The sequence below is a fragment of the Rhipicephalus microplus genome, chromosome 6 (genome assembly GCF_043290135.1).
Source record: "Rhipicephalus microplus isolate Deutch F79 chromosome 6, USDA_Rmic, whole genome shotgun sequence".
Lineage (NCBI taxonomy): Eukaryota > Metazoa > Arthropoda > Arachnida > Ixodida > Ixodidae > Rhipicephalus > Rhipicephalus microplus.
The window spans coordinates 151,398,646-151,459,593 of record NC_134705.1 but is presented as its reverse complement, the minus strand read 5'-3'; the positions used below and the strand labels follow the sequence as shown (position 1 = coordinate 151,459,593).

Here is a 60,948-nt window from a genome sequence, read left to right as displayed (position 1 = left end):
AAGTTGGCGGGGAGATAGATAGACTGATAGATAGATAGATAGATAAATAGATAGATAAATATAAATACGTGTAGTTTGCAACAAAAACGATACGCAGGCAATTAAACTATTAGGTAAAAAGTAAATTACCTCAAAAACGAAGTTTCAGGCACCTAATCATGTTTTGTGGCTGCGGGATATTTCTGAGTATTAGGATATTTTTCAAGTGTTGGCAAATATAGAACTGTGTGGGTTTCCTTGCTTTCAAATATTGTTTGGTACCAAAATTTATTTTGCGCACCACACTATCATGATCGTTGCGGTGACAGCACCTACGTCACATCCTCATCTTATGCGCGTAGGACTTCTTGGATCGCATCATGTGAAAATACTGAGAGTAGATTTGGACATGTCCGATTCAATGAAATCAAGGACACAGTTGGTTCAGTAAGGTGTTTATTTTTATCGTCCGAAGCATTTATTCCGGACGGTGTACGAGTTTCAAAAGACGTCATGATTCGTTTTCTGTAAACAAAAAAAAATGCCAGTGGTTATTCAATGCTCAAGGTTGGACACAATGGGGAGGCTTTATGCCCCGTAATTAACAACAAAAGAGAAAAGAAAAATATCAGAAATGTATGGAGGTTAACAAGACTAAGTCCAGTTTGCTACTCAACGCGGGGAGAGGGTAATGAAAGAGAAAAGGAGAAAGAGAGGAGAAAATACACATTGCGTATAACACGCACACCGCACACAAAGTTCAGGTTTTATAGGCGGTCACCCAGTGGCGTAGTCCTCAAAAATTGTAGAAGGGCTCGTGTGGCTTTCTGAGCTGAAGTACGTGAAAACTACGCTTCCAAGCTGTTCTCCAGAGTAAAGGGTCGATCATGCAGCTTCCTTAGGGCACACTGTAGAGTCTGGCAATCTTCTTCAAAGTCTCCACAATGACGGAGGACATAGTCGAGAGTTTCTACACAATGGCAGTTATCACAGTTGGGGGAGTCAGCCATACGAATGCGGTGACCTAATAAATTGGTGAAGGCAAAGCCGACTCACAACAATACAGGATTGTAGCGTCCCAAGGCAAAGTATTTGATGACAGCTGTAATTAAAGGAATGAAGCCAGGTTCTGTGTTGCGTCGAGTAGAATTTAGTAGAAGATTCCAATGCATAAGTGTAGTACTATGCGCGATGCGGCGAAGTTCTTTTGCAGCATCAACCTTTGACAGGGGTATGAGCAGTGTGGTTGCTCCATATTGGGTACAACGAGCAGCGTTGTCGACGAGGTGGTTACTACCAATCCTACAGGGACCAGGCGCCATTGAAAGATTATGTCATCTCATTTGTTAGTGGCGCGATGACAGATTTTATTGATTTGAGATACCATCTGATAGTAGTTCTGGCGTCGTAGACTTTTCATACATTTAAGGGCCGCCTTGGAGTAGCAGAAAATAGCCCATTTAGCAGGGGATTCTCGCATAACAAATATGATAGCGGTTTGAGGGGCGGCAAGCTCGGAGTCCATATGTGTTGTGACGGGTGGAGTTTCAAACTTGACAATGCTTGACTGAAATGAAATCACAACAGTGCCCGTCCAACTTCCCGACATTGCACCGTCCGTATAGATATGAGTTCGGTTTTCAAATTTTATATGCAGAAGGTCTAATGAGATCTAATTGAGGGCTGCAGATGACAGGCTAGCCTTTTCGGTTATCCTCAGGACTTCAAGGTGTACAGGGGGTCTTTGCAGGCACCTCTCCGGGCAAAGTGATGTGATTGCGGGTGAGAACTTCCTGGGGATAAAATGCCGCTTAGCCGCCACCACTCTAAAGAACACTGCCTTCGGTCTTTTCGGTAGCAGGCTAGCAAGGTGGTGGTTAGGCAGTCTGAATATATGGCGAATGTGCGCCCGGAGTATGTCGACTGTTATATAGGTCGTAATCGGGTGGTCTTTGGCAATGGCGATAGTTGTGACCGTGTTTGCACACCTAGACAATCCCAAGCATGTGCGAAGAACTTGGCCTTCAATGTTTTGCAGGAGCCGGATGTTGGTTTTTCCGGCATTTGAAAGCATGGGTGTGCTATACTAAAAATACCCCCCTCTCTACAGTTCGAGCATGGCTGACATGGACGTTTCCCAAGTTTTACCGGCTAGAAATTTTATTATATGGGTGGTAGAGCTGAGCCTATTCAAGTGCGCGATGTGAGCATTCCACGAAAGATCTCTTTCAATAATGATGCCCACAAATTGATGACGTCTCGTATACGAAATTCTGATATTCTCGATGGAAACAGGATACCAGAACATCACCTTGCGAGTGAATGCAACTAAGGCGAGTTTCTCGGAGGAAATTCTTAGCCCTTGAGCACGGAGATACTTCGACGTTGTTATCGCTGCTTTTTGAAGCCTTGCCCGCACTTGGGGTCACGTCACTGCTGAAGCCTAGATGCAGATATCGGCGTACACAGAAAGGTTGACTGATCGAGGCAGAACTAGGGCATTCCCAATAATTGTGAGGTTAAACAAATTAGGGCTGTGGGACGGCACGACAGTTGTAATGGTTGATGGTGCTGCCTTTTGCAGTCCGCATAAAAAATGTTTCTTCAATAAGTAGCTCTGAATTCATTTAAACATTCTTCCATCGATTCCACTAATTTCAAAGGCATCGAGAATGGTCTCGTGCATTATGTTGTCGTGGACTCCTTTCCTGTCGGGGAACATAGTAACGAATATGCGCGTGAGGGATTTCTGTTATTGGACTGAGGTCAGAAAGTCGATGACATTGTATATAGAAAAACGGCCTTGTCAAAAACCAGTCACAGCTTCTGGATATATATTGTAGCGCTCAATGTACCATTTGAGGCGTGTGAGGACCATTCTTCCTATTACTTTTCTCACACATCTGGACAGCGCAATAGGTCAGAATATCTCGAGGTCAAACGGCAATTTTCCAGGCTTGAGGATTGGTACTAAACGGCTGGATTTACACCTATCAGGAATAACGCCATCAGTCCATAACTGGTTGTAGCATTCCATAAGTGGGTCCCGGCCCCGTTCTCCAAGATGGCAGAACGCAGAATACGTGATGCCATCCGGCGCACGTTACCATGAACCCCTGCAAGTGGCTAGGTACGCGACCAGTTCCCGAGTGAGAAACGCACATTTAGTTCAGGGACGCGCGCTAGAAGAGCATCGCCAAGAACCTCATCACTAATGGTGACCACATCACCCGCTATTCTCACGCAGAAATCTTCGGTAATGTCACCTTTAAGGTGGCCTTGCTGGGCACCCAGTGTGCTGAAGGGATGTCGTTGTTATGGATACGACCCAAGGTCTGTACCGCTCGGCGTATAAGGAACATCGGTTTGCGAGGATCGAGTGATTCTCAAAATTTCCTCCACCGTTGGCCCTCCAGCTTCTCCATTCGCCGTTGGATTTTCTTTTGTAAAGGTCGAGCATATCTGAGTTCATGTATTGAATTAGTGCACATGTACCTCCCCTCGAGCCACCTCCGAATTGTATGTAATGGCTCAAGTACCACATGAAAGTCTGTGCACTTTGATGTGGGCGTAGTGGTGCTCTTAACCACTTCCATAGCATTTTCAATTACCTCCTCCAGGCCGAAAGTGACACCTTGACATGCCTCATCCACCTTCGTCATACACATTGACCAATTGACTTTTCTGTAAACTGAATAAGAGGAATTTCCAAAACTTGTGAACTTCAATTACGTTGAAATATGGTTACTACCATGACTCTCAGTATTTCTGACCCATCGTCAGCTTTAGAGAGTTGCTGTGACACCAGCGACAAATCCAAACAACTGCTGTAACTAAAATTACTTATTTATGTTGAACTGCCGTCATTCATAATGTGAATATCGTGGCGTGAGGCGAAGTGAGCAAGTTTGCGGCCGCTAAAATCAACTTTGGTGCTACCCCAAAAAACATGATGAGCATTGAAATCCTCAGTGAAAATTCAGGCACCAGGCGTAGTTGTCAAGATGTCATGCAGTCTTTCATCGTAGAACTAAACAAACGGAGAGGTGTAAGCTCCAATAAACCTGAAGGCTACCTCCTGTTTTGTCACGCGGAGGTACACGTATTGATTTCCGTTGTGGGGCTGCACCAACTGCGGAATGTAGGTTAGATCTGAGTGAATATATTGCCACGAACGAAATTACAGACAGCGACGAATTGCCGTCTTGCTCGCCCCCCGACCAGGAAGCAAAAGCCCTGTTTTTGCTCTACTTCCAAGCGATGTCATGCTACCGTTATGGCTCATACCCATTACCTATGACATTATTCCTTCTCCATGAAAAGCATCGTCTCGATGCTGGTGATGAGCGTTGAAAAAAATGAGAAAGAAAAGGCGCTACCATGGAATCTAACAACTACGTCGTAAGGCAAAATAAATGGGGTGGTGTCAAAGAAGTACTCAATAAAGAAAGAAGTTAGGACACAACACAATCAAAAAGAAACAAAAGTGACAAAAATAGTCATTGCACGGTAAGTCAGTCCACGTTAGATTGGTGAGGCGAGAAATGTGGCTTCAGCCTTGACACATGCACCACATCACTTTGTGGAAACCGACGGAAACGTCTTGAGGTGCCCTCAGGGAGAACTTCGTATGTAACGTCACTGAGTCGCCGTAGAATTTGTACGGGCCGAAGTAGCGCCGCAGCAACTTTTCAGAGTGACCACGCTGTCGGATAGGTGTCCACACCCAAACATCATCGCTTGGTTGGAAGAAAACCTCTCGGTGTGTATGATTGTATCGGCGTGCGTCGGCAGTTTGGCGAGCATAAATATGGTGTCGGGCGAGTTTACGGGCCTCCTCGGCGCGTTGAGCGAACAAGGCAGCGTCCGCGTTGAACATGCAAAGGTTGTTAGGAAGGAGCATTGCGTCGAGCATTTTAGTGACCTCTCGACCATGAACTAAGCGAAATGGGGTGAAACCTGTACTCTCTTGGACTGCTGTATTGTAAGCGAAAGTTACGTAAGGGAGTATATCATCCCAGTTCTTGTGATCAACGGCCACATTCTTTGACAGCATATCTGCAATGGTCTTGTTCAACCGTTCAGTGAGTCCGTTTGTTTGGGGTGATAACCCGTGGTTTTCCGATGTTCTGTACCACTTAGTCTTAGCACTTCTTGAACCATCTCTGCGGTGAAAGCTGTACCACGATCAGTAATTATCACAGCTGGTGCTCTGTGACGAAGTACGATGCTGGTGGCGAAAAAGTGGGCGATTTGGGCTGCGGTAGCTCTGGGCAGCGCCTTTGTTTCGCTTTAACGCGTTAAATTATCGGTGGCAACCACAATCCACAGGTTTCCAGACGAAGACGTGGGAAACAATCGGAGCAAGTCAATGCCAATTTGATGAAACGGTGTTTTCGGCGTGGCTATAGGCTTTAGTAGTCCTGCTGGTCGGACACGTGGAGTCTTATGGCTTTGGTAGTGGCGGCATATGCTGACGTACTGCTTGAATGTCTTCGCGAGGCGTGGCCAGTAGTATGACCGGCAACTTCTTTACAATTTGCGCGTGTAGCCAAGGTGTCCGCATGATAGTTCGTCGTGACAAGCATGTAAAATATCGCCCCGAAGCGAGGTCGGCGCAACCAGTAGGTAAGTAACCTGGGTATGGTCGAAATTTTTTTTATAGAGGACTCCATTCCTGATGCAGAACGAGGCAAGGGAATGTGCAAAATTTCGAGGAAGGCTGCGTTTTCGGCCTTTGAGGTAGTCAATCAGTGGGCTTAGCTCACTGCCATCGCGTTGTTGTTGAGCCAAGTCGGTTGCTGATGTAGAGGAAAGGAATGTATCATCCTCTTGAACGTCTGCGTTAGTACTTCCAGTTGGCGCACGTGATAGACAGTCAGTATGTGTGTTTGCGTCCTGACTTGTGAATGACCGCAACGTCAAATTCTTGTAGTCGAAGGATCCACCGTGCTAGACGACCGGAAGGATCTTTGAGGTTGATGAGCAAGCATAAAGAATGGTGGTCGCTAACTACCCTGAATGGTCGACCGTACAAATAAGGGCGAAACTTTGTTATAACCCAAACAACGGCTAAGCAATCTTTTTCTGTTGCAGAGTAGTTTTTCTCTGCGGGTGATAGTGTTCGACTTGCATAGGCAATAACACATTCTACGCGATTTTGCCATTGAACCAATACAGCTCCAAGTCCGACATTGCTGGCATCCATGTGTAGCTCTGTGGCAGCGTTGTCGTCAAAGAGACCGAGTACAGGTGGGGCTTGAAGATGGTTTCGTAGCGTGTCAAAGGCGTGATGCTGATTATGACCCCAAACAAACGGTACGCCGTCTTTTGCAAGTTCATTTAGTGGTTCAGCGATTTTAGAAAAGTCTTTGATGAAGCGTTTGCAATATGCGCACAGTCCCAGAAATCGGCGGATATCGCGCTTGTTTGTTGGAATAGGAACTGCGGCAACAGCTTTCGTTTTCTCAGGTTCTTGGTGTATAAACCGGCGTGGCTGACAACGTGACCAAGAAATTTCAGTTCCTCGAAAGCAAAGTGGCATTTCTCAGGTTTGAGAGAAAGTCCAGCTGTTCGAATTGCCTGAAGAACTGCCTGTAAGCGCTGGATGTGCTGCTCAAACGTGTCCGAGAAGACGACCGCATCGTCAAGGTAGACAAAACACGATTGCCATTTTAGCCCAGAAAGAACCATGTCCATCATTCCTTGAAAAGTAGCTGGCGCCAAGCCTAAGCAGAAGGGAAGGACGTTGAACTTGTAGAGTGTGTCAGGAGTAATGAAGGCGGTCTTTTCGCGGTCACACTCATCAACAGAAATTTGCCAATACCAGCTGCGTAGATCCATCGAAGAAAAGTAAAGAGCGTTGCGAATGTGGTCCAGCGAGTCATCTATTCGTGGTAAAGGATAAACGTCTTTCTTAGTGATCTTATTCAACTTTTGGTTGTCGACGCAAAATCGCAGGGTACCATCTTTTTCTTTACTAACACAACAGGGGACGCCCAAGGACTGGTCAATGGCTGGATGATATTGTCCTTGAGCGTATGCTGGACCTGTTGGCGTATAACGTCTTATTATTTTTGAGAGACTTTGTAGGCGTGCTGTCGAAAGGGTCTCTTGGTAGGCTCGGTGATGATACGATGCTTGGCAAGCGGTGTTTGGTTCACTTTTGAAGTCGTAGCGCAGCAGTCCCAAAATAAGTCTAGTAGCTTCAAGAGACGTTCCCGTTGTACGAATGGTAGACCCTGGTTTACGTCGAGAGTGCTTGCGAATGTCATGGCGGAATCGTCGCACGACAAAAGAGCAGGTAATGTTGAGGCCCCGGTACGTCGGCAATATCTTCAAAGTATGCAGTCGCGGTGTGTTTGGTAAGGTGGCGATACTCCTCGCTGAAATTCGTCACTATTAGGCAAGCCTGCTTCCTCTTGTGCTGAACAATGCCTCGGGCAACGAAGATTTGTTGTGCAAAAACTAGAAACAAATTTCCTTCTGCGATTACAGCGTTGGAGACGTCTTAGTCACCTTCAACGTTGATAAAGAGGCTTCTGCGGGGAGGCATAGTATGAAATTCGGAGAATACACGTAGGGCAGCCTTCGATAACTGGGTGTTTCTAGGTTCAGGATGAAGCGGGTCCTCGAACGATGCCTGCAAGTCTCGTAGGTCAATAATTGAACCGTGTTCGCGAAGAAAGTCCAGTCCCAGAATGAGTGGATGGGAGCACACAGGCAATACGAGGAAAGATTCTGTGAACGTCGAAGCATGCACTAGAACACGGGCTGTGCACATTCCAGTCGGCGTGACGAGGTGACCCCCTGCCGTGCGCAACGGGGGTCCTTGCCAAAGAGAAGTTACATTCCTCATTTGGGATGCCAGGGCGCTGCTCATAACCGAATAATCGGTGCCGGTGTCGACAAGGGTGTGACGACGTGATTATCGACGTGTACGTTGATGTCGGCGGAAACAGTCTTATGACTTTCGGAAACGACTGGAAAGTCAGAACGGTCTTCGTCGGGTCTTCGCGTCGAAGGAGGCTCTTTGACAGTTCAATGGGACGCGGCTTCACCCCCAGGAGCCGCGGTCTCTAGTTTCCCCTATGGGGACTCGGTGACCGGCCTCTGCATTGAGCATAAAATGACGAGGAAATGCTAGGTGACGTGGGGCAGCGAGGTAATGGTGCTCGTGATTGGGGGCGTTACCCAATGCGAGGAGCTTGCTGACCCGTAAGGTACGCTTCGGTGTCGCGGGGACGCTCACCGTAACGCGGGCACCGCACATCAGGGTGAAAGCCACGGAGACCAAGTTGGCGGTACTGGCAATCGCGGTAGATGTGACCCGCTTCGCCAGAGTGATAGCAGAGTGGACTGTTATCTGACGTACGCGACACGTTGGCCTTTGTGGCGTTCTGCAGCGATCCAGACGGCTGATAAGTTTGTGCCCTCGGAAACCTTGAGGCAAGTAGCGGAGTCGAAGAGGTGCCCTGGAATCGATAGCTAGCCTGATCCATTTCCGCATGATGGAATCAGGAGCATGTGGTGCAGGAGATCGCAGAGCCACCGCATAAGTCAGCACAGGGGCCTCAGGTCTTGTTGGCGCGAGTGGGGTGACCACCTGTCAGATCTCGTTTCGGATTAGGTCTGCTAGAGCATTTACGGGTGGTTGCGGGGTCCCGCTGCTTGAAGTTGGCGAAGCTCGTCCCGCACGACGCTTCTTATGAACCCTGCGAGGGCATGCCTCTCGCTGTCAGCCCCGATAGAGCATGCAGCAGTGGTCACGTCGTGGCGTTCATACTGTGAAGACCGATGTTGGAAAGCACGCTCCATTGTGGTTGCCTCATTTATGAACTCAGCCACAGTCGTAGGTAGATTGCGCACGAGTACGGCGAAGAGCTGCTCTTTTACCCCACGCATTAAATGCCGCACCTTCTTTTCCTCGGACATTGCAGGGTCGGCACACTTGAAGAGCCGAAGCATGTCCTCGACAAACATCGAAACTCTCTCATTAGGTCGTTGGTTCCGAGACGAGATGGCCTGCTCCGCTCTCTCTTTCCTTTCAGTGCTGCGGTACGCATCACGAAACTGTCGGCTGAACTCTTGCTACGTCGCAAAGAAACCATCGTGATTCTCATACCACGTTTTGGCAGAGTCTTCTATCGCAAAGTAAACTCTCCACAGCTTGCGAGCTTCATCCGATTCATTGATGTTGGCAACTCGATCGAAGTGGTCAAGCCAGTCATCAACATCCTCATAATTGTCTCAATAAAATGAGCGTGGTGATTGCGGCGCATGAAAAACATGCGGGAGAAAAGAATAGGCGTCGTTGGTTTGACTCACCTGGTTGGTAGTCGAAGTTGCCATTTCATCTTGAGGGAGAGGACCGTATACGGGAGATAGTCCTCGCAGGCGGCGACTGCTTCTTGCCGTGGGAGCTGTAGCTGTCTCCGAGTAGCTCGGTGTGTCGGCTGAAAATCTGAGCCGAGGCGCATTTACCCAGCACCTCCACCAGTGCCACGAACGAAGTAACAGACAGCGACGAATCAACGTCTTGGTCGCCCCCAGACCAGGAAGCAAAATCCTCTTCTTTCTCTATTTCCAAGCGATGTCACGCTACCGTTATGGCTCATACCCATTACCTGTAACAATATAAAATTACTTCGCTGGGTTCACAACAAGTAGATGAGGTGATGGATTCGTACCCAGAGAGCTTGATTGCTTGTGATAGGCTTGGTTCGTATAGTACTATTGTAGGCAATTTATTGCAAAAAACATACCAGCAAAAACAGGAAATCCATGATTTTAGTCCTCTGGCATTCTACTAGAAAACCGTCGCACTACGCACCTCATCGCGGAATGAAGGCGGCGGACGAGCCATTGTGTCTACGCAAGGTTGGCAAGCACTGGACTCAAAGCATCCAGTACTTGCACTGCGCATCGTGCTGTTGGGGCGTTTATGTCACCTACAAGGATTTTTATTGCATCGATGAGAGACTTGATCATCGTCAAAAATTTATGTTCACGCCCTAGAGGCTCATCTGGGCGAGATGCAGAGCGTGGTGCTACCGGTGCACTTTGCACCTTATCCACAGTAGTTATTCGTGGAAGGGAGGGTCATGCTTTTTCCACAATCTACTTTTCGCGTGTAGTATTCGCAGTGCACGTGTTGTTTTTTGCGGCGTTGCTAACGATGTAGATTCCACCGAAAAGGGCTTTGCTACAAGCATGCTGCGGTACGTAGACTTTCTTGGTGAGCGTCTACAACGTAAACAATGTCGCCTGACTTCAGCAGCTGCTTTCCAGTGAGTCAAATGGTCCCAGACCATTTTCTGCAAAACCGAAATTTCTTGCCTTATTTTCGAACACTTCTTTGAAGAGATGTCATGGGGTCCTTGGCAATTCGGGCAGTGTTAAGATGCAGCCTTACAATGTTCGGCCAAATGTGTTGACCCGCAACGGGAACATGTTGCAGAATTTCCACAGATGGCGCTCACATCACCAAATTTCGGACATTTTCGGCACTGAGGCGGCTTACGAACAAAGGTTCGCAGAGCACGTCTAAAATTACCCACCTTACATGTGATGGCAGACTATCACTCTTAAAATCAATATTCATGCATCGGGACTTTCCGAAAGTCCAAACACTGTTTCTGCCGACATTACCGTACACATCGATAATCACGTCGTCACTGCACTCGTTGACACCGGTGCCGATTATCCTGTTTTGAGCAGTGCCCTGGCATCCACACTGAGACAAGTAACTTACCCTTGGCAATAACTCCCGTGGCACACTGCAGGTAGCCACCTCGTCACGCCAACTGGGATGTGCATGGTCCACGTTCCAGACTGTGCTTCGATGTTCACAGGGGTTTTGCTCGTATTACCTGCGTGCTCCCGTCCGCTCATCCTGGAACTGGATTTCCTTCGCGAATACAAAGTAATCATTGACTTATGAGACTTGCAGGTGTCGTTCGAGGGCCTGTTACATCCTCAACTTGAGCACACCAACTTATCGAAGGCTACCCTAGGTGTATCCTCCGAATATGTTACTCTGCCTCCCCGCAGCGGCTTCTTTGCTAGCGTTAATTGCGACCAAGACATCTTCGATGCTGTAATTGTGGAAGAAAATTTGTCTATATTTTTCGCACAACAAATCTGAGTTGCCTGAGGTATTGTTAAGCACAGGAAGAGGCAGGCTTGCCATCTAACAAAATATCGCCATCTTACAGATACACTCCGATCGCATACCTTGAGGATATTGCCGACATCCTTGGCTCCTCAACATTAGCTTGCCTTTTGTCGTGTGACATTTCCGCCATGACATTCACGAGCACTCTCGACTATAACCAAGGTCCATCGTCAGCACAACGGGAACGTCTTTTGGAAATACTCGCCTCATTTCGGGACTGCTTCGCTACAACATCAAAAGGGAACCAAACACCACTGGCCAAGCATCGTATCATCACCGAGCCTATCGAGTGACCCGTTCGACAAAACGCCCACAGAGTCTCGCAAAGAGAACAAGACGTTAACATAAACAAGTTCAGTACATGCTCAAAGACGATGTCATACAACCATCGACCAGTCCCTTGGTGTATCGTGTTGTATTATAAAGAAAAAAAATTGGCGTCTCCCACGTATAGTGGGAATCGTTGATATGCGAAGCACGAACGAGAAAGTTTATATGTCACTTTAAAATCAGCACAGTGTTACAAGGTGTGAGTAAATGATGCCGTACATGTCTTCCATGTCATGAGTATCATGTTTGTATGTGTTGTTTAGCTTCGTCATCTACTCACGTCACGTGATACCAAATTTATTATATGTGGAGCTAGCAAACCTACCGCGAGCACGCTATGAACGTGGTATGTTGTCATGTTTTCACATGACACACAGGTCAGGGTTAGGATATTTTCACCAGTCATATACTTTTGTCATTCCATGATGTCACGTAGCACCAAATTTGTATATGTGGAGCTAGCAAAACGGCCGCGATCGCATCATGAAGGGCCCGATATACTTCAATGTAGGGTTGACGCGCGTGCACGCTGGGCCCAGCGGCGCTACGTTAGCCAAACACGAGCTTTCTATAGTCTGACAATAGGCGCGACCGGTGCGACCAGCGTCCATCGGCGCTGCTGCTGCTGAAAAACATTTATTTACAGATGTTATTTACAGGGAGGGTGGGAACGGTCCTTAAGGGGCCGCCCCGTACAAACACTAGGTGGGCTCCCTCTTACGGGAGCCCATTGGTGTTGGCCGCGGCCCGGGCACGCTCGACCAGGGCCCGTTGGGCCGTCAGGTCAGAGCAGCCGAGCAGGGCTGCCTCCCAGTTCTCCCGCGAAGGGTTGGGTAGTGGGGTAACGTTTGGGGTTTTTTGGCATTCCCAGACCATGTGGAAAATGTCAGAGGAATTTTCCTCACAATGCGGGCACTTCCCCGTGCATGCGGGGTCAAAGTGTTTTATGATTGCCGGGCACAATAGAGTTTTAGTGTAAAGGCGAAGGAGGATTCGCTCCTCCGCCTTCGTGAGGGCCTTACAGGGTTTTGGATAGACGTTATGGCCGGATTGATAAAATTGTGTGATCTCCTTAAAGGTGTAGGCAGGATTGGGTTCGAGTTCCGGATCGGTAGGGGACGAGGATGGTGCCCGGAGAGTGAGCGCTCGGGCAGCGGCATCGGCCGTCTCATTACCATCGAGGCCCGTGTGAGCCGGAGCCCATATGATCGTTCGGTGCGCGGGGGCACCTAGGTAGCTGCTATTCTGCAATATTTTATAAGCACGGTACGGAATGTATCCCTGTTCATTATTGCGACAGGCACCCCTTGAGTCGGTGATGATGACCCTCGAGTCCTGATCTGCGGCGGCTTGTGCGATGGCGATCTCCTCCGCGTGCGTAATGTTATGTGCACGGAATGTGAGTCCGTTTACAACGGTGTTTTGGTGGACGACCGCAGCCGTATACCAACCACCGTGGTGCGGGCCGGAGGCGTCCACATAGAATACCCCGAATTTGTGGCCGTAGTGTCGAGCCAAGGGTTCCGTTTGCGCGAGGCGTCGGCCAGTGTAGTCGTCTCGGGTCATGTTAGCCGGAAGAGGGCGCACGTGCAAGGAGTATCGCCAAACTTCTGGAATACGTACGCGCTCTTTCGTGTGTATTGAGTGATTGATGTGTAGCCAGGCAAGGAGGCGGCGACCCGACGGTGTTTTAGAGAGTCTAGTATATTGGTTTGTCAAGTGCGCCTCTCTCAGCTCCTCGAAGGTGTTCACCATTCCCAAGCCCAAAAGGCGCTGGTTAGAGGTGCTGACAGGAAGGTCGTGGGCGCGCTTGTAGATTTTGCGGAGAATGACTTCGAGTGCATTCTCGTCGGATTTGCGTAGGTGGAGGTATGGAGCCGAGTACAGGACTTGGCTGGTTACGAATGCATGTGCCAGCCGCAAGGCATCTTTGCATCGTAACCCCCCGCGCTTGTTGGAAACCCGGCGGACCATCCGGCCCACCTGGTCCCCCACCTTACGCAATTTGGCCAATGTTGTGTCTGCTCTTGGATTTTTGTGTGTAAAAAGCCCCAGTACTCTAATCTCATCGCGTTCGGGTATTGGTCCACTGTGAAGGGAGAGGTCGATCTTTGTGGTGCACTTTGGTGAGGGGCGTATGTGCACGAATTCCGATTTGGACGGGGAGCACTGAAGGCCGCAGCGACGGGCATAGTCATCCACGATGTCCGCCGCTTGCTGCAGGCTTGCCTCCATGTCTCCTGCCGAGCCGTGTGACGCCCATATGGTGATGTCGTCGGCGTACAGCGCATGCTGTATGCCTTCGACTTTCGCCAGCTGAGCGGGGAGTCTCATCATTGCCATATTGAATAGGAGGAGCGAGAGGACCGCTCCCTGCGGAGTCCCTCTCGTGCCTAATCGGTAAGGGCCGTGTTCAATGTCCTGAATCTGAATGTATGATTGTCGGTCAGTGAGGAATTGTTTAATATAGTTGAAAGTGTTTTGGCCGCAATTTACCTGTGAGAGATGTGTTAGAATAATTTCGTGGAACACGTTATCAAAGGCCCCCTTCAGATCCAAAGCGAGCACAACTTTGTCATTCAGGGGATACTCGACTGGATCGAGGATCTCATGGTCGAGCTGAAGCAAGACATCTTGCGTGGACCGGTGTGGGCGGAACCCGAACATGGTGTCTGCAAATGCTTTTTTGCTCTCCAGGAACGCGGACAACCTGTCGCGCACCATCGTCTCCATTAATTTTCCCACACAAGAAGTAAGGAAGATGGGGCGGAGGTAGTCCGCGTTAATGGCTTTGCCCGCTTTGGGTATGAAGGTGACCAGGGCGGTCTTCCACTCAATTGGTAGGCTTGTTTTCCCGATCCAAATGGAATTGATGTAGGCAAGGAGCATGGTGTAGGCCAAGTCAGGAAGATTGGCAAGTAATTTCACGGTAAGTTTATCCCTTCCCGGTGCCGTTCCTCGCCTCATTTTTGCTAGGGCTGCCTTCAGGTCGTGTAACTGGAACAGTTGATCCAGCTCCGCGTTCTCGGTACCTGCATACGAGTACGCCGGCTCTTGGGAGTCCTGCTGAGTGCATAGATAGTGGTCTCGGAGTTTACATGCCAATTTGGCTGTGTCTCCGTCGAAGCTGTGAAATGCTCGTTGCAGATGCTTTTGTGTCTCTGTTCGAGTTTGGGTCGGATCAATCAAGGCGCCGAAGAGGCGCCAGGTACTCCGGCTGGACATTTGTCGAGCGGCCGTGTTGCAACGGTCCTCCCAGTTAGAGTCAGCGAGCTGGGCCGCGTACTCTGCTGCTCGCTGGGTGAGCTCAGCGATGCGAATTTTGAGCTTTCGGTTGTGTTTTTGCCGGCGCCATCGGCAGACGAGGCTGCGCCGGGCCTCCCAGAGGTGAAGGAGATGGTTATCCACCGCCGGAGTCGCCTCGGAGAGTTTAATTTGCGTTTCTGTGGAGCGTAATGAGGAAACCAGTTGCTGGGACCAAGCATGGTATCCTTGCTCCTCAATGGGTGTCGAATTGGCGTATATTTGCCGAAACTTCGTGTAATCGGGTAATTTTGCCTCTCCGTAGGGTCTTGCCAAAGGGTATGTGCGAATGGTGGTGTTGAGTATGCAGTGGTCGCTGCCGAGGGTCTCTTCAGTGTTGACCCAATCCGCATACTGAATGTTTTTTGTGAGGGTAAGGTCCGGACATGTGTCCCGGGTCACGGAGTTACCCACGCGACTTGGATATGCAGGGTCGGAGTGAAGAGTTAGGCCCAGCTTGGACATAAGTTCCGCCAATTTACGTCCATGTTTGCTCTTCACGTGCATACCCCCAGAGTGTGCTGGGGGCATTAAAATCACCCACAATCACCAGAGGGTCCCTGCCCGCAGCCTTTAAAGCGCGGCTAAAAAGGTCTGCGAATGTAATGTTGCTTAGTTTCGGTAAACAATAAATGTTTAGCACGTGCAGTGGCGGGTCCTGTTTACGCAGCGGAAGGAGTGTCAACATCACGTACGAGAAAGCTGGCTTAAGGTCGAGATCAACTAGGTTGGCCGTATAATTTTTGTGCACGCAGATGCAAGAGAAAGGGTCCTGCTGAAACGTAGTATAGTTTGTGAGTGTGGCAGCACTCCCTGGCTCTTGGAGGGCTACCACAGCAGGAAGGTTTTGAAATGCTGCGAGGAAAAGCCGGAGGTTTGCGCGCTTAGTGTGAGCCTTAAAGCCCCGACAATTCCACTGGGTGATTTGGATGGGAGTGGCTGTATTGGATCGTTGGGACTTCCGAATTCTAAGGGTGCCCACCATGGTCAGTGGAGTTAACGAGCGATTGCAGTGGCGGTGCTCCCGAGCCAGCACTCGCGGGGAGGGGGGTGTCCTCAATTCCGGAGGCGGAGCAGCTGTCATCATCCTCAAATTTGATCTGTCGTCGAAGCGTTTTAAGGTACCGGCCGGACACGTCCTTAATTGGGCCGGCTCGTTTGGTGAAACGCGCAACTTGTTGGGCTATCAGGGTAGGGATAGTTTCTGTCATTTTAGCAATGGCGGCGTTTACAGCCGCTGAGATTTGGGTTTCGAGGACAGTTATACGGCTGTCCATACGGACCTCAAGGGTGTTCACACGTGCCTCGAGTGCGGCAACCGCGTCTGCCGCCCCGCCCCGGTCTCACCCTCCATTACCTCTACTGCGGGGGGGAGGAGGAGGGGAGACTAGTTGGGTCTGTTTGGCCTCGGCTTCCGCTAGTCTTTTCTGTAACGCTTCGATTTGTGCCTGAAGTTTGGCAATAATATTTTGGTCGGCGTTACGCGATGAAGAGGGGATGATAGGGGGGGATGAGGAGGCAGCTCTACCCGTACCACCCACCTGCTTTCCGTATTTTACGGCGTTGGCCCATGGTCCGGCTTCGCCGCATGGTTGCGCCGTCGGCTGCTTTTCGGTTCCTCCAGTAGGGGAAGCGGGCTTGTCTGTCTTGGCGACTTCCCGGCGTGGTGGCTCACTGGGAGTCTGATCTTTGCGTCGTTTCTTGGACGCCCTTTTTGACTTTCTGCCCTGTTGTGCGGCCACCTTGGAATTACGGTACTTGGCCGTACATGCTCGAGAGTTTGTGGCGTGTGCTCCACCGCACACAGAACATACGGGTACACATTCATGAGGGGCCCGCACCCCCTCCTGCACAAGCGGAACCTGCTGTCCACACAGGCCACACGTATCCGGTCGTGGGTTGGGACAAGTGTCCATCCGATGGCCGACGACACCGCACTTGCCGCAGGCCGAGATCGTCCGGTAGTAGGGTTTGACGGGGATCAGCATTGCGTCGTAGTGAACAAAGCGTGGCTTCTCCTTGCCGGCGAAGGTTACACGCGCCTTGTTCGATGTGCCAAATTTACGCACCTCGACGATAGTGCCTGACCTCCAGCGTACGCTCTCTCGGAACGTCTCCGTCGTATCTGTGTTGCGGACTGCGATAACTCCGTGGCAGACATTGCTACCATCTTGTCGCAGGTACCCGTTGAGCAGAACCTGCCTGTGCTCGATGTTTACCGCGAAGTCCCCGATCATTTTGTCCGCCGTGTCAGGGTCCGGGGTGTAAATCCCGATCAAATTTTGTTCTCTCGATGGAATAACTGTCAGCGTCTCAGCTCGCTTGGGCCCGAGGTATGCCTTAAACGCAGTCCCGTACCAGTTCTCTGAGAAAGCATCATGCAATGAGATGCACTCTCGTGGCTTTGCGACTATTACATAGTCGTCCGGACTCGGTTTCGGAAACGGGCGAGGCTTCCATTTGGTGAGAAACTTGCCCTTACGTCCCACAGCGCGCGAAGCGGGAGGCTGCGTCTTGTCAGCTGGCGTGCCGGATGCCGAAGCAGCGGCGGACGACGCCTTCTTGGCGTTGGCTTGCGAGCGGCGTTCCACCGCGTCGTTGAGAGCTTGGCTTCGAAGCGCGCGATGATGTAGGACGTGCTGCGCTTCGGCTCCGCTGATTTTCGGCTGGAACCACGGGCAACTTCACAGTACCCCGTCAAGACCAACATCAATCGTTTCGGCAACTCACAGGCAACACGTGGATACCAGTGTCATCCAGGTGGGCCCGTTTTTGACAACTTTACGGCCGATCATCACGCGACCACGTTGGCGACGCCGTTAGGCCAAACGGCGACGCCAACGCCCGGCGGCGTGGGACCGGCTTTCCGAGACAACATGGACGCTACTCTCATGCAGCGTGGATACGACCCGTGTGCCATGACGTGGGAAACGATTACGATTTCCATCGGCGCGGCCCGACGGTTACCGGCGCGAAATGCAATTTCGAGCCGATGCATCACTCAGATAACACTGCGTCTCCCTCTTTTCGTGACAGAAAGACGCCGGGCACGCTGAAACGCGCATGCGTCAAAGCAACGCAGCGCGGTGTGCGCCTGCGATTATAAGGCAGGACCGGTGCCTGGCGTGGCAACGCCGGTGCGACCAGACAAAATGAACGCCGGTGAGCGCGCGCACTGTGTCACGTCGAATTGTATTGGCGCCTTTACTGTGGCATGTAGTCATGTTCTCACATGAAACACATCTCATGATTATCATGTTTGCACCAGTCACACACTTTTGTCATTTATTGACGTCACGTAATACCAAACTTGGCATATGTAAAACTAGCGAAACTGCCGCTAGTGCATTATGAAAGTGGCATGTAGCCATGTTACATGATACGCATGTCGTGAATATAATGTTTGTATGTGTTGTATAACTATGTCGTCCAATTGCGTTAAGTAATACCAAGTTTGGTGAATGTGAATATATTGAATTATCCGCGAGCCCATCATGAGCGTAGAATGTAGTCATGTTGTTACATGACACGCATCACATGTTTATTATGTTTGCACCAGTCACATGCTTTCGTCATCCCTTCACGTACTGTAATGCCAGACTTGGTATATGTTACGCTAGCGAATCGACTGCGACCGCATCATGAGCTTCGCATGTAGTCATGTTGTCACGTGACACGCGTCTCATGATTTTCATGTTAGGGTCTGTCCCTTGTAATTGCAATGCAATCATGTTATACCATATCAGGTTTGAAACATTCCATGTGAACGAATTCCCCACAAGAGCTGCAAGACAATGAAATATAAATCATGACGTTCATGACATTCGTCATGCTTTCCATGTTATAACTAGGTAAATATGTTCTTCATACAATCATGTTATGCCATACCTAGTTTGAATATCGATACCGTTATCCAAACGGTCAGGAGGGCTAAAAGTCGTAAGCAGCTAGATAGATAGATAGATAGGATAGAATAGATAGATAGATAGATAGATAGATAGATAGATAGATAGATAGATAGATAGATAGATAGATAGATAGATAGATAGATAGATAGATAGATAGATAGATAGATAGATAGATAGATAGATAGATAGATAGATAGATAGATACGCGCGAAATCACCGAAGTTCACTAAGAAATGATTTTGCGTCGACTACGAAAAGTTGAATAAAATCACGAAGAAAGATGAGTACCTTTTACAACGAATAGATGACTCACTGGACCGTATTCAGAATGCTTGTTACTTTTCTTCCATGAATCTACGCAGCGGGTATTCGGAAATTCCGTCGATGAGTGTGACCAGGCAAAGACCAACTTCATTACTCCTGACAGACTCTATGAGTCTAAAGTCTTTCCTTTCGGCTTATGCTTGGCGCCAGCTATTTTTAAATATTGATGGACACGATTCTTTCAGGGCTAAAATGGCAATCATGTCTCGTCTAGCTCGACGATGTGGTCGTCTTCTCGAACACGTTTGAGCAACATGTCCAGCACTTACAGGCAGTTTTTCAGGTGATTCGAACAACTGGACTTTCTCTCGAACCTGAAAAATTTCATATTTCCTTCGAGGAATTCAAGTTTCTTAGTCGCATTGTGAGCCATGCCGGTATACACCCAGACGCTGAGAAAACGAACGCTATTGCCGCATTTTCTGTCCCAATGAACAAGCGCGATCTCCGCTGATTTCGGGACTGTGCGCATATTACAGACGCTTTGTCAAAGGTTTTTAAAGCCACTCAATCTCTTAAAGAAGTTACAAAAAACGGGGTACCATTTGTTTGGGGTAAGGATCAGCGTCACATGCCTTTGACACTCTACGCAATCATCTCCAAGCCCCTCCAAACTACACACGGATGCCAGCAACGTCGGACTTGGAGCTGTACCGACTCAATGGCAAATTGATGTAGAGCGCGTGATTGCCTATGCAAGTCGAACATCATCATCCACAGAGAAAAACTACACTGCAACAGAAAAAGAGCGTTTTGCCGTTGTTTGGGCTATAACGAAGTTTCGGCTTTACTTGTACGGTCACCCATTCTGAGTAGTTAGCGGCCATCATTCATTAGGCTGGCTCGCTAACCTCAAAGATTTTTCGGGTCATCAAGCACGTTGGAGCCTTCGGTCGCAAGAATTTTACACTAGAATCATTCACGAGTCAGGACACAAACACACCGCTGCTCATTGTTTCTCACGTGCACCAATCGGAATTACGAACGCTGATGTTGAAGAGGACGTTACATTCCTTTCCTTTGTATCAGCAACCTAATTGCTTCAACAACAACGAGACGACATGGAGCTATTCCTGCTTATTGACTACCTCGAAGGCCACAAAACAGTCTTCCTAAAAATTTCGCACGCTCACTCATCTCGTTCTGCATCAGGGATGGAGTCCTCTATAAGAACTTTGACCATACGCAAGCTACTTACCTACTGGTAGCGCCGACCTCAATTCGTGATGATATTTTACATGCTGGTCATGAAGAATTATCCGGAAAGCTTGGCTACATGCGCACCTTGGAAAGAATGTGCTGCTCCAACTACTGGCCATGCCTCGCGTAGACAGACAAACAGTACGTCCGCACATGCCGCGGCTGCCAACGCCGTACGACTCCATCTGTCCGACCAGCAGAACTATTACCGCCTATCACCACACCGAAAACACCATTCTATCAAATCGGCATAGGCTTGTTCTGATCGTTTTTTACGTCTTCGTCTGGAAATTGGTGGATTGTGCTCACCACCGATTACTTAACGCGTTACAGCGAAACAAGGCCCGGCCCAAAGCTACCGGAGCTGAAATCGCCCAGTTTTTTGCCACCAGCATCGTCCGCCGTCACGGAACATCACTCGTTCGTATAACCCCCTTTTTATCGTAGAACCGCTTTCACCGCAGAGATGCTTCAAAAAGTGCTGAGACTTAGTGGTACCGAACATCGGAAAACCACTGGTTATCACCCCTAAACAAATGGACTCACTGAACGGCTGAACAAGACTACTGCAGATATGCTGTCAAAGAATGTGGCCGTTGATCACAAGAACTGGGATGATATACTCCCTTACGTAACTTTCGCTTACAATACAGCAGTCCAAGAGAGTACAGGTTTCACCCCATTTCGCTTAGTTCATTGTCGAGAGGTCACTACAATGCTCGATGCAATGCTCCTTCCTAACAACCTGTGCATGGTCAACGCGGACGCTTCCTTGTTCGCTCAACGCGCTGAGAGGGCCCGTCAACTCGCCCGACGCCATATTCAGGCTCGCCAAACTGCCGACGCACGCTGCTGCAACCTTCGACACTGGGAGGTTACCTTCCAACCAGGCGATGAAGTTTGAGTGTGGACCTCCGTCCGACAGTGTGACCACTCTGAAAATTTGCTGCGGTGCTACTTCGGCCCGTACAAGGTTCTACACTGACTCAGTAAAGAAACGTACGAAGTTCTCCCAGAGGGCACCTCAAGGCATTGCCGTCGGCTTTCACAAAGTAATGTGTTGCATGTTTCAAAGCTCAAGCCATATTTCTCGCATCGTCAATCGAACGTAGACTGACTTTTAATGTCATGACTACTTGTTTTCTTTTTTTTCATGACTTTTTATGTGTTTTGTGTCCTAGCTTTTTTTTATTGAGTACTTCTGTGACAGCAGCTCATTCTTCTTGCCTTACGACGCAGTTGTTGATTCTACGGTAGCGTCTTTTCTTTTTTTTTAAGTTTTTTCAACGCTCATAATCAGCATCGAGACGATGCTTCTTGAAGAGAGGGAATATTTCATATGAAAATGGGTATTAGCCATTCACTGTGGCGTGAACTGTTTGAAAGTGGAGGAAGAAGAGATCGTTGCGTCTTGGACTGGTTCTTGGCAAGCGTCAACTCCTGGCCGTCTCTGCTATTTCGCTCATGGCGATATTTAGAACTACGAGATAAAAAATTGGGGAACCCTTAAGCTTCGCCTTTAATAGTTCAACACGATAGTGGAATCTGACCCCTAGTGCGCCCTTAAACCACTAAGTGCATACTTATTATTAAGTTTTGTTACACACTCCGCACACACACACACGTACACGTGCACACACAAACGTGCGCACGTGCAAGCGCGGCGTATCTGTAAAGGTACAGGTTTCCGATCAATTCCCCAGAACATTTATTACAACTTCAAGAAAATACTGTACAGTGATATAGTCATGTGGTTCTATATTATGAACTGCGTATCGGAGTGACTCTTGCATACATAAATGGTCACGTTCTGTCGTCCGTTTTGCGTTAGCTATATGGCAATCTTTCGACTTGTTCTTCTGGAGTCGTCCTCCGGCAAAACGCAACAAGCATCGCCTTATGGTTGGTGAAATGGCAACTGCAGCACTTCAATTCTTCAATGGTGTCTTGAGAACGAAAAGCTAAATTTATTTAAGTGTTGCGGTTTGTTGAAATGGCATTTATTTGAAGGGGCATGAAGAGTCCTACAGTGCCTCACAGATAACAGTACAATATCTAGCGCTTGCTGTTTGTTTGATGAACACCTCTAAAGAGGCATGATATGTTTTCCGCTAGATGAACATAGTTGTCCATTTTTGGAGCTATTTAAAAATTCCTGTGTGTTTTCGCGGCGATGGCTGCACTATCCGGCTTATGTAGTTTTATGGCCTCTCCGATGCGCCTACAAATCGACGAATGGGTTCGTTTCCGTTGTGACACCTGTCGAACAAAATGCGTTAAGGAGACTCCTTACACTACATGTTATTTACGTAGTGTTCTTTCCCGAAGCAGCCGCAAGTAACATCGTGGCTTCTTGGTGAGACACCTGCTTTCCACGCGAACGGCCTGGGTTTTATCCTCAATTTGAACGAAGATTTTATTCTTTATTCTATTTGCAGCTTGCTCGATTTTTCGCTTACGGACGCTTTTTCGTTCACAAACAACGGGTGCCGACGCCGACGGTGGAATTTCTGCGTCACGAGCCCTCTAACGCTATCGCGTTAAAGTTTTTTTGTTAACCAGCACGAAGTACTCTTTGTTTATTCTGTCATATCACTCCAATTGTTTTTATTATGAGGTTTACCATATAACATAAAAATGCGTGGAAAGACGGGACAAAAAGAATAACTGATCAGAAAAAGGATTGCATGCGTAACGTATGCGTCATGTGCATCGTGTCAAGAAGTGAATGACTGATTGATTTATACGTTAGGTTTAACGTCCCAAAACAACCTTGGGCCGGATTCACAAAACTCACTTACGAATACATTTTTGCGCAAGATAACTTTTGTTGCGTAAGTCGATTCACGAAACGAAAAAACGTCGTAAGAGGCCATCGTTGTCACATCGGCCGCTGCAAATAAAGCGCGCTGTGACGGCCCGGGAACATGTCAGCGATGGTGATGCAGTTGCTATATTTGCTTACGTCACCGAAAAGTGCTCGTAAGTGGATTCACGAAGCGAAATTTTGCGTAAAAACAGCATGGCTGAGAGAAAATCCTAAGAGTGGTCCAGACCACTCTTAGGAACAATGTGGCTACTTAGAACCTGCTGCCGCGGCGGTATACTTTGGTGCCCTGGCTGGTTTTTAGTTAATTCACGCCCATTAAGGGCTGCCAGATGGCTGCTGGTGCGTTTTTATTTCTTTCAGCGCTTTGAGCTTCGCGTGTTGTTTCCCTTGTACGCAGTGGATGATGTTGACAATCACCATCGTCCAATAAGTTCGAAGTCGCAGTAATTGGATAATTCTATTGGGCGTCAATGGCATAAAACTACGCATGTAAAGATTTGTGGTTGGATGAAAACCAATGTGATACGTGAATGGTCGGTGCATTCGAACGCGGCATGGCATAGGATCAACCTTATTTGTTATGTTGTTGTGTTGCACCCCATCTCATTCAATTAAAAGTGCGACTCCAGATCCTTGCCTCATTGGTGGAAAATACCACCAAAGAGGTTAATGGGAGCTCATTCTTTTCACGCTATTGGAAATAAAAATGAGAGGAATTTTTCAGTGAGTGGTTCATAAAGTTTGTGCTCTAGTGTACTTTCATTGGCTCTAACTGTCCAATGGTTGCGATCTCTGAAATACAGCTGTCGATACACCTTGCGACGATCTGGAACAAAGCGTACTTTGTAAACCAAAGCGTATTAGGGGTGCGCGTGATTACGCATGGAACTACAAACAAATCATGCATCTTCACCTTCACTGTTCAGACACCGATATGGTCGTGATAATATGGCAAGCAATCGGAATGAAATGACCCTAGTAACTTTGTATGACACCGAAAATATGCAAATCCTCACGATTATGGAGCAAACCTTGGCTGAATTCAACCCTGCGTCAATTACCAGCCATTTAACTTGGCGCACGAACATCATTCAAAGGTAAAGCGAGCCACCGACATGTATTTTGTGCGACGCAGCGACCACTTGACCTGAGAATAATAGCGTTGCGAAGGCGAATCCCCTGTCGCATGCTCTGATCGAAGCAGACGACAAACGCGAGCAGACGACGGCTTGGCCGACAGGCACAGCTTGTGATCGGTTGTGAAGCAATATCCTCTACATCAGCTCACTCCGTGACGTTGCCAAAACACTTCTTTCATCTGGCACGCCTGCCCTGTTCGTCATATCACCCCCTTCGCACATAAGAGAAATTTTTTTCACGCCGTGAAAATAGTGCAAGTACTTTCTAAGAGCTTTCTTATGTGCTGCGCAGTTAATGAAAACAACATGGCGTCGTAAACAGAATATCGGTCGGTGCGACTTTCAGCAAACGCTTCTCGCACGAGTTACTTCAGCGTTTGACCGGATGTGTTGTGATTACAGCAGCTCTTTCGATGCGTGTAAGCAGCGCGGAAAGCTGTGGCAATGCAATGGTGTACGGTGAAGCGCAGCGAAGCCTGTGCGTCGGTGTGGTTATCAAGCGGGGATCGGCGTCGATGTATCGACGGCAACTAGCTCTCGAGAAGCCTGCAATGTGTGTTTGTGTGCTGGTAACAGTTCGTTCGCTTGACTTTCCAGTCTGTCAGTTGGGTGCTGTGCGACATTTTGGATTGACAGCGTTTTGACACGTTACTTGAGTGACCCCAAGTACGTACGGAAACGTATGAACTACGCGCTCGGTTCTTGCTTCGCCACTAGTTAGCCCGTACGCTTCTATTTACTTGAGAGCAATGTACTGTTCGGGAGTGAAACGATGTTCGTTGTGAACAGTGGTGCTGTGTTGACGTTCCAAGACTTGTGAACAAGTTGTGCTCGTGTGACCGAAAATTGAAAGACAGCGTTGATAACTGTTTTGCCCTGCGAAGTTGTGATGGGGCAGCTTGGCGCTTTTGTTTGTTAAGTCGTCACTTCTCCTTTTTGTGATAACCATAGTCCTAGCGCTGTGATGTGATGAACCAAAACTGCGAGATGCTACATTCTGTTGTGCATCGTGTTACTTTGGAAGCGCGCCTAGACTGTTCTTCGGTAACAACTTGAGAGTTCTATGTGGCAGCGAGAGCCCGTGAACGTCAAGCTTCCCTCCAGCCTCCAAAAAAAGCAAAGATTTCACCGGTGCCTTGCTTTGGATGAAGTTGTAGGCCAATATCGCCTAACTACAGTTTTCGAGTTCGTCTGGCTATCGTTTTGCACGGCACTAGAGCCTTGACAACAGCCGGTCATGGCCAGTTCTTACACTTTATCAATGAACGTGCACGCCTGGCCAGCCCTTCATTGCTGTCATTGGCAGCTTGCAGTCTGCAGATGCTCTTTGCCTGTTGGCCGTACTTGGTTCCTCATGACACCGACGGCTACTAAATGCTGCCATCGGTGAGTTCACCTTGCAGAACTAAATTTCACCGGTACTATAATTCACGCAGTTCAATAACGTGTGCAAGTTTTTAAGCCCATCAGATGTAATGTTTCTCTATGGTAAGTTGAAGCATAAAAAATTTACTACTACTGTTATATACATACATATATTATGGAGCAAATACATAAAAAGTTTTTTGTGATTTGATACAAGTGAGCTCTTGTTTGATTATGAGGTTGGGCCTGTCGATTGACCACGTTTGATAGTTGGAAAGTTAATGTGAATTCATTTTTCAGGAGCCAGGTTGCACTTGAAAAATTTATGTTATTTTGGAAAATTAGTTCTATAGACGATTACCACTGTGGTAGTACTATACTTCAGTAGGACATATATATATTGCGGTACATAAATTTTACATGAGGCTTCAGTTTATTTCAAAGTGATTATAGCAGATTTTGGTCACTTTAACGAAGTGATAGCTTCCTCAAATAACAATTAGAAGTGAGTGCTTTTAATGATTGTTTTTATATATCTCGTTTTTCGCTCTTCACAGATCGCAGAGATTGGTTTGTTAAGGTCCTGTGATGCATCGGTTGCACATTCTGTCACATCAATCCTCATCATTACTTGGAGCACCTGTACAAAAATAGGAAGGACACGTTCTCCCTAACTATGCAAGCCTATGTCACTGCTGGGACTGTTATCATTCAGCGGATGTGGCGTGGAAGCATGCATGGCAGCCTCATCTGGAAGGACCGCGGTCTGCTTGGGAGCTTCGAGGGCACAAAGCTGCCTAACGGCTGGCTGCAAGGTTAGTTTTTCTTTAATACATACGATTACGTGAACGCCACTTACTGTGCACAAATTGAAAACCCAAGCATGGTTGCTTTCAGTGGATACCTGTAATATTCTTACACATAATTCTTTTTCAACATTTATAGAACTAAATTGCAAGATAATGGAGAATGTTGAAAGCTGAAAGCCTGCAGCTTATGAATGAAACTCCAATAATCTGAGACTCAAAAGCTTGTGCTTTGAAATGAGCACAAATACTTTGATTTTTTATTGAGCTCTCGAGCTTGTGACTCCCTCTGTGGATCAAGTGCTCTGGAAGGAAATAGCAAGTGGGTGAAAATTGCCTGGCTGTTCACAACTTGCAAGGAGAAAGACCTATTGAAGAAGCCTCAGATGACATAGGGCCAATAACTGCATCTTTTACCTAATGTAGCTTTTTCTCTCTCAGTGCTGTTGCTTGTGTTTCAGCCGAACATGTTTACCACGACTGCATAGTGATATATATTTTTCTACAAATTGTACCTGACCTAAGTATGCATTGTTGATCTCTAAAGGTTACGTTCAGTGTGTTTGAAAGCCATGGCTTCTCATTTCTCTGTCTTTGGCTAGCCTGTTTCAGCAGCAGAGCGATGCAGCTAGCACACATGCAATCCAAGTCATGGAGCGCTCCTTTGGTGTTCTGTGCAGGACGCAGCATATCCATCCGGCAAGGCACTTGTATAACATTCATGGTGAGTGTTATTGACACCTGTAGGAGCCCGTTGTGTTTGTTGCGTATGATTATTTCCCCTGATTAAGTGCAATTTTGAAAGGTTTTCATCATTTAGAATAATAGATGTCAGCAACAAGCACACTTATAATCCACAAGTTCTTTGTGTCTTCTAGACTGCCCATTTGCTCCTATACGCAGTACGGTGAGCTGGCTATGTTAGACAGCCTTAAAGTTATGAACATTGGCTGTTGTGTTGTAATGCAGTGTAACTTGTGTTTCTTAGTGAACTTATTTGTGGTCTGCTTCTCGCACCTAGTGTAAAGTCAAAATAGAAGAAACTTTATTGGCTTTTTACGTCTGGCAGAAGTTTCATGCCTTCATCTATAACATTGTAGTTTTGCTCTTGTATCATATTAAATATATTTTCAGTCTTCACTGTTTGTGTGTGTGTGTGTTGAGGCTTGTCATTGGCTTCTGAAAATACAATATCTGTAAATATGAGCACATAATTGACAACAATACACTCTTGCATGTAGCATGGTTGTAACAATAATCTGTATTTTTCTAAATTCCAGCAATAACAAGAAGTTCGGTGCTCCACGGTAATGTACAGTGTATCAAGAACAGAGCACAGAAGACCAACAAGTATAAAGGGACTGCCAGTGACTGTTCTCCTGCTCAAAGTTTACAACAGCAGAAAGAGCACATTGTGATGTCAGGAGCAGCTGCTGCCTAACTTCTTAGCAGTGCATTATTCAGCAGTTCATTTGCTTGCATTCGAAATTATTTAAATTTTGCATGAAATATACCAAACTATGACACTAATATAAAGGCTGCTGTAGTGTTAGTGGGCAAATATTTTTGAGCTGAAGTTTTTAACATGTGTGTTAAGTGCCTGCGTGCCTCTACATTTACATGCCAGAAATCACAGCACCCATGGTCGCCAATGGTAACTGTGTTTGCATTCTTTGTAGTACAATAAGTAAAGCCATGGATGCAGTAATCATGTACTTAGTCGATGTAATCCTTCGGTGTACACTCATTTGTATAGCACAAATAATGCCATGAGTGTATAAGCTCTGGGAAGTGAATCTATGTGGATTATTTTAGTTGGAAGGAAGAGGATCATCACTTCTCCTAGTATATCTTAACAGTAGATTTTAGTGCTTAGGTATTATGCACTGCCTGTCCGTCCTTCAACAGTCTACTTATGTACTGTGTAACTTTTTAAATGTATACTTTGCCCGGATAGGTATGTTCATAATGTAATGCAAGTGACTTATCATCTATGCAGCTCTACTCAGACTAGAAATAAAAGTATTTATTTTTATATGTAGCTATATAATGCATTCACTTGTGTTTTTCTAGGTGCCTGTACAATTTTTTAGCCCTACAAAAGTGCTGGTATACTCTAATATTGAATCTGGCATCTTAAAATAGTTTGTTAGTGGAAGTAAGAATGTGTTTACAACCAATATTACTATCCTCAGATGAACTGTGAAAACTCTGTGGAAATTTATTTACATTTTTTTAACTTTGTGAAGGCAAATGTTATGTTCTTTTATTGTGGTTCCTGTTTCATGCAAATGATACATAATTACTTTGCAGTGGCATAGTATTAGTTGTTATTTTACACATATGTGCTGAGCAACATCGCAGTTGAGACCAGCAGCAAGACATACATGCAGTGCACTGGAGCGTCACCTCACATAGTGTACAGTCTTTGCCCACCAGTAAACTCAATATTTTTCAAGCAGACTAATAGACAGCTGTATGGGAACTGTGTTGATGTGCAAACTTTGAAGTCTTCTTGAGGAGTGTTTTTCATCATTTTTGTCCAAAAGAAGTAGCTACCCAAGGCCACAACTAGTGGGAATGTGGTGGTTTCCTCTCTCCAAAAGCACTCTTACCAGCTGCCTCAATGTTAGCATGGGGTGAATTCACGAACTGGAAAAATAATTGGTCTTTGTTTTCTTGGCCAAAAGAGTCACTTCCACCGTTGAGCCACCACGACGCACCAGAATAGAAACTTTTAGCTAAATAAAGTTGATTCTACTTTTGAGAAGTGTTTTGGGGAAACGAAATGGCACCTATAGCTGTCAATATAAACACTGTTTGCACCAAGGAGCTTAGAAGCTTATAATTGTATTATTCATGTATTGTATAGAATTTAATCGCGCTGTGCCAACTTTCAGCCCAAGTGTCCTAACATGCTTTGTTAGTGGGTTGTGAATGAGCCAAGCTATGTAAATAAACAGAGTGATATTGCAGACATGTACAAAATATTGATGCACAGCCCTTTTCTTTAGCATGACATTGTCAAGGGCTTTATTCTTGTGTTTTTTACAAAAACTGTTTGTCACTGGGCAGCAGCAGAAAACTATGCATCAAGCTTTTGCGAGATGGTTCGAGAAACACCGTGTGCAGACATAACAGTGCCGGTAGATTTCTCTCGTAAGATACTTTCTGTAGTATATTCAAAATGAGTGTATTAGAATTGTTGTTTTATAGCCATTCATTTTAATATTTACACCTGAGTGTATGTATGTATGTATGTGTGTGCTTATATGTATGTATGTATGTATGTATGTATGTTTATGTATGTATGTATGTATGTATGTATGTATGTATGTATGTATGTATGTATGTATGCATCTTTTAAATGAGAATCTGTTTAACATTGGTGAGTAAGTTTGGTAATGCTTTGGCTGAATTTGTTTCTAGTTATTTCTCTTTTGAGCCATTACACATTCGATTTGTTTTGTACTGCATAAAAATAAATGTAACCTTACACAGAATATGTGTGTTCGAACAAGTTGTTTCATTTACCAACCTACAGTCATGGGCAAGAAATTGGGTAAAATGGAACGAACCTGCAAAGATTAGTTTAGAGCATAGCTACTCTACACGGCATATCTCATACACATTGCGTTGGTTGAATATGTCGATTTCAACCTTTCAATTTTAATCAGAATAAGCAGGCTATCACCCGTGGATTTATATATGTGTGATATTTATGCATACTGTGAGACTGGTTCGCAATTACAATTAAGGTCACAAACCTAGTCAAGCTGAATACACGAATTTTGTCCATGCACCTTTCATCTGCACTGGAACTGTTGTTATTAAAAAATAAACTTCAGTTTAGAAATCTATTCTAGTAACCAAAAGCAGGGTATCTCTTTATCACACAAATCAAATTGCCATTGTTCTGTTCCATTCTGGACAATAGGGGACCCTCTCAGCAGAACTCGATTAACTGCTATAGTTCATTTTAACCATTGACAGCGACATTACACTGAAGCGTGCAGCATGACAAATAGCGGGAGAGAAGACACAAACTAATCACTCTGTTTGCGTCAGCTCTAACTGTCCGTGCTCTTTGGTCTTGCTGCATGTGATGATGCCCACCAAATTAGCATGAAAGCGTGTCCCTACAAAGGCAGTCAACTTGCCTGCAAGCAGTTAGCTCACTGCATGTGTAGATTTTCTTCAAAACACCGTGAAGACTGATTGCTGGTCGAGTATCCAAACACGTGAAAAGTAATATACCAGGCATGATATTGGTATTTCAGCACTGGACACTTTTGCGATAAGAGAGGATGGAGGAGAAAATTATGAACACTGAATTGTTTAATTTTTGAAGGAGCACAGTACAGCGCTTTTGGGTCAAAAGGGGAGTGAAAGAAGCAAGTGCGAAAGCCTACTTCTCAAAAAATTAGTACCCGCCACCACGCATAATGTCAGGCCGGGCAACCTCTTGAAAAAAAAAAAGTGATTAGTGACTCTGCGAATCGAACCAAGTACCTCCTAGATTGTAGTTGAGCGCTGTAACCGCTCGTCCACTACATCAGTGCTCGCATTCGCCCTATTGCTGATATATCGTCATTCCTTCGAATGAAGCCAAATGCAAAAACGTCCGGTGAAACTTTGTCAAAAATAGAAAAAATAATTAGAATGCGTTTGCCCAAGGTTACTAGAAGGTAGAAACCGCCACGTGTGACTGTATAACCGTGCGCTATTTATTCTTGTACATTACTGTCATGACGTTGGGATAGCCGGCTTTAACGTAGGCTACCTTCTCATAGTTTGCCAAATACAAATAAGAAAATAAAAATATATATCGGCTTGTGACAATGCTAATCAACTATTATGAGTTCACTGTCACTAGTGTCACTTTCACTAGATGAATGCTCAGTTTGCTTCCATTATCGTTATTTAGGAAAGTTTTGGCTCATTAACCCAACTCTCCTAATTAGCATTGATTCTCACATCTAAGGACAGTCACACTTCATCTCGCTTTCTGAGTGGCTGTCACTCCCATATAACGCGTACTCCACTTTTTTATGCTCTCCGAGCATCTGACGCTGCTTTGCGCAGACTTTCCCTGACGTCTGCTGGACCAGAAAATTGTCTTTGTTATCTATCAATTTCAAGCTTTCGCGAAGCCAAAACGAGAGTCTCTCTCTCTCTCTCTCTCTTCAGTCTTTTCGCACGTGTGAGAATGTCTCTCGACCTCAAGACTCGTATACACGTCCCTTGCTTTGTTTGCGCACTCAAACAACGCTGGACGAAATATTTGCACCGTGTTTTGTGAAAAGCATTAGCACTGACACACCTCCCGACGAGTCTCCCTCATTTTACGTAGACATATACCTAAGCATAAGCGTATGCACGTTCTCGCATTCCGGCTTTATAAAAATGCTGCGGTGCATGGAACCAGCGAAATTGCGCTCACAATTTCATTCGATTACTGCTGTTATCTATTTCCGCACAATTCGTCTGCAGGCACCAAAGTCGCTCATGTGTCTTGTAATAAGAATATTGTAAGAAAGGCTACCTTTGACTATTGGTACAAAACACCTTTACGTTCACCCCTATACCGTGCTAGATTGCACCGAATTAGTTAAGTAGCAGCGCAGCTTCAATGAAATGTAAGGTAACTGGTCGCGTTGAATAGGGAAAGACATTCGAGGCACATTTTCAAACATTGCATGCATCGATTTATGTGTGGTTTCATTTATGTGGTGCACTTGGAGTGTTGTTTACTTGTACTTGGTGAGATAGTGCATGGATTGCTCGGTGACTCAAGGCCATTGAGCAATTTTTTTTTAGCTACAGTCGTTGATTAAAGGCGAGTGCTTGGCTTTGCACAGCCCACCAAAACGTCTATTACAACGTACGCGGCATCCCGTAAGCGCCGTAGCAGACGCTCGCGGAACTGAAACTTAGATGCAGCAAATCATTGGCTATCATTGTATACTCTCGATGCTAGACGCTTTGCGTGCTACCTTGATATTATCGGCACACACTTCTTTCTTTCCTTGTCGTTTCATCGGCTATCGTGTGTCCTCCTTGCCCTCTTAAGTGCCGAATAAGTTAAATTCATACCCGCGCTATAGTAGTCCCTCCAGATAAGAGAATTTTTGGCTAAGAAAGTGCGTAGCCAAAGAGAAAGCTTTGTGAATTCTGCCCCTTATGTTTATGAGAGATGTCGTATTAAAGGGCACCGGAAATTCGGACCACCTGGGGTTCTTTAACGTACACAAATATAAGCACACGGGCCTATAGCATTTTCACCTTGACTAAAAATGCAGCCGCCGCTATTGGGATTCAATCCAGAGACCTGAGGGTAACGATAAGCAGCTGAGTACTTCAGCCACTAGAACACCGCGGCGGGGACCGCATCAAGAAGTGTGCTGTGTGCAAGGCAATGTCGAAAGCTCAGTGATTTCATTAGAGCCGACGTAGTTGCGTCCACATTACCTAAATATTGCCCAACTTACATAAGGCTTTCCTAATCTACTTGAATAGGCCCTGTTAAACCAAGAAGAAAATTTGTAGGACGCTCAAGCTTCCCCTTAAAGCAAGAAATGTTATAGCGCAATCGGGCCCCGTTCGCATCTCCGTGCGAAGTGAGTACTAAACTTCGGTTCTCGGTAGACATCCCAATTTCGCCATAATTGATTTTTATAAACACGAAATACTCACTCAACGGTTGTAAGCACTTACCCAAAACCAGGAAGCTGCATACATTGTTGTCGCTATGTCTCACAATGATCTTGAATTATGCCCGAGCGCCTCATAACGGTTGAACGTTCACACCACCCATTTATTGCGCATTTACGTTAGTGCAGCCTCGTGCGCTACTACACACTTACTACAAGACCTAACATGTCATGCAGGCCTCCGCGAGACCTCGTTTTGTGTGACCACTGTACAAGGGTTAGCTTTCTTTTTTCGATGCAGTTTCGAGTACTGGCGTAGCAGTGTTGTAGCAACGAATGAACAGGCAGAACACTTAAGCTCCCTTCCACTGTGTACTTGTTGAATAAGTTCTTTTCATATAGAACAATGTTCGTACTATCTAGCCACCTAGGTCTTTTAACTCTCCTGACTGTTTAGTTAATGGTATCGATGCGAAAATTGGTGCGAACATGAGTGTATGGCGAGCATAAGTGGCAAGTTATAACATCAAAATAACGACATGTATGTCATGGATATCATGATTCACACTTCATCAAGTTGCCGCTCTTGCGGTGGTTTCGTTCACATGACGTAATGCAAAGCTCGTATGGTATGACATGACTGCATGGCGAACATGCGTGACAGACCCTAACGTGGAAATCGTGACATTCATGGATGTAAGTAATGACTACAAGCCTTGCTCATGGTGCGCTTTCGGTCGTTTCAATAGCTTCGCATATACCAAATTTTATATCGTGATGTCACTAAATTACGAATGTATACGACTGGTGCAAACATAATAATTATGATATGCGTGTCATGTAAGTGGTATGTAATGTTTTACGACACGAAACCACCATATGATTATGATAGACACCGTAGTGGAGGGCTCGGGAAATGTCGACCACCTGGTGATCTTTAACGTGCACACACATTTGAGCACACAGGCTTACAGCATTACAGCTTCCATCGAAAATGCAGCCGCCACCACCGGAATTCGATTTCGTGACCTGCAGGTCAGTAGCCGAGTACCGTAGTCACTATATGCACGTCATGTAAAAAGATGACTACATGCCACGCTCCTGATGCAGTCACGGCCATTTCACTAGCTTCACATATACCAAGTTTGGCATTTCGTGATGCGAACGGACGATGAAGGTAAATGACACGTGCAAACATGATCAATATGACATACGTGTCATGTAAAGCATGACTACATGCTACGCTTACGGTATATTTCACGGTCGTCTTGCTATCTTCACACTTATCAAATTTAGTATTACGTGACGTGAATGAATGGCAAAGGTAAATGACATGTCCGAACATGATAATCATGATATGCGTGTCGTGTAAAAAATGACTTGATGCTACACTTTTAGAGCGCTCGGAATCGTTTCGCTAGCTCCACATATACCAAATTTCAGATTACGTGACGTGATTAAACTACGCAGGTTAATTACACGTCCAAACAACATAATTATGACATGCGTGTGAGGTGAGACATGACTACATGCTACGCTCATTGCGCGCTCGCAGCCGTTTCGCTAGCACATATAATCACGCGACGTGATAGACGACGAACGTAAATCAGACGTCGAAACATGATTATCATGATGCTCGTTTCCAGTAAAACATGACTACATATCACACTCATGCTGCACTCGCAGCCGTTTCACTCACTTCAATATACCAAATTTAGTATCATGGGACGTGAACAGACGACGAGAGTAAATGACACGTCCTAACATGATAATCATCACATAGAAGTCATGTATGACATAATTTACGTTCGCCTTGTAACGTTGTGCTGATTTTAAAGTGCCATATCAACCTTCCTCATTCGTGCTTCGCATAAGATCGATTCGCACTCTACGTGGGATCTGCAATTTTTTAATCCTCGACGTGGCTGTGTCAAGATTTCCTTCCTTTCCCAAGACATAGCAAAGGACTCACAACAGTAGCAATGGCAATCTTTGCTAGTAGGGTAGCATTTGGGATACGGACCACCAAACCGGCATCTTGTAAGTTTCCATGGATTACATGGGCTGTTCGTATCAGCTGCAAAATATTGGATAGTACTTCAGACAGATCATCAAAATCGCTTTTTTCAACTGATTTCGTCACTAATATCAGAACCTGTTGACGTACTCTATAAGTCACCACGAGAAATTTCCAACATTGTATATATTGGTAAATACTTTGAAATAATCCCGACATCAAATAATTTCTACCAAAAAGAACTATCTGTTTGCTGTCTGTCAGAGTGGCAATAGCTTTTTAAACACCTATGTTCATGCGGAACAGCTTTTTCATGTCTAACATTCACGTTAATACATACGTAATGCCTACTACAATGTGCTAACGTCTGGACCCACAGCTTATCTCTATGCTCTCATCATTCATCGAAATAGTTCCAAAATTAAATTGTCTTAGAAATGCTCTTAAGCATCTGCGTCTGTATGTTATGTGGCAACTAATATAAAAAAACATTATATATAGCCATATATATATGATAGCCATATATATGATTATTCTGCGTCTCTCATAATCAAATGGTGGTTTTGGGACGTTAAACCCCACATATCAATCAATCAATGATTATTCTAATGAAGAGCGAAGTTAGGTCTATTGAAATACAACGAGCTCAAATTGAATATCATTATTTTGAAAAAGTGAAAAATCTATTCATTATTCAAGAAGTGATTTCATGCTAGAAGAGGCCACAATAAATTAGGGTTACAATTATATTCGAAATCAGAAACGAGTGGCCATCAAGTGCGTTACTATTTCCATTTATGAAGCCCTAACATTGACGACCTACATCGTTTGTTTGATTTACAACACATGCTGAGACTCACTGCTGCATGTACATATACCCTTTTGATAGTTTCCGCGTAACGTGGTATGATTATCTCAACTCTTGTAACGTAAACAACAATCACTGGGTTTTTTCTATATTTACATATACTTGTATTCAAATCTCATGCGGAATATTTCCTCAAAATGATGAAAAGGACTTAAATTTTATAAAAAACGGACCAAAAACAGATAGAAAAATTTGAAAGAGGTTTTTTAGCATGATCCTCTATCACACTTTTATTATTGTCAGCATTGTATAGAATAATACAGTTTCTAGTATTCAAAAGCATTGAAAGACGCAACACTGCGTATGGACAGTTTCATAGTTGTGCCCATATAAAAAATTTCTGAAGGACGAGTAAGGTGGTCTTCATAAGAAGCAATTCTAGCATCGAAAAGGGGGTTTCCTCGCATTATTAGATATCTGTAGAAAGCAGTCAATAAAGCAGTGTCCTTCTGACTTCTGACTGCTTTGAACAAGATAAATGTTCTTTGAAATGAGGAGTCGTACTCTAGAATCTACAGAAGTGTGCGATGACTCCTCAGGTTTGAAAAGCCTATAAAGGAGGTGTTCGGCAAAGCATTTATTATCTTGAAGAAATATGGGTAGTCATGTCGGTATAATGGCTCCACCAGGCGTAGTATGTGGTTATTTGAATGAAGAAGCGAGCAAGAAAAATAAAAAAGAGACGAAGGAAGCGATAATTATTACAGAAATAAGAGAGATGATACATAGAGATATAAAAGAGGACGAAAGTGGGAACACGTGAGAAATCGGCAAAGATAATGAAAAAGCAAAAAAAAACATCATACATCAGCAGAGAAAGAGTATGGATCGGAGAAAGAAAGAGAAACTATGAAAGACAAAAAGAAAAGCTTCCATATTACAATGTGACAATGTGAAGGCTGCTTGCTTCACAATGTGAGTGCACGTGTGCTTTCTCAAACCAGGATGAGCTGAGAGTCGACCACCTCTTCTGTGCCGCAGCTTGGCGTGGTCAAAGGCAAGCCGCTTATTTTTTTATAATTTTCAATAACTACTGCTGGAAGCGTCAAAACATCGTATGTTTCCGGAGAAGTTGCTGAAAGAGGAATTTCGCTGGGGCCAACGTTTTGGCATTAAGATAGTCATGCACTTTACTAGCGGCGTAGAAAAAGCTAAACGATTCCCTCCTGCCGGAGACAGCTCCTCTCACCCGAAAATTGACTCAAGGGTTCTTTCCTGCTCTGTCTTATTTAGCCATTTTAGGGGGTTATGCACAGGAAAAGTATTCTGCGGCAACAGTGTTTCTTGATTAAAGCTTTGTAAAAATACTCCAGGGGGTGCATGTGCCTTCGTGAATTCAATGGGTTAAATTTATGTTTCGCGCATGGCCCATGGGGATATGACAGGCTGCATAGAAGAAAACGTGAGGTTGAAATCTGATCTCAGCAATCCCATTTGCTACCAAGGGAACGAACTCGTAGTTCACTGAACTCATTGAAAGTATTTTTTTTATTTTTTAAAGGCAATGAAGTGTTTTCCTAGATAAAGGTATGGTCTGATAATACATGTGCTCGATTTTTCTGTAGTCATTAATCGTTTCTTAGATATTAGGTACTTTTATTAGTGCTTTCTTTATTACTCGGAATGTTGGAAGCAAGGAGTCAACTGAAGATAACTCAAAGAGAAACAAGGTGCTCACTGATCGTCTGGCATGCCGCACACATTATCGATTGAAAGGCTGTGTGCAAGTTACGAAAATTGGCGGACCGTTAAGCTTTGCCTTTAAGAGTTTAACGCGAAAGCGAAATGCGGCCGCTAGTGCACCCTTTAACCGCTAAGTGCATACCTAATAATGTGTTTTTTACATACACACACGCACGCACGCACACACACGCACACAGTAGACCATACCAGCACGCGCACGTGAATGGTACATACAGGTTTTTGATCTAAAACAAGAGTCTCAAGGCCTCCAAGATACACGCCACGCGATCGCCATCTCGGAGACCATGAAGAGTCTCACAATGCCTCACGAATAGCAGCACATTATCTAGCGTTTGCTGTTTGTTCGATCAACGCCCCTGGAATTCATGATATGTTTTCTGCTAGATGGACATAGTTGTCCGTTTTTTTAGCTGTTTTAAAATTTCTCTGTTTTTTTAGCGGGGCTGGTTGCACTATCCCTGCCTTTTTGGATGTAGTTTAAGGCGTCCCAAATGCGCCCACAAATCGCCAAAAGGGCTCGTTCTCGTCGTGACACCAGTCAGACAAAACGCATTAAAGGGGCCCTGAAACACTTTTTCAAGTAGCCATGGAATGACTTCACTAGACGAGCTTATTGTCTCACAAACTCAATGCCGAAAAATTTTAAGAATCCATTCAGTGCAAGTGTAGTTACAAAGGTTTGTCGCATGTTGCGATTGCACGATCTCTCGTCCCGCCGAAAGAGCTGAAAGCTAAGCAGGGAGTCATCATCATCATCATCATTATCAGCCTGACTACGTCCACTGGAGGACAAAGGCCTCTCCCATGTTGCGCCAGTTAACCTGGTCCTGTGCTTGCTGCTGCCAATTTATACCCGCAAACTTCTTAATCTCATCTGCCCACCTAACCTTCTGTCTCCCCCTAACCCGCTTCCCTTCTCTGGGAATCCAGTTAGTTGCCCTTAATGACCAGCGGTTATCCTGTCTACGCGCTATATGCCCAGCCCATGTTCATTTCCGCTTCTTTATTTCAACTATGATGTCTTTAGCTCCCGTTTGTCCCCTAATCCACTCTGCTCTCTTCTTGTCTCTTAAGGTTACAGCTACCATTTTTCTTTCCATTACTCGCTGCGTCGCCCTCAATTTAAGCTGAACCCTCTTTGTAAGTCTCCAGGTTTTTGCTCCGTAGCTAAGTACCGGCAAGATACAGCTGTTATATACCTTCCTTTTGAGGGATAGTGGCAATCTCCCTGTCATAATTTGAGAGTCCTTGCCGAAAGTGCTCCACCCCATTTTTATTCTTCTAGTTACTTCAATCTCGTGCTTTGACTCTGCGAATATTACCGGCTCTAAGTAGACATAGTCTTTTACTACTTGAAGTGCACTATTACCTATCTCGAAGCACTGCTCTTTTCCGAGGTTGTTGTACATTACTTTCGTTTTCTGCAGATTAATTTTAAGACCCACTTTTCTGCTCTCCTTGTTTAACTCCGTAATCATGAGTTGCAATTCGTCCCCCGAGTCACTCAGCAAGGCAATGTCATCGGCGAAGTGCCGGTTACTAAGGTACTCTCCATTAACTCTTATCCCTAACTGTTCCCATTCTAGGCTTCTGAAAACCTGTATGCACGCGGTAAATAGCATTGGAGAGATTGTGTCCCCCTGCCTTACACCCTTCTTGATTGGTATTCTGTTGCTTCCTTTCTGAAGCACTATGGTAGCAGTTGAACCCCTGTAGATTTCTTCCAGAATGTTTATATACACTTCATCTACGCCCTGATTCCGCAGTGTCTGCATGACGGCTGATATTTCTACTGAATAAAACGCCTTCTCGTAATCTATGAAAGCTATGTATTGTGGTTGGTTATATTCTGAGCATTTCTGTATCACCTGATGGATAGTATGAATGTGGTCAATTGTTGAGTAGCCTGTTCGAAGTTCTGCTTGTTCGTTTGCTTGATTGAATTCTGATGTTTTCTTTACTCTGTTAGCAATTACCTTTGTAAAAAGCTTGCATACTACAGAGAGAAAGCTGATCAGCCTGTATTTCTGCAAGTCCTTGTTAGCTCCTTTCTTATGTGGAAGGATGATGCTAGCGTTCTTCCAAGACTCTGATACTCTTCCCGTCAGGAGACACCTCGTAAACAGGGTGGCTAGTTTTTCTAACACAAGCTGTCCTCCATCTTTTAGCAGATCTGATGTTACCTAATCCTCACCAGCAGTTTTGCCTCTTTGCATGCTCTCCAAAGCTTTTCTGACTTCTTCTAGGGAGGAGTGGGAGGAGTGGCAGGGGCAAAAAACTATAATAGGGAGGAGTGGCAGGGGCAAAAAAAAAACTATCGTGCCTCGTGACCTTGAGCACTTTTTTTCTTCTAATACGTAGCTTTCGCAGTGTGATCGCGTGCGCACGTGTCGCCAAGTAGCGGCCTCTTGCGGCGATCTCCGTAACTTGCTTTTTCGCTCGCAGACGCACAGACGATTTTTCGCTCTCAACCAACGGAGCCAACGCCGATAGCGGGGTTTCTGCGACATGAGCTCTCTACCACTGTTACAATAATAAGATAGCTGGGTCCTCAAATAGGCTGTATGCAGGAAAACGTCGCGTCACACTATTGCTACCCGGATTCACATATACCTGTAAAATTCTGATCATTGTATTAGAAAACGCTATGCTATTACCCGTCATAGAACATACCCTAAACAAATATTGTTGCCCACATGAACTGTTGTGCTGACTTGCAGGCTTCGACCTAGGTAAGCAATATTAGAAAAATTTGTAATAATTTTTGAATAAATGCCATATAGGACACATGCGCAATACCACTGTAAGCACAGCGAAAATGATTGGCACATGGTGCAAGCGCAAAGCCCACTACATTTACCCCTTCTTACCACAATCGCACTTGCACCCTCCTCTGGATAAATGTAGGCATGACGGTCTGCCTTTGGAACAGCGTGTTGTGCACGAAGGGTCATCTAAGAATTGTGCAAGTGAAAAAGAAGTTTTACCCGAAGGAGAAACCAACGAACATGGTAGCAACAAATTGTAATATTTAGAAAGCAAGGCTCAAAGCTTACTTAGATGAAGTCTAGCGTTCCACAAGAATAAAAGAACGCCGTTGAAAGAGAATATGCTAATCCAGAGAGAAAAGCGAAATTCACAGTCTTCTCTGTGCAGAGTGCAACTAAAAAGAAGGGCATCTGAACCGTCCGCTGATGTCTTCCCAGTAGACGCGCTAACCAGTGATCGAGCTCACGCCCTTATACTCATTGTTCCCAATTGCTGCTCAAGTAACCCCCCCCCTCTCCTATTATCTATGGTTTTGTGACCTTACACGGGAGCCAGGCCTTTCTTCTTTCTTTGAGCAGCATTCTAAGGCAGGATGCAATAGCTGGTTGTTATAATTACATGAGCATTCCGAGTGATGTAGATCAGCCGGCTAGTTTCATTTCAGCTTCAGCGCCACTCCTCACCCCAGCTCCCTTGGTTTACTCGAGTGCACAGCGTATGATGCGCGGGTCATGTAAATGATGTAATCTTTATACGAAACATCACGGTGACAGCGACAACCTGTCGAAAGTGTCCATGTGGGGGCTCTACAATTCGAATACGCCTATTTAAAGAATACTGAGAAGTTCCACCCTGACGGGGGCATTCTCGTCTTCTCAGGACCAAATAAAGTTCTTTGACTGACTGACTGACTGACTGACTGACTAACTGACTGACTGACTGACTGACTGACTGACTGACTGACTGACTGACTGACTGACTGACTGACTGACTGACTGACTGACTGGCTGACTGACTGACTGACTGACTGACTGACTCACTCACTGACTGACTGACTGCCTGACTGACTCACTGACTGACTGACTGACTCACTGACTGACTGACTGACTGACTGACTGACTGACTGACTGACTGACTGACTGACTGACTGACTGACTGACTGACTGACTGACTGACTGACTGACTGACTGACTGACTGACTGACTGACTGACTGACTGACTGACTGACTGACTGACTGACTGACTGACTGACTGACTGACTGACTGACTGACTGACACAGCGGCGCACGGTCACATAGGGACACTTAGAAATAGCATACCCGCCATATAGCAGGCTGAGCTCACGGCCGCAAGTTTATGCTGATAGTGCAAATTCTCGTAGGCTAAGCTTTACTTTTAATTCTGATGTCCTGATTGTAATTGTGATGACTTGATATATAATGTAATATCCCTCGTAGCGAGGTCACTACGAGTTAAAGTCACATAGTGATGGCATCGGTTGAAAGTGAAATTGGGATAGGAATTTGTCTGCAGCGTTCTTAGGGTCTCAACCGGTGCCCTCGTGAACCTTTTGTGCGGGAAGAAGGGCGAGGAGGATACTTTCCTTTACTTATGTACGTTTGTCTCATATTAATTAAAGTAACTCGGGACTTCTACACCTCGTATTCTGACAAGTCTTCTCCTGCCGCCCCATAAGTAAGTAAGAGCGGCTCAAAGTAGGCGATGTTGTTGATGTTGGATGGTCCACCCAAATTGTCGCACAAGAGTGCCCAGGACCATAAGCAGTAGGAATAGTTTTTTACCTGTACTCAAGGACGTGATGCACTTATATCTCTATGGAGGCTGAGGCAAAATCTCATACCACTGTTCAACAATCCTGGTAGATCGGCGTTTTACTGTCATCCAACAGTGCTGAAACTAAAGCAAGCTACCTCGCTTCAGAATCGGTGGTCCCGGGAATCCACAGAGGCTAGCGAGTTGATGTGTCCTGTGTTATCAATTTCCACCAGGGCAAAGTTGGATAAACACCAACATTGGGCCGCACAACTTGACTGTACACCTTCCATCATTTTTCTGCCCTCATACTGCGAAAAATTGACACCGCATGATTATTTTTACTCTGCTCCAAGGTGGTTTTATGCCTTCTTTGCTCTGCCAGTACTTCCTTCATACCCAAGGTTGCTAAAATTGGTCTATACCTGCCAAAGCGCAGTACAGTCGGCTCAGCTGGGCTGATTCCTGTACCTCAATAATTTCGTCCAGAGAATGCAGCAAGCCAAATTGGTAGAGACGTTTTATAGTAGCAGTTGTGAGAGTACCATGCTCTTTTTCAAACGACGATGTTAAGCTACAATTTATCAAAGCTCTGCAGGTTGTGAATGGCCAATACAGAAATCATTTAGGTTAAGAGGACGTCATCATAGAGTCAGAAAGAACTGCTTTCTTTCAAGCCTCCAAGCCTCCTCTTCGCTTAGTCATCCAAATGATTGAACGTGGAATAGTAGGTGAGGTGCTCGGATGCTGACCCGAAGTTCCCGTGCCGCGGTGATTTCATTTCGATGAAGGCGAAACAGTATAAGCCTCTGCATTGTCTATGTCAGTGAGCGTTCAAAACCACCAGATGGTCGAAATTTCCGGAGTCCTCAGCTAATTGTCTCATAATCATATCGTGGTTTTGGAACAGGAAACCTAACATAATATTATTTATATTAATAATACTAAAATTCATATATTGATATTACTATGACCAGTATTATTATGTTACTATTACGATATATTCATGGGCGAAAATGGCAGATGGAGACGACGACGAAGTGCTGTGGTGGAGCGCGCTTGCAATGTGGCAGCCTTGTACGTCTTCTTGTTAAAGATTTGTTGTGTGCATAGTTTCTTCCTTGTAACATCTTTGGTGGAGATGCTGGTTGCTTGGGTGTAAACGCTGCTGGCATACAACCAGACACTGGAAAAGTTCATGCAGTTCGCGGCTCCCCCCCCCCACCCGGCTCTCGGTCAAGGACGTCTGCAGTTTCCTTAGAATGTCTTCCTACTTCCTTAATTTTGTCACAAACTTCACCGAAATAGCCTGCCTTCTGACCTCGCGCCTCAAAACGGACGTCGCATTTAGCTGGAGCCGACAGCAACCAAAAGCCATCTCATCGCTCGTTGACATCCTAACCAATGGCCCCGCCACATTTCGACTCTTCTGCTAAATTGGAGGTTCGTAGTGATGCCAGTGACCATGGCATAGGCGCCGTGCTTTCACAGCAACAAAAGAGTTTAGATCGGGCAATTGCATACGCAAGCCGCCTTTTGTCGCCTTCGATGCAAAATCACTTTATCACATAACGCGAGTGCGAAGGTCTCGTCTAGGCCTTTGCGAAATTCAGACCGTTCTTGTACGGCAGATATTTCTAGCTTATTATACCTGTGTCGCACAGGTGCTTGTGAGGTTTTTTTCCGGTTTATTTATTTATTTTCCTGTACATAAAAACAAAGCAAATGCAAAAAATCTCAAAAGTCTCCCGGAGCCTTTTGCTCTGAAATACAGTCTTGTATACAATTTAGTCGCAGAGAAAAACAAACGTTTACACAAAGACAAACAATCAGCAAATTATAATCAGACAAATAAATGCTACAATGGGAAAAGAACCGAACAGTATACAAAAAAAGACAAAATACCAATAAATAAAAACATACTTATCGCAATATGTAAAACAGGTGAGATTAAAAACACATTTGCAGACATATACATTTCAAAATCAAACAGAAGCATTGATACTCTATAGTTAACAATTAGTACAGATAAATTATTAACTAATCGAAATATTATATTAAACATATTCAATGCAAATATGAAGGACAATTTCCTTGAATGTATTTTCGGAGATTTTTATTTAGGCCAACAACATTTTCAAGTTTGTTGAAGAGACTGGGTATTTGATAGTTCATTGGTGGCCATAGGTGGTCCTAGTCCTCGGTGTTCTTATACCAGGTGTGCGAAGACAGTACTCACCACACCGAGAAGAATCAAACATGGAGTATAGTTTGTTATATTTTATGTAGAAAAGTAACTTGTAGTAATATATTTGGTTTGCTTGTAATAGGAAATCTTTGGAAAATAACGGACGGGTGCTAAAATTTTGTGGGTGACCGTAGTATTCTTTGATTAGTCGCAGTACTTTTTTCTGTAACGTGAGTAACGTCTTAGAGTTCTGTGCTGTCGTTGTTCCTCAACACAAGACACAAAAACGTAGCCCGGAGTAGAAGGGTGTATGATATAACGCTTTCTTTAGCCAAACGGGTAATAATAAAAACAGTCTGCACATACATCCAACTCTTCTTCTTAGGTCTGCTATTAGTTTATTTAGGTATCATTTCAAGAAAGGTCTTCCTGCAACCACACGCCTAAGAATTTTTGTACCCTTAATTCTTCTAAAAACTGGCCCTCAAAAACAACACAAATGAAGTTTTACTTGCATTTAGCCGCTGCTTGTTTAGCTTCAGCCAGCAAAACAACCTATTTAAGTATGTGTTCACATTACTTTGAAGTTCAGGAATTGAATAACCAGCAAAAAATATATTGGTGTCTGGTAATTGAGAGTATCGATCCGGATTAACCATGATCCGGATTAGGTGCTGCTGCACGGTTACTTTAAATCACGATCAGGCGTGATAGAGATCAAGACTATCGCGATCTGCGCATCACGAACTGCCAGAGAGATCAAGATGTTGCTGTCGTCTGCCCCCCCCCCCTTCCCTGGTTGAACTAGTTGAAAGCTCAATAAACAAAAAAATGAGCATATACAATAAAAAAATTAGAACAACTAGGTGTTTGTAAAAACGCATTTTGAACTGTTAAATTTGTAACAGTGTCAGTAAGATAGATTTTAGGTTTTGTATCTACCGCATGTGGTTATGGGAGAAGCACACGACAAGCTGACGACCGCTGCTTTCCGCCCTCAGTTTAACTCTCACTCTCTCGGAGCTGTCGGAGCACTTTTAGACTACGTCGCAACGAGCGTGCACCTCGTGGTTGGTTCAAGAGACCTATATTTACAGTAATTGACCGCGGGTAGAGTGACTGAAAGACATGAGGCACGAGAAGTAAAACTCTAGTGTGTAAAACGAGATTGACGCTTTGCTGCGACTGGACGGCTATGAGCAAGACCATCAGAAATTGAAGCGCAGGTTAAGAATCTCACACGCCAATACAGGTAAGTGCAAGAAGAACTATGCAATGATGTACCTATGAAATTACTTTTGAAGTGTCACGCAAAGTTTTTGTGGTTCGAGTGGTTGTCCCACGAGTAGAAATGCTGATAATGCGCTCTATAGAAAAATTGTACGGCCAGTTTCGTCAGTGACGTGTTTAACGGCACGCAATCAACGCAAACGTCACCTGGTGCATTTTATCTGACCCCAGCTCAAACTTAACTAGCTTGGGCCGTGTCGCAGCGATCATAGAGCTGATTGCGATCAAGAAGACCAACCCAGACTGCCTTAATCGTGATTAAAAGTGCTCCTGTGACGCCGGTATTACAGACCATCATGCGCTTTGCTGGCTCTTGTCGCTGAAGTACCCCGCGGAATGCTTTGTCTCTAGGTGCTGCGCCTGCAAGAGTACACATTTTCCTCATCTAAAAAATCTGGCCAGCCCCGCCACGGTGGTCTATAGTGACTAAGGTACTCGGCTGCTGACCCACAGGTCGCGGAATTGAATTTCGGCAGCGGTTGCTGCCTTTTTGATAGATGCAAGAGTGTTGTAGGCCCGTATGCTCGAATTTGGGTGCACGTTAAAGAGCCCCAGTGCTTCGAAATTTCAGAACCTCTCCACTACGGCGTCCCTCAAGATCAAATGGTGGTTTCGGGCCGTTAAACCTCACGTATATATCAACTAATGAATCAACAAATCTGGCCACCTTTACAGGGGTATGAACTGGTTTTCTCGGCACCCTGTTGATCTCCCTGAAACGACATAAAATGAACACCAACCACTGGTTCTCTCACTTGCAGATTTCTCCAACACAGCGGCTGAAAAATACCTTGGCTCACCTTTTTGGCCTATCACGCATGATTTCCAATCTCCACACCCTGACCATTCCCTGAAACTTTCGTCTTTCATAACGACATCTTGAACCGATAGAATGTCCGCCTTGATGTTTCTGAGATTTCGCTCGTTTTTCTTCTGCATCTACACTCAGATGTTTTGGCCCACCTTCATAGTGCGCCCAGCACGAGATAACAAGGGTTGTCGCAAGCCTAGGACCACATTCGCTGATGATTCTTTTGGACTAGCATCTACTGTTCTGTGCGACAGTACTTGGCAGCATGCGACCCATGCCAGAGGCGAAACACACCTACGATATTGCCAGCTGGTAGCCTTCACCCCTTGGAAATATCAGATAACTATTTTTTTCCGAGTCGGCCTCAACCTTCCCGGCTCTTTTTCCAAATCAGTCACTGATCATGAATCAATTGCGTCGCTAAGGATTACGCAACATGGTATGCCGTCACAATGAGCCCTTCCCACCAGCTGCGCTACAACTGTTACCGATTTCATTCTTCATGACATCATCCTGGGCCAAGGTGGTCCCGGAAAGTTCATCACAAAGTGTGTTCGCTGTTTTCTATCTAAAGTAGCCGATGACCTCCTGCGATCCAGCTCGACCACTCACAAGTCTACAAACGAATGGACTCACCGAGTGACTGAGCCACACCGTGACAGATATGCTTGCAATGTACGGCTCGAAGGACCGTCAAAATTGTGGCATCAACGTATATTTTTTAGCAATTGCATGCAACTTCTCGTGCCACGACACAACTGGCTTTTCACCATTTTATCTATTGATTCGCTAACGCCCGCCGTGACCCATTTATACTATGCTTCATTCTGACGCCGACTGTTCCACTGCCTATGCTCAGGATGCACTAGCTTGTGCTGACACTCAGACTCCCACTCGTAGCCTCACCTGAGTGAGCCAGAATTACAAGGCTCGTGAGTACGCTGGGGTAAAGTTAGCTTTTTCGATAATGTTGTCAGCCTTGTTCAACATTACATCTCAAAATCAATGCTCTATGGTAGTCCCTTCATCATGTGTCTCCAAATACTATGTATCGCTGGTTTCAATGCAGAAAGTACACTTTTATAAAATATTTAGTTCGAACGAGATATTTCTATCAAGAATTTCAAACAAATGAAATTGCGCAGGAAAGTCAAGACACCCCTTCCCCTAACTCACGCATTTGATAAATAATTATTGACGTTGCACATGTGCGTTAATGTGAAGTTATATACCAATTAGCTTGAGTTCAAACGTAGGCCTTATCCTGATACTGATAGTACGATAGTATAGGCTGATAGTACTGCAGAGCATGAATACATGAAACCATAAGTCTACAATAAAAAGTGAACCTCCCTTGGATTCACTCAAACAATATAATTGGTGCTCAGCATTCGCACTTACTAGGAGCCACGAATAAGTTCATCACCTGGACTCGCTTTCACTCATAACAGTAAATATTGCGGTAACATGATTCACTTGACATCTAGTTTATAAAATTATTATTGAGTCGGCCTCATTTGGGATATAGATGAGGCAGAAATTGTGTAACCCGGCATCAGCTGGCGTTAAAGAGTGCAGGAGGCGATGTAGGGGGCCAGGTGGAGGATGTTGCTTCAATACGGCAGATGCTCGTGGTCTTCTTGCACATTTAGTGTTATGTCGTACATTGCTATCGTCTATATCATATGCAACAGCTAGCCTAAGTTATCTTTTCTCTTCGCTGTGTGTTATCGGCGTTTGGGTGCCCATAGAGTTAGTTTTTGTGTCCGTAAGTAAAGTTCATTACGGATAGAAGAACACACGAAAGCTATGAGCATGACATGTATGAAGCGGTTACATTTTCTGAAACGGTTCCTTTACAAACAAAACAATCGCAAAGAATGCATTTAATAATTGTGTTGCTTTAGGTAATAATCATTAATTTTTGTCATGAAAATCTGCATTTACGCAAACGTGAAGGTTATGACAGCACTTTCAGTCTTCGTAGGTAAGCACACAAATACTCTGTTAACCTCAGACGCTTAATAAAACATTAACATATGTAGTCGTTACTTTTCATCTTCCAAATATATTGTTCAGATTTGGTCATTTAAACTAAGCTTTACGCCATTATCTATCACAAAATAATGTTGTACTCACTGGACTTCGCCAGGACAATAGGTGCAGCGAGCAACAGCAGATAAAGCACTAGCCAGGATCGCCGCATGGTAGCCTTCAACAAACAAAAAAGTTTGTTCTGTACGACACTCCTCACGACGCTTCGTCGTTATAGACATGAGAGTTGAGCACTGTACATCCCCCTCCCCCGCTTGTTCAACAGTTTGACTTACTCTGAGTCCATGAAGATGTTTTCCCGGGACGAATGGCATCATAACCCGTGGTGTGCCCAAATCTTTCCATATTACCAATATAGAAAGCTGGAAGTCGTGTGGGGGGGCTTCTGGTTTTAAAGGCTTATATCAGTTTCCGCCCCAACCTCACACTGGTCGCATTTACCACTGGTTGCCAGTCCTATATTCATCTCTTCAGTAATGGAAGCTGAAGCATCCTACTTAATACGAACAGGGCCGCACTCCTAATCAGTACGCCACCGTATCGTACTGCAAGCCGACTTTCACTGCAGTTTCATAGCTAGCTATCACCGCTCAATACGCTAGAAAATTTTCCACGAGACATTGCTTGATTTCGATACACAGTTCAGGGCTTGCAATTGCGATAGACACACACACACACACAAACACACACACACACACACACACACACACACACACACACACACACGCACGCACACACGCACACACACGCACGCACGCACACACACACACACAACACACACACACACCACGTAATATAGCTTGACGAAAGTCTTTATTGCAACCAAAACAAAAGCTAAAATGATATTTCACCCAACTAAAGAGAGGTCTTCATCTTAATCATCACTTGAAAACACTCCTCGAACCAATGTTGTCACACATATACACAGCTATTCGTAACTTACCGTGAGAGAAGTCCGCTACAGTCGTCCACTATGTATCATGTAGAGAGGGCTCAAATAGCCCCATATGTGGTGCGTGTATGCGTAGTTCTTTATTGGGTGCGAATATATCAAAACCTAACGTGGACATATGCCTTTGAATGCATAGTTGAAAAACAATACGATGTTTGTTTCTGTGTTTCTTGACATGCTCATGGGTTGTTTTTCTTTTGACTGTGATTGATTAGTCATGTTTTCAAAACAATAAGCACTTGTAAATTTAAAGCAGTGGTGAGCGTAGCTGCGATGTATAGTTGTAAATAACACAGATTGATGTAACGAAGAACTTCCAAAATATATTTCAAATGTCGGTGGGCTTATCTAGCAAGGACACACTATCATCAGACTCTGCTGTTGGTGAATGTCACAAAAATTCGTTTTTTTGTTGAACTTATGGTTACAATTTACAAAAAGCGCATGCATCACGGATGACTCCACCTATCTCGGTGGTCCATTGAAAGCACTAGCTTTCTATAGAGCACGTCTGTAGTCTGGCAGCTTGGAAACACTACCATCACCCAGCTTTTCCACTTGAGCTCGAGATATGCGCTCACTGAGGGCAAACGATTGTTGTTTGTACTCATGAAATGAATGTTCGACCTCTTTCTAAGAAGCTTTAGATAGTAGGGATTTGCTATGACCTCATGGGTAACAGGTAAAAAAGATATCTTCGGATGTAATTTTTTGAAGCAACAGAAGTTTCATGAATTACACTCCTTTCACACGTGGCAACTGAAGTGCACTTTGAGCGAGTACACTTAGCCGCGAGTGTCATTTGCGCGCTGTCACACGAGCAAGTTTAGTGTCACTCACTGCAAAGTACACTTGCCGGCAAGTGCGTATTCCAACCTCGCTTCACTGCGACAACTGCAATAAAGTGTGTAGCCTCGGTACCAGTGGCTTGTACAGAAAGACGCTGTTGCCTAAAGCCGTGCTCATACTAAATTGAAACCATTTTTTATGCAATGATGGATACTGTTATGTATAAAACAAGTCATAAAAAGAACAATTACCTCGCTACTTTCACCGTCTGGCTGTTTGCGGCCACGTCCGCTAAGGGTACGTGGCAGCACAAGCACAGCAATGGCTGCGTCTGTCGCGTTGTTTACTTCCAGGTACACTTCAACATGTGTAGGTGAGTTATTCTCTAGTCATTTAAGATGACATGTGCCACAGGTGCTGCTTCCACGAGGAGAACGTGGTCCGATGATGAAACACAGGCGCAAAAATAACAAATATACGCTGTGCTATAAATCCGTCAATCGCCACTGTCATCATTTCCAAAGTACACTTCGCTTTCTCGTGTAGCAGCGAACCGCAAAAATGACCCTTCGTGAGCGTAAGTACACTCGCTTAAAGTGCACCTAATTTGCCACGTGTGACAGGGGTATTATTAAGGGTTCAGCGACTTCACCACTGTCGTTATCCGTTTTGTCGTTTTAACTCTCAATTATTCCGTTTCGTACAACGTGTCGTGTATTGTCAGTAGATTCTTTCATAATCTTAATGCCAAATATTTTCCTCTTTCTGTTATGCAGGGTGCTTTTTTTTATAAATATTTAATAGCAGTGAGGCTCCAGTAGCTTTCTTACTCGAGCTGTAGCCAAGTCGAAAAAACATAGTGCTGCCTGAAGTTACAATGACATGTTTCATTAGAATAATTTGTTAGCCTTCTAATAAATAACTAGCGAGCACTTGTTATGATATAATTTATTATGTCCCATACCTTAATTATGTAATTAAGGTATGGAACATAATGATTTGTGACACACCAACTTTTTTGCGAAAATCTCGAACGTTTTTGCGAAGTCGAACGTTATTTCACTTATTATTCAAAATACTAGATCCCCACTAATGCGACAACAAAAGTGAGTGCGCTGAGCACCGAGGACATGGGGCAGCTGTGTTATTTCAGACCGCAAGATTACGTGAGCAACACGAAACAGAAATTGGAGCCTGTATTGATGGCGCAATGCTAAGGAGTCGCAAAAGCTAATTGGAAACTAGGTAGTTTGTGCAACTGCTGTTTTGGTAAGTTCGAAGCGTTTTTTCGTTCCATTCTTCATCTATTTTTTTTTCTATTAAGTTGTCTACCTGTTTGCCGTTTGCCCCTTTTTGTTCATGTCGATTTATGTTCCATTCTTTTTCTTTGTCTATTTATTCCTCTTTCTCTGTCTTTCTGGTATTTTTTTCCTTTTTCTGTCTCCCCCTTCTGTGAACTTCTGCCGTCCTGTAGCTTATTATCTCTTTTTATTGCGCTCTTTTTAATGGCTTTTTTTCCAAATATTCTCTCTTTGTCTGCGTCATTTAAAATCGGAGCTGCCTAAGCCGGATGTAGAGTGTGCGCCGAATTTGAAGTTCTCATTGCCTAATGATGCGATCACTCTACGTCACCACGGCAACCACGTGCAGCTGGCGTGATTTCATGCAACGCAGCCACAGCGCTGTGCATAGCGATAATACTTTGCGCCCGCGCTCGCCCGTGGTGTCACTAACCACTGTATAATTTGCTTCAGCAATTGCTAGGATACTCATCACGTGTTGCTGGGGGTCGTTTCAGTGGGTGCGGTAACAGCGGCCGTTATGTGTGCTCTTTATAACCAAAATATTGGGCTGTCCTGAGTTGTATCAATTTTAGTTCTCTGCACCGTGCCGCAAATACAAGATTGGAGTCGCCATGAGTAGACTGAAATAAGGACGCACTGCGGGTCAAAACCTGTGTTATATCTCTTTTTTAAACGTTCTTGCACCATAAAGTTGACTTCAATTAAGAGCGCATTGTTATTGATGCTCTTATCGTGGCTCCTCTCAATGTAATAATCTGAAAAACTTGTTAAGCCAGTTAATGGTAATGATGATGGTGACGAAGCTGCCTAACAATAATAGTGTCTCCAAACGATATGAAAAATATCCGTTGAGGAAGGCCAAATTCCAAACACTGTGCGAACAAAAAAGCGAGACAATGTCGACGAGCCAGGAATGACTCCGAGTGTCTCGAAAGAAGTGAAAATCAGCAGAAAAAGTAAACATTTTGTTTCTCCTTACACTGCCAAGAATTTGATACTATTACCTATATATTTGATAAGGTGATGCTTGCTACGACTTGCTGAACTTAGCAAAACTTCATATATATACGATAACCTCAACAAACTCTGGCGAAATATTAGCGAAACTATTGAGTGACAAAAATACCCCTCCACTGCTTCACAACAGCAACACTGTGGAAAGCTAACCACGTCTCTTCAATGAGTTTAATTTAATTTGTTTCTGTTTCCTTGTGCCACTGTTACTGCCTTCCATGCTGATTTTCGTACTCCACAATCTGCACACTACTCTTTTGTCACCATCGCATCAAACTGCCTTGTTGCGCTATACAAGGCTACTCTACGCTTCGCTAGCGGTCAAAAATAGCTGCGTGCTCAGTACGCACGTCTTCGAATTGTGAGTGCATGTGCTTGAATATTGATTTACAATATAATTCGCCGTCCCAAACTTCTGTATTTTTCTCTTTAATTATTTTTGTCTGTTTTGCTAGTTTCTTTGCTCTCTCTCTGTAATCGTTCTTTGGGCCATCACACACTAAACGAAAATGACCTGAAATAACCTCAAAAACTGGGTAAACCATTTGTCCTCTAGCGCACTACCTCTCCTGGGTTTTTTTTTACCACCTACTATCGAGGTAAAAATTTACTCTCATGCTAACTGAATTTTTGAACGTAGGGAAAGTAGTAATTATTTACCCCAGTGAGGTTTTGAGTGAGTATAGAAAGAGTTAATTTTTACTGCATTCACAAGGTATTTTGAGGTGATTTCTGGGAGTTATTTCTGGTGGTAAAAAATAAAAATTCACGGGTGCATTCGCCCAGAGTCGACTAATTTATTAAATGGCAGAATTGATTGAATTTATTAAACGGCAGAAGTGGTGGCACATAGATTAACATACAGACAAACACGCACACACAACAAATGCAGAATATACACCACTCGAACAGACTGCACGCGTTGCTCAAATACACTTTGACAATCCGGTATATATAGGCAAGACGTTTTGACCGGCCCTGTAGGACCCGTAGGAGAGCTCATTTTTTGCATTGATTAACAACAACGGTTGAAGGTGCAAGCGTAAACTTAAGGTGGGCTGCAGGGAACTAAATGTTACACCGGCCTTTTATAATAATAATAATAATGATAATATTAATAATAATAATAATAATATTATCAATAATAATAATAATAATAATAATAATAATAATAATAGTAATAATAATAAAATTAATATTAATAATAATAATACATTTATTTCATCATCATTGTGTACATGATGACAGGGGCCCGCAGTAAAAGCTGCGAAATCCGAGGATCATTCCTATGAAAACTCCAAAAAAAAAATCCTTTCAATCTCACCTTTTTGAGTATCCAATAATTACTTGGCACACCGGGCTCATGGCCCCACGCGTGTTAGCACTGCTGATCCACAAGTCCATAAAATATACATAAGTACGCACAAACCATGGTGGCTCAATGATTTTCATTGAGCGACGGTGCACAAACCCAGTAGCAGCACGTATCCATCACAACGGGCGTAGAGGAGCGGTGCACGCCTGCACACAAGCATCTTACCGACGGCATACTAGGCCTTTTCGAGGAGCACGACTATCCGATTAAACACAGCTGGCGATCACAGAACACACATCCTGTGCGAATTTCGTCGTCATTTCAGACACAAAGGAACACGTGACCGCTATCTTACGGGGATGGGGCGGTGTATGCATACTTCCAACGATAGACCACCGTCCGGGTTTTCTTTCGATTCGAGGCAGCCGCTGCTGGTTCCGTCTGCCTCGTATCGGCTTCGCGCTACATGTTTGAGAACAGTTGGTGCACGAGGTGGGCAATTTGGGCAGCACTTTACTAACGCAGACATCGCCTACTGTGGAACAAAATATATGCGATGCTTCTTTCACCTGCCCCGGCGACACACTCCCACTGGTCACTGGCGGCCGCGGCTCGGTGCCGACGACAGAGTGAAGCATTTCGCTTATTGCTTCTCCAGTAGGCAAGCACGAACGATGACACCAGATTGATTTTGTTACCAATGGCAGATATTCGCGATTCAGCTCGGAAGCGAGATATCCGCGACGTGCAGGTTCGGAGGCACTCGGAAGCGCACTGTCGTTAGACAATGTAGGAAACACGTGAGATCCATCAGCCCAACCAGACACACAGATACCGAGCTTCTTGTACCGTCTGTCTCCAAGGCACCGCCGCCGAGTGAAAGCCAACAATTTGCGAAAATATGCAGGACAAATTTCCACAGCAGGTTTTCTTTCTTTTTTTTTCTTCTTTTGAGATCCCCCTGTCTTTTTTTTCTTTTTCTTTCACAGAATGCTGTTCTCGCTTGTTGTGCTTATGATGCCCCCAGTTTCAGTGATAGTGCGCTGACTCAAGGTGAGTCCTGAGGCATGTCGATGCCAAAAAAAAAAAAAGATCTGAGGTCCTCGCGTACCTTTATTAGGATTCACTGAGAGCGTCACGATGGGGGTATGGGGCAAAAGCCGCCGAAGCAGCTGCACCTTGCAGTCACGTGGTAATAAACTCTAAAACGCAGGTTAAAAATCACGTGGTAGAAAACTCCCTACGAGGTAAAACTGGATTTTGACATCCTTTTACTACTTGCCTGAGAGGTGGTGGTAAAACTATGTCATGTACCATCTTTTACTCCTACACGAGGTAGTAATTTTAAACGCAAGAGAGTTTTCAGAGGTCATGAGCCGCAAAAACCCCAAACTCGGATAGTTTTTGCTTACAGTGTACACATAAAACTTACATGGTGTCCGGGAAATATAAGGCTTCTTATAATAAGACCGCATGGCAAGCATTTTTTGTAGTTCCTTGCACCATTCTTGACAATAATAATTTCCAGCGAAGCTTTTGTTTTCGGCGGCAATTGATTTTTCAATAGCTTATTTCTTATATGCCTTTTGAGGGATCTACTTATCGCAAAGGGGCCAAAAATAAGCCACAAAGGCCATCAATACCTTCATAAATGTATTACAAAAAGTAACTGGTCATAACGCTCTCTAAAAGAGGTCATGTAAAACTTCAGAATGCTGAAGTCAGTTAATTGATCCACCATGGTGGTCTCATAATTATGGTGCTCGCCTGCTCACCCGCGAATCGCAGTATAATATCCCTGTTGCGCTGCCGAATTTTCGAAGGAGGCGAAAGTGTTTGAAGCACGTGTACTTAGATTTAAATGCAGGTTAAAAACCCCAGGTGCTCTCAATTTCTGAAACCCTCTACTACGTCATCTTCCATATTCATATCGGGGTTTTTGGAGGAGGTTAAACCCTAAACTAATACATAAAAGGATGGGTGGCTGTGCGTCGCTTGTATTTTATAAGCCGCGTAACACCGCTTGTGGCTCAGCAATAAACTGTTGTGTATTAATTAAATACCTATCATTTGTATGCCTTGTGACAGCTTCTGACCTGCAAATACAGCCCCAAAATATTAATGAGGTATCTATAGTTTCTATGTCTCGTTAGTGAGAACTATGTATTGACTTCTTCTAAGAGAGGTAATTGAGCTTCGAGGACTTCGCATAATTTCTAGCATCGCTTGCTAACTATCAATGATATCCGAACACCTTCCCGCCATCCATCTGCAGCATCAAGTGATCTGATAATATTGAAGAGCCATATATTTAAAGCTCGAGTTGGAGTGTCTAGTGTCGGCGAAAAAACCCTCGACGACGCTACTTATCACTCGCCTTTTCTTATCAGCCACGCCCACCGACAGAGACAGTCCGCACATCCGCTGCGCCGAGTTTCTCGGCATAGCACGGGCTAATCATGAGTGACGAAAGGACCGCGCTTCTATCAGGGAGCCACAACCAGCTATGCCCGTAAATTTTGCCCTTGGAATTTTGATATTCTTGCACGATCTGTGACAGGCTGTGGTTCGATTCCACTTTATCTATGCCAAGGACCTATCATCACCCAAGAAAGCCACGTTACGCCACAAAGAATAACCACCTTTGCTGTTTGTGCCTGATTGATTGATTGATTGATTGATTGATTGATTGATTGATTGATTGATATGTGGGGTTTAACGTTCCAAAACCACTATATGATTTTGAGAGACGCCGTAGTGGAGGGCTCCGGAAATTTAGACCACCTGGGGTTCTTTCGCGTGCACCCAAATCTGAGCACACGGGCCTACAACATTTCCACCTCCATCGGAAATGCAGGCGCCACAGCCGAGATTCGAACCCGCGCCGTGTGGGTCAGCTGCCGAGTAGCTTAGCCACTAGACCACCGTGGCGGGGCTGCTGTTGTGACTCCCTGCCATTGTATTTTGTTACGATGTTATACATAAATATTGTGAGCATGCGAAACCGTTTTATTCATGCACGGTCATATTTTGTGCCACAAAGACGGGATTCAATCTTCTGCAAGGGTTTCATAAATAAGTGTTTTCTGATGAAGAAATGGGTGGTGGAGGCGGATGAAGAAATAAATAAGCTCAAGGAGAGAGAGGTTGGCGAGTTCTTAGACCAGCTGGCTACCCTGGTCTGGAGAAGGAGGTAAAAAAATAAAAGATGATAGAAAAAAGAGAAGCTATAATGAGAGACAGAGAATACAAAAGAGCAAAATTAACGATAATACGGCAATAAATCTGGCCAGTTTTCCACAAAAAAGCGTAATAAACTTTTAAAGCCTTCTGCGTTTGGATTAGACTTGGTCAGTAGCCAATTATTGTTCGTTACCTAAAGGCCGATCATTTCGACTATCTAGAGTTATGTGTCTTCTCGTCTTGGTGCGTTGAAATGGGCACGTGGAAAAGGCGCGTTGTCCGAATGAAAACCTACGCGGTAGTAGTACGTCGTCCTGCTTTTTCTGGTCTGGTTTTGTGGTTGCCTGCTTTCGGCTTTTTGAGTACGGGACCAGAATTAGTCGCATTTGTTGAGACATAGCCTTAGACAAAAAAAATGGTATATCCCACGTACAGTGGAAATCGATAATATGCGAAGCACGAATGAGAATTGTTGATATGTCACTTTATATACAGCCCAACGTTACGAGGTGGAGTTAGATGATGCCGCACATGACTTACGTGTCATGATTACCATGTTTGGATGTGTTGTTTACCTTCGTCATTTATTCACGTTACGTTATACCAAATTTAGTATATGTGGAGCTAGCGAAACGGCTGTGAGGACGCTATGCGCGTCGTATGTTGTCATGTTCTTACATGAGACGCGCGTCAGAATTCTCATGTTTGCACCAGTCATATCTTTCGCTATCCATTGACGTCACGTAACACCAAATTAGGTATATGTGAAGCTAGCAAAATGGCCACGAGCGCCTCATCAGTGTGGCATGTAGTCATGTTGTTACATGACACGCATGCCATGATTATCGTATTTGGATGTGTTAATTAGATATGCCGTCCGTTCGCGTCGCGTAATACCGAGCTTGGTAATGTGAAGCTAGCGAAATGGCCACGAGGGCATCATGACGTTGCATGTAGTCACGTTGTTACATGACACGCATTTCGTGTTTATTATGTTTGCACTAGTATTATAAAGTATCATACCTTCGTAATTCATTCACGTGCCGTAATACCAAATTTTGTATAAGTAAAGCTTGCGAAACGGCCGCCAGCGCATCATGAACGTGACATGTAGCCATGTTGTTACATGACACACATCTCATGATTCTCATGTTTGCACCAGTCACATACTTTCTTCATCCATTCGCGTATTGTAATACCAAATTTCGTATATGTGACTAGTGAAACGGCCACGAGCGCATCATGAGCATGGCATGTAGACATGTTGTTACATGGCACGCATGTCATGATTTTCATGTTAGGGTCTGTCGCTTTTGTTTGCCATGCAATCATGCCATACCATACCAATTTTAGAACTTGCCATGTGAACGCAACCACCGCAAGAGGTACAGGACTAGGAAATGTAAATCTTGACGTTCATGACATACATGTCTTGATTTTCAAGTTATTACTAGACAAATATGATCTTCATGCAGTCATGTTATGCTATACCGTGTTTGGTATTGACACCATTATTGAAACGGTTAGGTGAGCTCAACGTCGTAGGTGGCTAGATAGATAGATAGTTACGCTCAATGTCGCCGAAATTCGCTAAGAAATACTTCACATGATAAATTGCTTTTTTACAATACAGAGCAGCCTAACAGAAAAGCACGTTTTACAGAGGGCATTTCGATCAGCTGGTGCAGGGAATATACCTTTGTGAGGTGACGGGTGTAAACGTGAACTAAATATCAAGCAAAAGCTTCATCCATGCATAGTAAAAAAATTAGAACCTAGTGATGTTTCGCAAAAAAACTGAACATTTATGCCAATATAGCCGAAGCACACATAGAATGCGTCTAAATGCGCTAGGTCGCAGGTCCTTCCAAACGATCTTTCACAGTAGTAATACGGTGTCACAAATTCATCCATCAGAAATTTCATTACAGTTTATACTTTAGAGCATAATGAAGGGGTGCGTAAAGAAATGTGTAGTTTTGTTGTACTTTCAGATTTTTTTTAGGCAAGAACATACTTTTACCCGCCGTGGCGCTGGCTTGCGAAGTTTTAGGTACGTGAACATCGGCATGCTACGCTAAATATGGGCAAAGGGCATGCTCTGTATTTCATGGGGCTTGTTGGTGCTCGCAGTATCTGTACTCACACACACCTCTCTCTACACACAAAGAGAGCTCTACGATAAATTGGGAGAAATCTCAAATTTCCCATGGGCACCTATTTCCACAAAACCATTAAAGGCCAGGCCACTGTGTTCTTGAATGCGAAGCCACACTAGGTAGAAAAATGTCTTTGTTCATTTTGCCATTACAGTGTCATCATCTCTTTTCTGAATTTCCAAACGCATTGACGGTGGCACCAATTTACCCTCTAAGAAACCTTGTAATAAATATTATACCTTCTAGGAAAACAAAACAGTTATTCAAGGCTCTCTTTCTTTTAGTGTATAGTATTTCCTAAAAAAATTATACATTCTTCAATTTTTGTGTGCCGCATACCGGCTAAGTGAATTTTTTTCTAGTGCTTATGTTTTGTGTACTTGGTGTTAACATTTTTACAAAAGTGATGATCCTTACTTTTGAAGTTTGACTATAACAATTGGAGTCCATTGTCATTACTTATTCGTGAAACATTACTAAAATATAAATTCGCAGTTTGAAATCGCATGTTGAGTGCGTACTCTCAATTTTTATGCACAATCATGACATTCCGCTTTTACTTAAACGCATTAGTTCCCAAGACCTTCGAAGCGCACACAAATAAAAAAAGTGTAGAAAAAGCGAAACTATTTACGAACACTATTTTTAGACTGAGCAGACAGCTAAAAAATTTGACTGTGCCCGATGATGACACCACAAAGAAAGTTTATTCATTCGTATTATTCATCAATGGCTGTTTTTGTTAATGCATTTGGAACAAAGTTAAAAGGACCGTAGATACATTTTGCGAAACTTTTGAAAAATCAACTGCCATTGACGTCGGAGCAATTGCCGAGATCATTGTCGTGTATCCATTTTGCCCTTTGTGTTTTCTTCGCTTCCCTTTTAAATATATTCTGGCAGTTACGAAACGGTCGCGAAACGCTCGCGTTTCCCCATTCAAATAGGAGCTTTAAAGACTTTCGGGACTGCTACATAGAAGTCGTTTTCGGCCCAAACTCCTGAAAGAGTTAACTCAGCTACGCTTATCTTGAGCAACAGTGTGCTGGCACTTCGTATGTTGCTGTTGTTCTTCCTTGACCTTGGTCCTAATTGCACGCACCCTACTTACAAAATCAGTAGAGAGATTCTTTAGCTCCTTGCAGTCTTAATATATGCAGTTTCGGCAGATTGCAACTGACCATTAGGGACACCTTATGTTTTTTTTTAATATTGAAGCAGTCGTAACGAAGAAGAAAAAAACATTTTCCGGCATACAAGCAGAAAATTTAGGGCATAATATATTTATCGTGTTGAAGAGATCTGAGGCATGACATAAAAAATATATGGACCTCGCCGGTTGTTTTCAACAAAATTTCAAGATGTGTCTTTTTTTAATAAGGTGTCATTACTCCCCAGAATGACCGGCAAGAATATTCGACTCTCTGGGGACGTCATACTCTTGAAGTGGGCTAGAAAGTCGAGTTAATCGAACAACATGAAAATTATATTTATTGATTCGAGGAGTGGATTGAGCAGGTTTTTGAAACTGACCACGCGGAAGCACCACGTGGAAGTGTGTCGCGAGTACATTCTATCGTTTAACAAAAAATAGCGAATAATGACAGCGCTTAAGCGGAGAAATCCCATAATGTAGCAAAAGGAATGTGTATCGTTTCAATGAAATTTGTTCGTTAACGTAAAATTTACATAAAATTACCGAAAGTGGATTATTTTGCAACAACTCCACATATATCCCAAGATA

At 44.6% G+C, this 60,948-nt stretch overlaps 1 long non-coding RNA gene across 2 annotated transcripts; it reads right to left on the bottom strand.

Annotated features, from left to right (window-relative positions):
* Positions 1-418: 418 nt before the first annotated feature.
* LOC142765004 (uncharacterized) lies at positions 419-48,651 on the bottom strand. 2 transcript variants are annotated; one of them, XR_012884008.1, is made up of 3 exons: positions 48,573-48,651; positions 34,986-35,090; positions 419-504 (listed from the first exon to the last, which is right to left on the bottom strand). It is a non-coding gene; the product is annotated as an uncharacterized LOC142765004 (long non-coding RNA). The 2 variants fall into 2 exon arrangements; XR_012884007.1 differs by lacking the exon at positions 48,573-48,651 and adding an exon at positions 40,473-40,557.
* Between the last annotated feature and the right edge of the window lie 12,297 nt (positions 48,652-60,948).